Below are 69,220 nucleotides of genomic sequence, written 5' to 3' on the forward strand. Positions count from 1 at the left end.
GGCAACAGCAAAAGTTTCACCAAAATCTCTAAAAGAGGATGACCAAGACTCAGTAAGGAAAGCCAGAAGATCACCAGTAGAGCGGCCTTGACGGAACCCATATTGGCGATTAGATAGAAGGTTGTGAAGTGATAGATGTTTAAGAATCTTCCTGTTAAGGAGAGATTTAAAAACTTTAGATAGGCAGGAAATTAAAGCAATAGGACGGTAGTTTGAAGGATCAGAACGGTCACCCTTTTTAGAAACAGGCTGAATGTAGGCAAACTTCCAGCAAGAAGGAAAGGTAGATGTTGACAGACAGAGATGAAAGAGTTTGACTAGGCAAGGCGCAAGCACGGAGGCACAGTTTCGGACAACAATAGGAGGGACCCCATCAGGTCCACAAGCCTTCCGAGGGTTTAGGCCAGCAAGGGCATGGAAAACATCATTGCGAAGAATTTTAATAGGTAGCATGAAGTAGTCAGAGGGTGGAGGAGAGGGAGGAACAAGCTCAGAATCGTCCAAGGTAGAGTTTTTAGCAAATGTTTGAGCGAAGAGTTCTGTTTTAGAAATAGATGTGATAGCAGTGGTGCCCTCTGGTTGAAATAAAGGAGGGAAAGAAGAAGAAGCAAAGTTATTGGAGATATTTTTGGCTAGATGCCAGAAGACACGAGGGGAGTTAGATCTTGAAAGGTTTTGACACTTTCTGTTAATGAAGTAGTTTTTGGCTAGTTGGAGAACAGACTTGGCATGGTTCCAGGCAGAAATATAAAGTGCATGAGATTCTGGTGATGGAAGGCTTAAGTACCTTTTGTGGACCACCTCTATTATGTATAGCACGAGAACAAGCTGTGTTAAACCAAGGGTTGGAAGGTTTAGGACGAATAAAAGAGTGAGGAATATACGCTTCCATACCAGACATTATCATCTCTGTTATGCGCTCAGCACACAAAGACGGGTCTCTGACACGGAAGCAGTAGTCATTCCAAGGAAAATCAGCAAAATACCTCCTCAGGTCCCCCCAACTAGCAAAGGCAAAACGCCAGAGGCACCCTCGCTTAGGGGGATCTTGAGGAGGGATTGAAGCGATAGGACAAGATACAGAGATGAGATTGTGATCGGAGGAGCCCAACGGAGAAGAAAGGGTGACAGCATAAGCAGAAGGATTAGAGGTCAGGAAAAGGTCAAGAATGTTGGGCGTATCTCTAAGACGGTCAGGAATACGAGTAGGGTGTTGCACCAATTGCTCTAGGTCATGGAGGATAGCAAAGTTGAAGGCTAGTTCACCAGGATGGTCAGTGAAGGGAGAGGAAAGCCAAAGCTGGTGGTGAACATTGAAGTCTCCAAGAATGGAGATCTCTGCAAAAGGGAAGAGAGTCAGAATGTGCTCCACTTTGGAAGTTAAGTAGTCAAAGAATTTCTTATAATCACAGGAGTTGGGTGAGAAGTATACAGCACAGATAAATTTAGTTTGAGAGTGACTCTGTAGTCATAGCCAGATGGTGGAAAACCCATAAGATTCAAGAGCGTGGGCATGACAGCAGGTTAAGTCATTGCGCACATAAACGCAACATCCAGCTTTGGATCGAAAATGAGGATAGAGAAAGTAGGAGGGAACAGAAAAGGGGCTACTGTCAGTTGCCTCAGACACCTGAGTTTCAGTGAGGAAAAGAAGATGAGGTTTAGAAGAGGAGAGGTGGTGTTCTACAGATTGAAAATTAGATCTTAGACCGCGAATGTTGCAGAAGTTAATGAAGAAAAAGTTGAGGGGGTGTCAAGACACTTAGGGTCGTCGACAGAAAGGCAGTCACGCCTGGGGACATTTATGGTCCCCTCTCCAGATGGGGATTCCGAGGCTGGTGTAGGAGTCGCCATAATAATTTTGAAGTTTCTGAGTGAAGGGTGTGTGTGTTATTAGGTGCTTGTAGTTTTGTGTGGAGGAAGAGAGTTGTCTTTAGAAGGCAGGCTGTGACTGCCTCCTTGTGTTGAGACACAAAGGGAAACGTTCAGTGAGGTCACAGCTAGGTTTAATGATAAGTTCACAGCACCCCCTGAACAGTGCTTTAGACCTCACTGGGAGTAATTATCGTTTCGGCAGATGTCTACTGCCTCCTACTCCTAATTACATTACAAATATGAAATGGGTCCTCCCCACCAAAAAAAAAAAAAAAAAAAGCATACATTCATACTGCAGAGATTATAGGAGTCAGTAGGAGAAACAGAAGTATGAGAGACAGGTGGAGACTGAGAGGTTGAAAAACCAGAAGAAGAGGAGGGAACGGGAATCCAAGCCTTCTCCAACTTGTCAACATGAATAATTTCTGAAACATTCAGAGCTATATCAAGGATTTTAAATTTATTATCAGAAAGGTTCTCAGTAATGAGAAAAGGGCCGGAAAATTTAGGTTCTAATTTTGACTGGCAAAGAGGTGAGGCTTTAATGACAGTCACCAATACCAAGGGACACAGGTGTGGCTGTACTATGCTCCCGAGTAATCATCTCCACCCGTGAAACTTAGTCTCTCGCACAGACCTGTGAATAGTCTGAAAAGACTGCGCATAGTCATCGGCGGAATAAATTGGCACACGAGGAGCTAGAAGTATGTCATAAGGAAGACGTTTCTCTTCGCCAAACACAACATAGTGAGGAGTCTTTCCCATAGACGAATTTACAGAACTATTAATTGAAGCAGCTCTGTGTGGAAGACAATCCTCCCATGAGTCATGAAGTTTACTTTCTACATGCCGAAAGTTCTCCAAAATTTTTCTATTAGTCTGTTCAAACAAGTCCATTAGAAGCTGGATGGTGATCTGCGATAAAGCAATGGGAAATTTTGTACTATTGAGAAATGGTGTGAAGCACCTCATTCTTAAACTCTTTTCCATTATCAGAAAGGAAAACTGAAGGTACAGTAAAATGGACAAATAAGGTGGGACACTAAACCATGAATAACTTTTTTTTTTCATCATGTAGAAGGGACACCTGCTAAGGGCAACAAAAATGCAATAAAATAAAAAGTCCCACTGAGATGCCGGTCAGAAAGTGGTAGTAAAATATTGAAGGATAAGTGTCTTGAAACCTCCCTCTTGAAGAAGTTCAAGTCATAGGAAGGTGGAAAAGCAGAAGGAGGCAGGGAGTTCCAGAGTTTACCAGGGAAAGGGATTGATTGAGAATACTAGTTAATTCTTGCATTAGAGAGGTGGACAGAATAGGGGTGAGAGAAAGAAAAAAGTTTTGTGCAGGGAGGAGGGGAGATATGCAGTTAGCAAGATCAGAAGAGCAATTAGCATGAAAATAGCGGTAGAAGATAGCAAAAGATGCAACATTGCGGCTGTGAGAAAGAGGATGAAGACAGTCAATTAGAGGAGAAAAGATGATGAAATGAAAAGCTTTTGATTCCACCCTGTCTAGAAGAGCGGAATGAGTGGAACCCTAGACATGAGAAACATAACATGGACGGATAAGGCCCCTATACAGAGTTAGCAGCTGAAAGGGTGAGAAAATCTTGCGAAGAGGTCTCAGAGCGCTTAATTTCATGGAAGCTGTCTTAGCTAGAGATGAGAAGTGAAGTTTCCAGTTTAGATTATAAGTAAAGGACAGACCGAGGATGTTCAGCATAGAAGAGGGGGACAGTTGAGTGTCATTGAAAAAGGGGAGAAAGTCGTCTGGAAGGTTGCATCGAGTTGATAGATGGAGGAATTGAGTTTCTGAGGCATTGAACAATACTAAGTTTGCTCTGCCCCTATCAAAAATTTTAGAGAGATTAAAAGTCAGGCGTTCTGTAGCTTCCCTGTGTGAACTGTTTACTTCCTGAAGGGTTGGACATCTACGAAAAGACGTGGAAAAGTGTTGGGTGGCATAAGGGGTCTTGACATTGGGCATCAAAAACTTCTTCGTGTGAGAAATTAGTAGTCTCTGATACAGTAGGAACAGCAACATTTTGTGAAAGAGCGTCTGCAGCCACGTTTCCTTTGCTGTGCTAATAATTGGCCGTTGAATTAAATTCACCAGCTGTGAGAAACCATCTGGTGAGACGACCTGTCAGATTTATTGCCTTGAAAAAGGTGAAGCAAAGGAGCATAATCAGTATAGACAGTCAATTTGTAGCCATAGACGATGTCATGAAAATGACAGAGCCCACGCAAGCGCCAAAGTCTCAAGGTTGAATGACTGAGTATCGAGACTCGGCAATATTCAGGGTACGGCTGACATAAACGACGACGTGAGGACGAAAACTCTCGACCTGCTGCATCAGAACAGGACCAACGCCCAAACCACTTGCATTGGTGCAAAGTGTAAAAGGCAGACTGTAATCCGGAAAGGCAAGGACTGGAGCGTGAGTGAGTGTGTGTTTGAGTCTGTCAAAACTAGTTTGCTGAGCATCATGCCATAAGAAAGAGACATTCTTTATAAGATGAGTGAGGCGACGCAATAAATGCAAAGACTTTGATGAATGCACGGTAATAATGCTACCTGTCTCTGTATTTCCTCCTTCCTATGACTTGAACTCTTTAAAGAGAGAGGTTTGAAGGCACTTCTTTAATTTTTTGACGACCGCTTTTGACTCTGTTTTAGGAGCAGCACCTTAGTAGGACTTTTTTTTTTTTTAATTATGATTTTGTTGCTCGTGGCTGGTGCCCCTCCTACATAAAAAAGAAAAAAAGAAAAAAGTGCAAATTATTTACTGAGCGGGGTAGGAAAGTCTTGGACATCATAAACCTTGACATCAATAGTGTGAATGCCATCCTTGTTAGCTACACGATCTAAGAACGCAATGCGCGACCGAAGGAATTTATTTCTAAGCAGGTTAAGTTTAAGAACTACTTCTTGGAACATTTGCAAAAACTAGTTCAAGTTTATGAAAGTGAAACTCAAGGTCACGAGTCACTAAGTTCAAATCATCAAGGTATACAAAAAAAAAGCTATCACCAATAAGACATTGAAAAAAAAAACTGTTCACGAGTCGGTGGCAAGTCAACGGCGAGTTACATAAACCCATTGGGGCACAGAGCCACTCCTAATGACCCGATGGCGTAGAAATCCTAATGACCCGATGGCGTGAGCACAGTGTTATCTTTTCCGATGGATTGCAAAAGGTCACTTAAAACAGCCATAGAGTTAACTTTGCGAAAATCAACCACAGCACAATAGGAACCGTCATTCTTTGGGACCAAGAACAGTGGTGAATTCCACGGAGAATGTGATTCCATCAACTAAATCCTGAACAACAGCACGTTGATTGTGAGGCAAACGATAGAACCCAGTTAGGCAAAGCAACAACTGATTTGTAATTGACCAGCAAGTCAAGGAGATGAGACTTTGCTGTCAGGAAGTCCAAGACCTTAACATGAAGCAAATGCTGAGGAGCGAGATCAGCAGTGTCATGAGAAAATCTGTGTTAGGGGAAACAGAAGAAATAAGGTGTGGAGGGTCATGAAAGGATCTACTATCGTAGACTTCAAAAGAACCGAGAAGTACGCCGCTCTTGCGAGAAATCGGGGCATCTGTTAGGTTAGTCGCTAAGGTGTCAGTTATGTGACCCTCACGGATATAAGAAAGAGTATTTTCAAGAGCCAACCCACGAATGCGGACAATGAGTCTGGCAAAGATAAGACGCACGAGTCAACAGGCGCATTTGCCACGTGAAAGGGAAGGCGAACAGCACTCACAGGGCCCACGCGCTGACCCCCAATCACAACGGTAGAACAAACATCCACCGCAGAGACTGAACAAAATCAGACACAGCAGAAACTAAGTAAAATCAGACAATGATGAACCGTGATCTGTGGAACACAAGAACACAAGAAAGTGTGAATAGGAGATTTAAGGGCTAAGAGTGGAGCTGGAATATCCATTGCAGAAATAATATTATTCTTATAGGAAATAGCTTAATGTTGGGGAAAAACATCTATATCATGAGTCAAAAGGAAATCAAGTCCCAAGAGGTCATCGCTATTAAGTACAAAATCAGAGGTTACAAAAAAAAAAAAAAAAATGTGCTTGAAATGGTGGTACATGACTTACAAGAGACAAAAGGTAGAACTCTACCAAGAACATGTAAGGGAGAACCTTGTACACTGAATAGATTATCGTCAGCAGGCTGTAAGGGAAGGTTAAGTAATAAACCTGGACACTCAGTAAATTACAGTCAGCACCAGTATCAACTCCGAAGGAAAAATGAACACTCTGACCAGGAGAATGAAAATGAACACGACGAGCAGGTGATGAAGACTTAGAGCGAGTGTGGCCTGAAAACTGCTTAGAAGGCAGATTCCTAGAAGATGCTTCATGCTCAGGTGGCGGCGATGAACGAGCAGACTTGAACTCTTTATTACGACAGATACAATGTAAGTGCGACCATCTTTATGGTAATAAGTGCATGGAAGAGGTGGATGCCGGGATGAAGGCAATACCTGAAGGGGAGCACTCTCTACGAGAGACATCTTAGGTGGAGGTGAAGATGCTGGAGACATGTCACAAACAACAGGTGACATGCTATGGGAGTGAGGTAATTCCTGCATTTTTTACTGGTTTTAGTGGCAAAATCCAAAAGAGAGTCAGTGAATTTGATGTCAATGGAAAAAGCAACATGTCTTTCTTGAGAAGTAAGAATTGTAACATAACTTGTGAACTCTAAGAAAAGTTGAAGTTTATCTATACACATCTGGCTATTTTGCACCCAATTTCCATACTTCAAAAACTCCACAGTATCATGGGCTTACTTGGCAGCACGAACGAGCATACGACCTACATTACCAAGCTGTGTTGTAAGAGAGTCAGCATAACGGAAAGCCCATTGAAAGGAATCATGAGTCAGTGATGTGAAAAAAATTACAGCGAAATTCAGCATAATCATTCTGAAGTGAGAAAGGGTTAAAGGAGCTTTCCGATATCATTGCAAAAGAAAGAGAATCAGGCAGCGGTTGAAAATGGAAAAAAAAAAAGATATCTTTTCTGGACCAGAAGTAATGTTACTATTGGTCATTAAATCCTCACATTGCTGCAGAAATGACAATGCAGTGTATTCTGGGTCCCCGTCCCCGAACGTTTTAATGGAAGGAGCCTGATGAAGGAGTTTATAGCGGAGGCAGGAGGAGACCGGGGAGACGGGGGACGTAGCTTGACAAGAGCCCAGAAATCGTGCAGGACGAACCGATGCGAAGAATGGCAGGATCCTGAGTCCAAAAAGTGTTTAGCATGCACAGGAGCAGCAGCACAGCAGCAAGCAAGCAGTATGGTAGCAGGAAGCCTGAAGTGGAAGCCAGGCGGTGGTGCAGAGCAGCTAGAGAAGGCAACGCAGGTGGCTAAATAGCTGCGGGGCTGGGGCAAGCGGCCAGGGATGCCAGGCCAGAAACCTGAAGAAGCCTCCCGAAGAAACTTCACCAACCGCAAGGCAGCAGGTAGCAGGCTGGAGCGGTAAGATAGCTGGCATTCTAGTGATCTAGGTGGAAGCCGCCAGGAATATGAGAAGAGAAAACCGACAGGTAACCGTCAGCAGTTGCAAGTCCTTTAATCTCTTAACTCGCCAGAGATAGAGAAGAGAAATCCGACAGGTAACCGTCAGCAGTTGCAAGTCCTTTAATCTCTTAACTCTTTTTGTTCACCAGCTAAGGTTGTATTTATAGCCACTTGTTAGACTGATTAAACTCTCTCTCTCTTTATTTAACAAATACATGAACATATAATTATACAAGAAATACTGAACATAAAAAATGATTTACATAAAGATATGGACAAAGAGAGTGAAGGTGTATGTGTATGTCTGTGTGAAGAAAGGAGTAATATGATGTATAAAAAAGACGTGTAACGTATGTGTCGAAAAGCGTGCACAGAATGTGTATGTATAAAAAAATGAGGAAGAAGAGATGAAAGACGAAAAATCTGTGCAGTAGAAAGAGAACGGGAGGCTGAAAACATATAAGAGAAAACGGAGTGCTTGGAGCGGTGACTTGTGTTTACATTACTGGTTCTGAGAAGCGCGTAAGCTTTAGTGTACCCTGAATATGAGAGAAAATGGGATATTTCTATGGCTGACTAGATTATTTGCTACAGCATCACATAGGTGCGTGGAGCAGGAAACAAAGCACAAGACGAGGCACCCACATGAAGCACAAGCAGTCACTGGGAGTCACCGCTGGCTCAAATTTATGTGCTAGGGGGCACAACATTGTATGATTGTCCAGGTGCTAAGGGAGCAGTAAACACTGCGTAAAGCGGCTCCAGTAGGTTAAAAGAATCCACGATACAGACAGTGTGACTGGCCCAGGGGGAAGGACTGTGACTAAATAATAATAATAATGATAATAATAATAATAATAATAGTAATAATAATAATGATAATAATAATAATAATAATGATAATAAAAATAATAATAATAATAATAATAATAATAATGAAATTTTAATTCCCTGTAAATAATTTTAACTTTCTTTTCTATTGTTTTATAATAAACCAACTGTTCATGACAATGAAAAATGTAAAAGAAACATATTATGACATTAATATGATCGTGCACAAACTTGTTTATTATGATTTATCAAATATATAAATACTCGAGTTTTTGTAATGTTGAAATTTTTTTTTATGAATCTGATGTAAGGTAAAAGGGGAAGTTCTTTCTCTTCCCTGTACCTTGTTTTTCGCTTATCTTTTTATTAGGAGTCCTTTCTCTTCACAGAACTTTGTCTCTCCCCTCAATTATATCTTGGTTCCGTGTCTGGTCTCAGTCTTAAGCTACGGAGGCTTTGGGGGAACCAATTGTGCTGCCTGGCAGGGGCTGCTTCATCCAGTGTTATCATTTCCTGATATTGGCTCCATCCCTCAGCCTCTATCCTTTCCCATAACTTTTTAGCTGTCATTGGCTGCCTGGTGTCTCTCCGGTTTGCGTCTGCTTTTATCATTGGTCAATGCATTTGTTTACCTTGTTCCAGTATTCTTATTGGTCGCGGCACCTCCCCGCGCTGTGTTTATTGGCTGTTCGGCAGTGCCTTTACCCCTTGAGCTGCCCGTGCCTAGCTTGCTGATTGCTGCTGCACATCCCTGCTCTTGCAAGCAAATATACGCCACTCCTTCAACAAGCCCCAAGCCTACACCTATTCAGCTAGGTTGTGTCTCATGAGTTTCCATTATTTTTGTGGCTGTGTTTTCCCAACATCAAGCTATTTCCTATAAGAATAATATTATTTCTGCAATGGATATTCCAGCTCCACTCTTAGCCCTTAAATCTCCTATTCACACTTTCTTGTGTTCTTGTGTTCCACAGATCACGGTTCATCATTGTCTGATTTTACTTAGTTTCTGCTGTGTCTGATTTTGTTCAGTCTCTGCTGTGGATGTTTGTTCTACCGTTGTGATTGGGGATCAGCACGTTGGCCCTGTGAGTGCTGTTCGCCTTCCCTTTCACGTGGCAAATGCGCCTGTTGACTCGTGCGTCTTATCTTTGCCAGACTCATTGTCCGCATTCGTGGGTTGGCTCTTGAAAATACTCTTTTTTATATCCGTGAGGGTCACATAACTGACACCTTAGCGACTAACCTAACAGATGCCCCGATTTCTCGCAAGAGCGGCGTACTTCTCGGTTCTTTTGAAGTCTACGATAGTAGATCCTTTCATGACCCTCCACACCTTATTTCTTCTGTTTCCCCTAACACAGATTTTCTCATGACACTGCTGATCTCGCTCCTCAGCATTTGCTTCATGTTAAGGTCTTGGACTTCCTGACAGCAAAGTCTCATCTCCTCGACTTGCTTGTCAATTACAAATCAGTTGTTGCTTTGCCTAACTTGGTCCTATCGTTTGCCTCACAATCAACGTGCTGTTGTTCAGGATTTAGTTGATGGAATCACATTCTCCGTGGAATTCACCACTGTTCTTGGTCCCAAAGAAAGGCGGTTCTTATTTTGCTGTAGTTGATTTTCGCAAAGTTTTAAGTGACCTTTTGCAGTCCATCGGGAAAAATAACACTGTGTTCACTACTCTTGACCTTGAAACAGGTTTTTTGGCAGATTACTTTGGACTCCAATAGCCGTGAGATTACTGCCTTTTCTACGCCATCGGGTCATTAGGAGTGGCTCTGTGCCCCAATGGGTTTATGTAACTCGCCGTTGACTTGCCACCTACTCGTGAACAGTTTTTTTTCTATGTCCTATTGGTGATAGCTTTTTTTTTGTATACCTTGATGATTTGATTTTAGTGTCTCGTGACTTTGAGTTTCACTTTCATAAACTTGAACTTGTTTTTTGCAAAGGTTCCAAGAAGTAGTTCTTAAACTTAACCTGCTTAGAAATAAATTCCTTCGGTCGCGCATTGCGTTCTTAGATCGTGTAGCTAACAAGGATGGCATTCACACTATTGATGTCAAGGTTTATGCTGTCCAAGACTTTCCTACCCCGCTCAGTAAATAATTTGCACTTTTTTCTTTTTTCCTTTTTTATGTAGGAGGGGCACCAGCCACGGGCAACAAAATCATAATTAAAAAAAAAAAAGGCCTACTAAGGTGCTGCTCCTAAAACAGAGTCAAAAGCGGTCGTCAAAAAATTAAAGAAGTGCCTTCAAACCTCTCTCTTTAAAGAGTTCAAGTCATAGAAGGAGGAAATACAGAGACAGGAAGCGTTATTACCGTGCATTCATCAAAGTCTTTGCATTTATTGCGTCGCCTCACTCATCTTATAAAGAATGTCTCTTTCTTATGGCATGATGCTCAGCAAACTAGTTTTGACAGACTCAAACACACACTCACTCACGCTCCAGTCCTTGCCTTTCCGGATTACAGTCTGCCTTTTACACTTTGCACCAATGCAAGTGGTTTGGGCGTTGGTCCTGTTCTGATGCAGCAGGTCGAGAGTTTTCGTCGTCGTTTATGTCAGCCATACCCTGAATATTGCTGAGTCTCGATAATCAGTCTTGAGACTTTGGCGCTTGCGTGGGCTCTTGACTGTCTATACTTTTTTTTTTTTTTATGTAGGAAGGATACTGGCCAAGGGCAACAAAAATCTAATAAAAACAATGCCCACTGAAATGCCAGTCCCATAAAAGGGTCAAAGCAGTGGTCAAAAATTGATGGATAAGTGTCTTGAAACCTCCCTCTTGAAGGAATTCAAGTCATAGGAAGGTGGAAATACAGAAGCAGGCAGGGAGTTCCAGAGTTTACCAGAGAAAGGGATGAATGATTGAGAATACTGGTTAACTCTTGCGTTAGAGAGGTGGACAGAATAGGGGTGAGAGAAAGAAGAAAGTCTTGTGCAGCGAGGCCGCGGGAGGAGGGGAGGCATGCAGTTAGCAAGATCAAAAGAGCAGTTAGCATGAAAATAGCGGTAGAAGACACCTAGAGATACAACATTGCGGCGGTGAGAGAGAGGCTGAAGACAGTCAGTTAGAGGAGAGGAGTTGATGAGACAAAAAGCTTTTGATTCCACCCTGTCTAGAAGAGCAGTATGAGTGGAACCCCCCCAGACATGTGAAGCATACTCCATACATGGACGGATAAGGCCCTTGTACAGAGTTAGCAGCTGGGGGGTGTGAGAAAAACTGGCGGAGACGTCTCAGAACACCTAACTTCATAGAAGCTGTTTTAGCTAGAGATGAGATGTGAAGTTTCCAGTTCAGATTATAAGTAAAGGACAGACCGAGGATGTTCAGTGTAGAAGAGGGGGACAGTTGAGTGTCATTGAAGAAGAGGGGATAGTTGTCTGGAAGGTTGTGTCGAGTTGATAGATGGAGGAATTGAGTTTTTGAGGCATTGAACAATACCAAGTTTGCTCTGCCCCAATCAGAAATTTTAGAAAGATCAGAAGTCAGGCGTTCTGTGGCTTCCCTGCGTGATATGATTACCTCCTGAAGGGTTGGACGTTTATGAAAAGACGTGGAAAAGTGCAGGGTGGTATCATCAGCGTAAGAGTGGATAGGACAAGAAGTTTGGTTTAGAAGATCATTAATGAATAATAAGAAGAGAGTGGGTGACAGGATAGAACCCTGAGGAACACCACTGTTAATAGATTTAGGAGAAGAACAGTGATCGTCTACCACAGCAGCAATAGAATGGTTAGAAAGGAAACTTGAGATGAAGTTACAGAGAGAAGGATAGAAACCGTAGGAGGGTAGTTTGGAAATCAAAGCTTTGTGCCAGACTCTGTCAAAAGCTTTTGATATGTCCAAGGCAACAGCAAAAGTTTCACCAAAATCTCTAAAAGAGGATGCCCAAGACTCAGTTAGGAAAGCCAGAAGATCACCAGTAGAGCGGCCTTGACGGAATCCATACTGGCGATCAGATAGAAGGTTGTGAAGTGATAGATGTTTAAGAATCTTCCTGTTGAGGATAGATTAAAAAACTTTAGATAGGCAGGAAATGGACTGTAGTTTGAGGGATTAGAACGGTCACCCTTTTTAGGAACAGGTTGAATGTAGGCAAACTTCTAGCAAGAAGGAAAGATAGATGTTGACAGGCAGAGCTGAAAGAGTTTGACTAGGCAAGGTGCAAGCACGGAGACACAGTTTTGGAGAACAATAGGAGGGACCCCATCAGGTCCATAAGCCTTCCGAGGGTTTAGGCCAGCGAGGGCATGGAAAACATCATTGCGAAGAATTTTAATATGTGGCATGAAGTAATCAGAGGGTGGAGGAGAGGGAGGAACAAGCTCAGAATCGTCCAAGGTAGAGTTTTTAGCAAAGGTTTGAGCGAAGAGTTCAGCTTTAGAAATAGATATGATAGCAGTGGTGCAATCTGGTTGAAATAGAGGAGGAAAAGAAGAAACAAAGTTATTGGAGATATTTTTGGCTAGATGCCAGAAATCACGAGGGGAGTTAGATCTTGAAAGGTTTTGACATTTTCTGTTAATGAAGGAGTTTTTGGCTAGTTGGAAAACAGACTTGGCATGGTTCCGGGCAGAAATATAAAGTGCATGAGATTCTGGTGATGGAAGGCTTAAGTACCTTTTGTGGGCCACCTCTCTATCATGTATACACGAGAACAAGCTGTGTTAAACCAAGGTTTAAAAGGTTTAGGACGAGAAAAAGAGTGAGGAATGTACGCCTCCATGCCAGACACTATCACCTCTGTTATGCGCTCAGCACACAAAGACGGGTCTCTGACACGGAAGTAGTAGTCATTCCAAGGAAAATCAGCAAAATACCTCCTCAGGTCCCCCCAACTAGCAGAGGCAAAACGCCAGAGGCACCTTCGCTTAGGGGGATCCTGAGGAGGGATTGGAGCGATAGGACAAGATACAAAGATGAGATTGTGATCGGAGGAGCCCAACGGAGAAGAAAGGGTGACAGCATAACCAGAAGTATTAGAGGTCAGGAAAAGGTCAAGAATGTTGGGCATATCTCCAAGACGGTCAGGAATACGAGTAGGGTGTTGCACCAATTGCTCTAGGTCATGGAGGATAGCAAAGTTGTAGGCTAGTTCACCAGGATGGTCAGTGAAGGGAGAGGAAAGCCAAAGCTGGTGGTGAACATTGAAGTCTTCAAGAATGGAGATCTCTGCAAAAGGGAAGAGGGTCAGAATGTGCTCCACTTTGGAAGTTAAGTAGTCAAAGAATTTCTTATAATCAGAGGAGTTAGGTGAACGGTATACAGCACTGATAAATTTAGTATGAGAGTGACTCTGTAGCCGTAGTCAGATGATGGAAAACTCGGAAGATTCAAGAGCGTGGGCACGAAAGCAGGTTAAGTCCTACTGTATCAGAGACTACTAATTTCTCACACGAAGAAGTTTTTGATGCCCAATGTCAAGACCCCTTATGGTCTGCTGTGATATATGCCACCCGACACTTTTCCACGTCTTTTCGTAGACGTCCAACCCTTCGGGAAGTAAGTAGTTCACACAGGGAAGCTACAGAACGCCTGACTTTTAATCTCTCTAAAATTTTTGATAGGGGCAGAGCAAACTTAGTATTGTTCAATGCCTCAGAAACTCAATTCCTCCATCTATCAACTCGATGCAACCTTCCAGACGACTTTCTTCCCTTTTTCAATGACACTCAACTGTCCCCCTCTTCTATGCTGAACATCCTCGGTCTGTCCTTTACTTATAATCTAAACTGGAAACTTCACTTCTCATCTCTAGCTAAGACAGTTTCCATGAAATTAGGCGCTTTGAGACGTCTTCACAAGGTTTTCTCACCCTTTCAGCTGCTAACTCTGTATAGGGGCCTTATCCGTCCATGTATGGAGTTATGTTTCTCATGTCTTGGGTTCCACTCATTCCGCTCTTCTAGACAGGGTGGAATCAAAAGCTTTTCATTTCATCATCTTCTCTTCTCTAACTGACTGTCTTCATGCTCTTTCTCACAGCCGCAGTGTTGCATCTTTTACTATCTTCTATCGCTATTTTCATGCTAACTGCTCTTCTGATCTTGCTAACTACATACGTCCCCTCCTCCCTGCACAAAACTTTTTTTTTTCTCTCACCCCTATTCTGTCCACCTCTCTAATGCAAGAATTAACTAGTATTCTCAGTCATTCATCCCTTTCCCTGGTAAACTCTGGAACTCCCTGCCTCCTTCTGCTTTTCCACCTTCCTATGACTTGAACTTCTTCAAAAGGGAGGTTTCAAGACACTTATTCTTCAATATTTTACTACCACTTTCTGACCGGCATCTCAGTGGGACTTATTATTTTATTGTATTTTTGTTGCCCTTGGCAGGTGTCCCTTCTACATGAAAAAAAAAGTTGTCCATAGTTTAGTGTCCCACCTTCTTTGTCCATTTTATTGCAGCTTCAGTTTTCCTTTCTGATAATGGAAAAGAGTTTAAGAATGAGGTGCTTTACACCATTTCTCAATAGTACAAAATTTCCCATTGCTTTATCGCAGATCACCATCCAGCTTATAATGGACTTGTTTGAACAGACTAGTAGAAAAATTTTGGAGAACTTTCGGCATGTAGAAAGTAAACTTCATGACTCATGGGAGGATTGTCTTCCACACAGAGCTGCTTCAATTAATAGTTCTGTAAATTCGTCTACGGGAAAGACTCCTCACTATGTTGTGTTTGGCGAAGAGAAACGTCTTCCTTATGACATACTTCTAACTCCTCGTGTGCCAATTTATTCCGCCGATGACTATGCGCAGTCTTTTCAGACTATTCACAGGTCTGTGCGAGAGACTAAGTTTCACGGGTGGAGATGATTACTCGGGAGCATAGTACAGCCACACCTGTGTCCCTTGGTATTGGTGACTGTCATAATACCCTCACCTCTTCGCCATTCAAAATTAGAACCTAAATTTTCCGGCCCTTTTCTCATTACTGAGAACCTTTCTGATAATAAATTTAAAATCCTTGATATAGCTCTGAATGTTTCAGAAATTATTCATGTTGACAAGTTGGAGAAGGCTCGGATTCCCGTTCCCTCCTCTTGTGGTTTTCCAACCTCTCAGTCTCCGCCTGTCTCTCATACTTCTGTTTCTCCTACTCATTCCCATAATCTCCGCAGTAGGGCTGTATGCTTTTTTTTTTTTTTTTTTGGTGGAGAGGACCCGTTTCATATTTGTAATACAATTTTTTCTTTGCTGTCCCAGGGGTTATTATATTTTGTTTTGCACCTTGGAAGGAATTGCCTTTTTCCTGCTTTTTGTTAGGCAGGAAAGATTATATTGTTTTATAATTGTGCTGTCCTGCAGCATTTTCTTTTTCTGCAGGAGAGATATTTCCTGTGAAAATTTGTTTTTTGTGTTTACATATTTGCTATTACGTAATTTGTCTTGTATTACTTGTTGCGTGGCTTACAAAGATAAGCACATTACGCATTCAAACACTTATTTCATTTATTATTATTGTTATTATTATTATTAATATTATTATTATTATTATTATTATTATTATTATTATTATTATTATTATTATTATTATTATTGTTGTTATTATTAGTGTGCCTTTTGGCGTGTATATATATATATATATATATATATATATATATATATATATATATATATATATATATATATATATATATATATATATATATATATATATATATATATATATATATATATATATATATATATATATATATATATATATATATATATATATATATATATATATATATATATATATATATATATATATATATATATATATAAATATATATATATATATATACGCATGTAGCTTTAATTATATTTTTCATGTGACATGCATGTCGCCCAGAGTGTCTTGCGCTACCCTTATTTTTTATGTTTTGTTCGCTGCAAGGCCACAGCTGTGCAGCTAAGGTGTGGCCGAGCTATAACATAGTATGTAAGTATATATCATATGTTCATTTTCATCTTATTATTAATATTATGATCATCATTATTACTATTAGTTATCATTTATGCATTTTATTAATTCAAGACACTTCTCGTCCTTCTTTCTTTTTGTTGAGATCACTGTGAGGCGTCCTCTTGCGCGCCTTGTTCTTAGTCACAAGCTGCCCCTTGGGCCAGTCAGTCACACTCTCTGTTTCGTGGATTCTTTTAATATACTGGAGCCGCTCTACGCATTGTTTACCATTCCCTTAGCACCTGGACAGTCATAAAGAGCGTTCTTGTACCCCCTAGCATACACTCCTGTCCCGTATATTTCAAGTAGTAATGATAGAAATAAACTCATAAACTATAGCTATTGATTACAGCTACCCCGAACCTAATACTTTCATTTGACCATATTGCTACGTACCGCCGAGGGGACAAGGGAAATTGTTGGCATCCACTCAGGTTAACGGTGGAAAAAAAAAGAAAAAAGAACCAGTGAAACCCCTTGGCTTTGACAGGAACATGCCCTCCTTTTCTCCATGGTGTACCTGTTTTGCTTCAGGTCTTCGCTGGTAAGCCTGTGATCCGCCTTGTCATGTATCAAGTTAATCTATGCATCATCTGCAGCCGCGAAGCTCCCTCAGGGATATTGGTGTATCGAAGGATCTTGGTAGGCTTGCCACCAGTGTCCGCATTGTCCCTGGGTCTGGAAGGATTGTGAAGAAAAATCACAAGGACAGAAGTGGCTCCCTGGCACCGAAGAGTTATGACAGAGCGGGACGTGTGGCACAGCTTATAGAGTGTGCAGTGGTGCCCCGTGGGCTGCCCATTAAGTCTCCGAGATCCCGAGTGCTGGGTTCAGGGCAGCAGAGAGGCACGTTGGTATACTACGCTGTCACAAAAGCTGCGTCCACAAAAGGACTGATGATGATGATGATGTTCCTCCACCTGGTGAGTGTCCACACTCTGATAAGTGCATGCGTGTACCGCGAGCTTTTTGCTGCTGTGTTGATGCAGGAGGGCCAACATGGATGACGACACTGCAATAATTGAACAAACATTTTTTTTTTTTTGTATATTATAGTGGGATTATGTTGTGCCGAAAAAAAAAGATGAGAAGAAGAAATAAGGAAAATTTACCATAAACTGTTTTACTATGTGTCGTGCACCAAATCGTTCGCGGGTACAATAACTTGGATAATCGCGGATACAGAGCTACATACACCAAATTTACGCGGTGGCCATCGCTCCAAGCAAGCAGCAAGGCTCCTTTCGCTGAAGATGACAACAACATTCTGCCTCATACACAAGCCTTAGGACTCCTGGTGTTATTGTATGACCTACGTGCAGCTGCCCTCATTCGGCATCTGACACGGCAGTCACGTCTGCGGCTGACAAGTGTGCCATCATCCTCAACCTCCTCTTTCCCTCTTCTCCATATTCCTCTCTTCGTCCTTTCTCTGTTATCTCTTGTTTCTTTCCTTCTCCTCTTCCTTTCCTCCTCCTCCTTTCCTCTCTTTCTCCCTTCCTTTTCTTCCTCTCTTCTCCCATCCTTCACGTCCAACTTTCCCTCAATTCTTCTCTCTCTTCTCTTCTTTTCCCTCTTCTTCTTTTTCTCTTTTCTCTAAATCCCTCTCTTCTCTTCCTTCTCCCTTCCTTCTCCTCTTCCTCTTATTCCTATTTGAGTCTTCAATATATTAATTAAGAATAATATATGGAAAGAAATTGTATCTCCTCGTTTGTTGTAGCAATCGATGCGTGGGTTCACTAATCATTCAGGAATGCAAGAATAACGAATAAATTTATGATAACTTATAAGTCTTTTAATTTAGTTTTCGTAATTCTTTTATTATAGAAATATTTTATATACATTGTGCTCTGTAAAACTACTACTACTTCTACCACTACTACTACTACTACTACTACTACTACTACTACTACTACTGCGATGCGTGGGTTCACTAATCATTCAGGAATGCAAGAATAACGAATAAATTCATAATAACTTATAAGTCTTTTAATTTATTTTTTTGTATTTTTTTATTATAGAAATATTTTATACACATTGTGCTCTGTAAAACTACTACTACTACTATTACTACTACTACTACTACTACTACTACTACTACTACTACTACTACTACTACTACTACTACTGCTGCTGCTGCTGTTAAGTTGGTGCATGACGAGGCGGATCACAGGCTTACCACTGGGGACCTGAAGCAAAACAGGGACGCCATGTTCCTGCTTCTGCTGATGCTGCTGCTGCTGGTGCTAGTACTACTATTGTTACTACTGTTACCACTGCTGCTGCTGCTACTGCTGCTGCTGCTGCTGCTTTTACTACTGCTACTACTGCTGCTGCTACTACTACTACTACTACTACTACTACTACTACTACTAGTACTACTACTACTACTAATCATACTACTGCAGGCGTCCATGTAAAGAAAATTAGACGGTCCCTCATTTCTCATAAGCACGCAGCTGCTGGCCTGTTACTTGGTCCGCAATGTGAATATCTTCATACTAAGTGGTGGTTGTAGTATAGGCCTTTTCTCCTTCTGTACATCGAGAGTTCACACCAGCAGTCGCAGGAGGGCTAAATTGATTCGCACATGTTGAACTTCTTCAGTGGTAACTATTCAGGCAGTAATCGGAAATCAGCTGTATTTGTTGGAGATTTAAGGAGTCTCCTATTTACAACACTGATCAGCTCTAGACCATTTATCTGGATCTGGATGTAATCAGGTTTCGCTCGGGGTAAATAGAACGCTCGCGGCCATTACCGATCAAAACAACAACACAAGCATGCCGCTGCCCAGCTGTCACAAGCAGTAGACTGTTGATGTTCGCCACTGCTCTAAGGAAATATCAACGAGGGCTACAGCATACTATATATTTACTGAGGACGTTAGGCCGAGAAGGCCACCAATGAGTCCGGGCCACATTCCTACCCAGGCTTCCGTGCCTGGCCATGAACGTTGTATAATAAAGTTTCTCACAAAGCTCTTTTCACACATAACATACTGAAAGTATTCTCTGTAGTGAAGTACAAAACATTATGACACTATTGACACCATTACTGAGGCACTTCCAAGGTAAAAATGTATTATTTTCTACTGAACAAGTATTATCTTTCTTTTTCTCGTCATGTAGACTGGCAGAGGCGGTAATGGCCAAGTAATTATAATCAGAAGCCATTAAACTAAAGCTTGGTATAGCTTGCGATATCCCTTGTTTCTGGCATATCACCATCACTGGTCACATTCTGTGCCCACAGCAGCATCCCGCTGCTCATTACCATTCACTTTGTTCCCCAAACATATCAGCCTTTTCTTTGTTGTGCATTCCCTAAATAAATCCCCATTAGAGGCTGCTCAGCAGCTAATATGGCCACCGCCAGCAACTTGGGCAAGTGTCGTCTGCTAAAACCCACCTCCGGACTCAGATCACTCAGATCATGATCCGGTGTCGTGTCCGTGAGTGTCCAGCTGTACAGATCTGTCCAGGCTTTGTTTACAAATAAAAGGTGGACGGCTACATAAAGCAATTCATGTACACAGCTGGTCGCCTCTCTGTGGATATCAGGCCAGTGTTTTGAAGCATAGGAAGGCATAATGTTTTTTTTTTTTTTTTCATAAGAAGAAAGTTTATAAATCCAATACACCGTTATATTAAAGTTAAAGTTAACCAGTATTCTCAGTCATTCATCCCTTTCTCTGGTAAACTCTGGAACTCCCTGCCTGCTTCTGTATTTCCACCTTCCTATGACTTGAATTCCTTCAAGAGGGAGGTATAAAAGACACTTATCCTTCAATTTTTGACAACCGCTTTGGACCCTTTTCTGTGACTGGCATCTCAGTGGGTTTTTTTACTGGATTGCTTACTGGATTTTTACTGGATTTGCCCTTGGCCAGTGTCCCTTCTATATATAAAAAAAAAGTCTTTCTCACCAAAAGGCATAAAGAAATCATTCGTTCTTCATCAGATAAACTTTCTTTATCTTGGAACAATTTCCCTTTTTTTCCTCCCAAGACAACTGAGAACCACCCCCCCACAGTTCTTGATGTAAAATTCCCCTCCTTCATTCCGAAATTGCGCCAGCTTTCTTCTTAAAACTTCAGCCATGTTGATAATCCGACGCCTACAGATAGCTTTGTTTATCAAGTCTTTATTTGTAAACAATCGTCTCGGAACAGGCACAGTTTGTGGGAGAACGCTTGGACACAACTGGACACTCACGGACACGACACCGGATCACTCAATTCAGGGTAAATCCAGATCAAGATGTAAATAGTGGCCAGACTGACTCCACCCCAACACACACACACACAAACACACACACACCACGTAGTATAGTGGTTAGCACGCTCGGCTCACAACCAAGAAGGCCTGGGTTCCAATACCAGGCGCAGTGAGGCAAATGGGCGAGCCTCTTAACGTGTAGCCCCTGTTCACCTAGCAACAGATTCTGGGCTTGTTCCTCCCTCTCCTCCACCCTCTGACTACTTCATGCCACGTATTAAAATTCTTCGCAATGATGTTTTCCATGCCCTCGCTGGCCTAAACCCTCGGAAGGCTTATGGACCTGATGGGGTCCCTCCTATTGTTCTCCGAAACTGTGCCTCCGTGCTTGCACCTTGCCTAGTCAAACTCTTTCAGCTCTGTCTGTCAACATCTACCTTTCCTTCTTGCTGGAAGTTTGCCTACATTCAACCTGTTCCTAAAAAGGGTGACCGTACTAATCCCTCAAACTACCGTCCTATTGCTTTAATTTCCTGCTTATCTAAAGTTTTTTAATCTATCCTCAACAGGAAGATTCTTAAACATCTATCACTTCACAACCTTCTATCTGATCGCCAGTATGGGTTCCGTCAAGGCCGCTCTACTGGTGATCTTCTGGCTTTCCTTACTGAGTCTTGGTCATCCTCTTTTAGAGATTTTGGTGAAACTTTTGCTGTTGCCTTGGACATATAAAAAGCCTTTGATAGAGTCTGGCACAAAGCTTTGATTTCCAAACTACCCTCCTACGGTTTCTATCCTTCTCTCTGTAACTTCATCTCAAGTTTCCTTTCTGACCGTTCTATTGCTGCTGTGGTAGACGGTCACTGTTCTTCTCCTAAATCTATTAACAGTGGTGTTCCTCAGGGTTCTGTCCTATCACCCACTCTCTTCTTATTATTCATTAATGATCTTCTAAACCAAACTTCTTGTCCTATCCACTCCTACGCTGATGATACCACTCTGCACTTTTCTACGTCTTTTCATAGACGTCCAACCCTTCAGGAGGTAAACATATCACGCAGGGAAGCCACAGAACGCCTGACTTATGATCTTTCTAAAATTTCTGATTGGGGCAGAGCAAACTTGGTATTGTTCAATGCCTCAAAAACTCAATTCCTCCATCTATCAACTCGACACAACCTTCCAGACAACTATCCCCTCTTCTTCAATGACACTCAACTGTCCCCCTCTTCTACACTGAACATCCTCGGTCTGTCCTTTACTTATAATCTGAACTGGAAACTTCACATCTCATCTCTAGCTTAAACAGCTTCTATGAAGTTAGGTGTTCTGAGACGTCTCCGCCAGTTTTTCTCATCCCCCCCAGCTGCTAACTTTGTACAAGGGCCTTATCCGTCCATGTATGGAGTATGCTTCACATGTCTGGGGGGGTTCCACTCATACTGCTCTTCTAGACAGGGTGGAATCAAAAGCTTTTCGTCTCATCAACTCCTCTCCTCTAACTGACTGTCTTCAGCCTCTCTCTCACCGCCGCAATGTTGCATATCTAGCTGTCTTCTACCGCTATTTTCATGCTAACTGCTCTTCTGATCTTGCTAACTGCATGCCTCCCCTCCTTCCGCGGCCTCGCTGCACAAGACTTTCTTCTTTCTCTCACCCCTATTCTGTCCACCTCTCTAACGCAAGAGTTAACCAGTATTCTCAGTCATTCATCCCTTTCTCTGGTAAACTCTGGAACTTCCTGCCTGCTTCTCTATTTCCACCTTCCTATGACTTGAATCCCTTCAAGAGTGAGGTTTCAAGACACTTATCCACCAATTTTTGACCACTGTTTTGACCCTTTTATGGGACTGGCATTTCAGTGGGCATTTTTTTTATTAGATTTTTGTTGCCCTTGGCCAGTATCCTTCCTACATAAAAAAAAAAAAAAAAAAAAACAAGCAGGTACAGGATGTAATCCGAGGGGTTGTGACCTCGCTGTCGTGGTGTGTGAGTGGTCTCTGTCCTACCCAAAGGTCGGTCACTACGAGCTCTGAGCTCTTTCCGTAGGGGAATGGCTGGCTGGGTGACAAGCAGACGAGCATAGGTGAATCACAGACACACACACACACACACACACACACACACACACACACACACACACACACACACACACACACACACACATGCACACACCATCACTTTCAGGTTCCCTTTCTTGTACTCAAGCCTTTCTCTCTCCTCCGCTCTACTGTGGGAAGTTTACTTACCTGTCAAAGGAGACACTTTTATCACGTCTTCTTTTCACTCACTCATTTGCCGGCTTTCGCCCTTCACTGCGCTGCCACGCCCTTCTGGTGGACCCTGAAGGTTTTGGCTCATAGGCCCTTTCCATAAGGGGGCCCCTTAGAGGGGTGCCTAATAGATGTGGTAAGCTTAGCCATAAGGATTCTCTTAGAGTAGGTTAAACACTCACAAAGAGGTGGTACAACGCTCCACTGGGGCAGCTAGGCTTAGCTTTCTCACCGGTATAGGTTAGGGACTCGCCAGTACAGTTCTAAATTTGTCTAGTTTCTGTAACTATGGTCTGACCATTTTGAATTGAGCATTTAGGCGTTGTCCTTTCCAGGGGATTCGCCGGCCCGTGGCGCTGCTAAACCATGTGTTGGGCAATTATAAGATTACATCCTGTGTTGCTGATAACCTCTCTCTCGCCATACATCACCTCTCTCTCTCTCTCTCTCTCTCTCTCTCTCTCTCTCTCTCTCTCTCTCTCTCTCTCTCTCTCTCTCTCTCTCTCTCTCTCTCTCTCTCTCTCCCTATACATTTCATGGAAAGTTATTTCTTCTAGAGATCTATACTTCCCTATGAATCATTAAATTTGAGAAAAAAATCTGCCTGTTAGTTAGTCAAGCTGCTTCCCCCTCCCCTCCCCTCTCTCTCTCTCTCTCTCTCTCTCTCTCTCTCTCTCTCTCTCTCTCTCTCTCTCTCTCTCTTTCCATTGTGAGTTTCGTTTAAATGTGATAGGTTTCCTTTTAGATATGTTATTTTCCTTAAACTATGATGTAAAATTTTTATTTAGTTACAACATTTTTTCCACAACATCATCGAGGTACAAGTCAAGGCAGTTTGGTGGCTTTCGCTTTTCGGGCAACAGCTCTTGAGGGATAAAGTAATGACACCCTATTAGCCTTTTCTTCCCCCAAAATATATATATTTAGTGAGTAAGTAAGCTCTTCTTACTTACTTTCGCTTCTTACTTTCGCTTACTTCTTACTTGGCTTTCGCTGTTCGGGCAACAGCTCTTGAGGGATCAAGTAATGACACCATATTAGCTTTTTCTTCCCCCAAAAATATATATATTTAGTGAGTAAGTAAGCTCTTCTTTTCGGCTGTGGTGATGATAGCGAGTGAGAGAAGTAGTTCCCATCCTGGCTGGAGACACGAGAGGAAATGACCATGGATTAACACGGTTACTCTGACCGTGTGAGCTCACTCAGTCACACATGGAAACGTGACAATGAATGGAGGAAACGTTGTCAAGTGTTGTGGTGATTGCAAAAAAAAAAAAAAATAATAATAATAATAAAATAAAATAATAATAATAATAAATAAATACAAGTGTCATAAAAAAGAACATATTTTACACTACTAACTTGCCTTTTTAGACCATCACAGTATATATATATATATATATATATATATATATATATATATATATATATATATATATATATATATATATATATATATATATACTACAACACCATTTAATTTTGAGGTAGAAAATACCTGGCATGAGGTGTATCTTGGTATAACTGTAGCATGGCCACAGGCTGGAGAATCTCCGGAAAGGACAACGCCTTAACGCTTAACTCAAAATGCGCGGACTACAGGCATTGTCCTTTCCGTGGATTCTGCGGCCTGCGGATCTGCAAACCTTGTATTGGGCAATTATCAGATTAGATCCTATGTGTCGCTAATTTCCAAATTTATTGCTGTCAGAGATCTATACTTGCCTATGAATCATTAGAATTTGAGAAAAATCTGCCTGTCAGTCAATCAAAGCTGCACACTCTCTCTCTCTCTCTCTCTCTCTCTCTCTCTCTCTCTCTCTCTCTCTCTCTCTCTCTCCATTGTAAATTTCGTTTAAATGTAGTAGATTTCCTTTTAGATATGGTATTTTCCTTAAACTATGATGTTATACTTTTTATTCTTTAGTTACAACTTTTTTTCCATCCCACCATCGAGGTACAAGTCAAGGCATTTTAGTGGCTTTCGCTGTTCGGGTAACAGTTCTTAAGAAGTCAAATAATGACCCCATATTAGCTTTTTCTTCGAAAAAAAAAAATTTACTGAGTAAATAAGCTCTTTTCTCGGCTGTGATAAGAGAGAAAGAAAGAGCGGGAGAGATAGTTTTCATTTTGGTTGGCAGGGTAAGAGTAAGTGACCATGGACTAACACAGTCACTCTGACCGTGTGACCTGACTTGGTCACCCATGGAGATATGACAACGCCTGGAGGAAACATTGCCAAGCATTGTTGTGTTTGCAAAAAAATAATGCAAGCATCATTAAAAACATATATTACCCTAACTTGCCTTTTTTAGAGTATTATAGTGTATATATGCTACAACACCATTTAATTTTGAGGTAGGAAGTACCTGACATGAGGTGTGCCCTGGTATAAGTGTGGCAGCGCCACAGTCCGGGGAATCCCCGGAAAGGACTACGCCTAAACACTGAATTCAAAACTGTCAGACCATAGCTGTGTTTCTGTGTATGGACGCTCTTGCTGTTTAGGGACTTAGGTTTTTGTGTTTTGTGTCCTGCTTCTCTTGTGTTTCATCCCTTATGTCTCACATCCCTCATTCCTTCAGGAAAAGGATACTTCTGCCGATCCTTCGGTGCAGGAAATGGAAACTGCGTCTCTTGTTGTAAAAAGAGATCGACGGTCCTCCACCTCCAGCTCTGACTCCATATCGTTAAGTCGATGTGCTCTGGCCACAAAGCCTCTCTGGAAAAAGACCGCAGCCTTAGCTACTCGCCGCCTCCCTGTCGAGATTGTTTCCTGCATTTCTGCTTTCACTGGGCCTTCCATGCCTCCCCCTCCACCTCCCGCCGATACTTTATCTTCTGCTACCGCTACTGCTACAGATGACGGTTTCACCCTCATGCGTAGCAACAAAAAACGCCCCTATCGCCAGTCACCAGCTATTACCTCGATCTGCCTCGACCAGTTCGGAAAACGCCGTTCTCCCCATACCTCGCTCCACTCCTAACAACTCGCGGCCGTTGGCGAGTGTTGCCCATCAGTCTCCGCTGTCCTCAAACCTCCCTGCCTTCCGAGTTCCTGTGCAAGAGGCCTTCCCCACATCTAACGACGCTATGGCGGCCCTCGAACAAGATTTTGCACCTCAACATGAAAAATGTCATCGGTCAGGACAACAGCTCGAGACAATGCTACATTCGCCACCCTGGATACGCTATCCTCCGACCCGAGCACATGGCTAACAATTCTAACTGGAAGCTGCTACTCAAATCATCAACAGGGTGGTGATAGGCTACGCCTTGCGGATGCTGACTGCTCTGCTCCTTCATCACCCAAAGGTGGAGGAGGACTCGATGCCTCACGCAACACAAGCAAGAGACGAGGCAGGTGTTAGTCTCAGTCAGGGGTTGCCTGCACCCACCACCTCGATCTCGGGAGCTAGAGGGTGTTTTTGTTTTTACTTGCGCTGCTACACTCTGGAGCCCCTTTGGTGCTACCAGTACCAACACTACGGACACACCATGAAAACTGTTTCCGCTTCGTTGCCTGTGGGATATGCAGTGGGCCGAACTGGACGAAGATTTGTCTCGACCCTACAAGGAAAAAAAGGCTGTAATTCACCTGCTTCATCAACTGTCTGTAGAGCCACCATGCGTGGAACCCACCTTGCCTTGAACACCTCAATTGTGTTCAGCAAGGTCAGGAATTCCAGGCATACTGGGTGCACAATCAGCAGCTCCAGTGCCCCTGGGAGCCTTTGTCTGGGGATCCCAACATCAGCCTCGTCTTCAACCAGAAGTACGGCAGCAGGCCCTAATCTGCAAGGAGGACTTTCTTCCCCTCCTCGGCTGCCTCCATATCAACACGTCAGCACTGTGCAACAACCAACCCAGCCATCTCACCCACAACAGCCTGCTTCCCATAGCCCACAGCACCCTCCTCTTTGTCTGTCGCCTAACACCCTCCTGGTGATCTTGAACTTGCTGCAGAGTTTTTCGAAGGAGCTCATTTTTTCTGTTGTCACTGTCTTCTAGAAGGTTTCCGGGGTCTCCATCGATCTGGAAGCCTTCGAGAGGGTGGCAGACAAGCTTGCCGCGAATCTGGTACAGCGAGTCATGGAGAAGGTCCAAACTTACAGGGACCTGTATATGACAGGGAACATGGCACCACCTCCTACTCCAGCTTCCGAGAGGCCCAACAGGAAGGCTCTCCCAACACAGACAGAGCCACTGCCGGAACCGGTCTTGCAGCAACCACCACACCAGCCAAGGATCGAGCAAACTTCACCATATGTCTCTACCGGTGGACTGTGATCCCAGTATGCCTCCATCCTAGAAGTGTCCATTCAGGATGCAGTGGATGTCTTCCTTCTTTAAGAGACCCTTCTGTCAGAGGATTCCACTGTCACGCTACTGGGTTTTACTGCCTTCCATTGCCCACAAGTCAACCGAGCTGGTGGAGGGCTCACCATTTTTGTCCGCCGTTGGCTACATTGCAGAGCTGTGGAGTGTCTCCTGCCCCTGGCCAGTGTCCCTCTTACACAGAAAATTATGGAGAGGTCGTAGAGGTCCAGGTTATCACCATCAGCTCCCTGAACCAACATCTCACTCTACAATATCTACCGGCAAGCTATCAGGCAACTCAATGACCTGTTTGGCCTCGCCACTTCAGAGCATGTGCTAATAGCAGGGGACTTTAATTCTCACCAATCATGGCTTGGCTCGCTGAGTCCTTCTAACATGGCAAGTCGTGCCTTGTTCTTGTCATTTGAGGATTCTGGACATGTCATCTTCCTCAACGACATGAACTGCCTCACACACAACCATCTAGGTCGCTTGGACTTGGCATTTGCTTTGACAGATCTCACACCAACACCTTCTTGGTCTTTGCATCCCACTCTCACTAGCGATCATTTTGGCATCCTTATCAACATCGAGATGCGCCTCCCCCTGCATCTTCGCCATCACTCCGTTTCAACATGCCCTGTGTGGACTGGGGGCACTTCACAGAGGCTGCCAAGGATCTCTTTATGGCAGTCAACTTCCCCCTCCGGCTCGATGAACGTGCAGAATTCCTCACTTCAGTCATTCTCCAGCAGCTCACCAGGTGATTCCTGTGGCCAAGGAACGCACTCGTCCATACAGAGACACATGGATTTATGGCCCCAGGGTCAAAGAATTAAACGGGAGACTCATTGCTGCCAGGAAGAACTTTCGTCGCCATCCTAGGCCAGGAAACCGTCTCTGAAAAGTGTCACCTGCCACGTTACAGACACAAAACAATGCCTTCCTGAAGAGGAACAGCTTGCCTGGTGCCGATTCTTTGGCACACAGACATCCATCAAGCAGATGTGTCGTCGAATGCGCACTCTTTTTTATAATCCTCGGCTGCCTCCTCCTCCTCCGAGGGACCCAGGAGTTATGTAGGCAATCTCTCTTCTAAGTTGCATTAGCAAAATTATGGAGCGACTTGTACTCGGGTGTTTAAAGTCTCAGGCAGGCGATCTCCATCCTCACCTCTTCACCTATCAACAACGCAAAAGGACCACAACCTGCCTTCTCACTCTCCTCGGTGCCCTCTGCTCCCGCTCTGGTATGGTCATCTTCCTTGACTTAGAGAAGGCCTTCGAACTGGCCGATCCATCAGCGATGTTCGAGGCCTTAGTGGAGAAGGGGGTCAGACTCTTACGATGGCTACATGACTTTCTGAAGGGGGCAGTTGTTAGGGCTAGTTGCAGTTATTATCATTATTATTATTATTATTATTATTATTATTATTATTATTATTATTATTATTATTTCTTTGTTCCCTGATGCATCCAGAACAAATATGGTAGTACATCATGTAGATGTTGGGGAGGCTGAACCCATCAAACAACACCCTTACAGAATTTACCCACGGAAAAGGGAAATCATGAGAAAGGAAGTGGAGTATATGCTGGAGGATGACTTGATTAAGCCCAGTGAAAGTCCGTGGAGCTCACCATGTGTATTAGTGCCCAAACCTGGTTAAGCGAGTTTCCGTTTTTGTACGGATTATAGGAAGGTTAACATGTGACAAAACCTGATGCTTACCCTATCCCTAGAGTTGATGACTGTATAGATCATATGGGTAATGCAAACTTCATAACAAAAATTGACTTGTTAAAAGAGTACTGGCAAGTAGGACTTACTGAGAGGGTAAAAGTCATATCAGCTTTCGTTATCATGGATGGATTGTGTCAGTACAAAGTTCTTCCGTTTGGGATGAAGAACAGTGGAAGTTCTTTTCAAAGATTGATGAACAGAGTACTGAAAGGACTGAAGGGATGTTCTGTGTATATAGATGACATTTTATTATATACTGAGAGGTGGAAGGAACATGTGCAGTTACTGGAGGAAGTATTCAGGAGGCTGGATGATGCCAATCTCACTGTAAACTTGATGAAAAGTAATTTTATGCAAGAAGATGTGGAATACCTAGATTTCAGGGTAGGGAGGGATGAAGTGAGAACTGAGGAAGCCAAGGTTAAATACATTGTAGATCTCCCTCCACCCAGCAACAGGAAGGAGATAATGAGATTCTTAGGAGCCAGTGAGTATTACAGGTGTTTTTGTAAAAAAAATCTCCGATGTTACCATACCTCTGACCAAGTTGCCGAGTAAGAAGTCAAAATTTTGTTGTGATAAACACTGTGAGGAAGCTTTTGTGGAGATTCAGAAAATGTTAATCAGGGCCCCAGTGCTGTGCATGCCTGATTATGAAAAATCACTTGTGTTACATGTAGATGCCAGTCAGAATGGTGTGGGTGATGTGTTAATGCAGGATCATGAGGGAGCTGAACATTCCATAGGCTATTATTCTAGGAAGCTGCTACCATATCAGGGGGCTTACAGCACCATTGAGAAAGAGGCTTTGGGGCTTGTGCTGAGTTTGAGTAGTTTTGAAGTATATGTCAAAGGGACAGGACAGCCTATACAGGTCTTCATCGACCACAACCTTCTGATTTTCCTGCATAGAATGAAAAACACAAATCAAAAGCTCATGAGGTGGTGTTTGGTCTTACAGACTAATGACCTAGAAATTCACCACGTGAAAGGCAGCAAGAATGTAATTGCTGATGCCTTGTTTCACGCCCCATCTAGTTGTGAGGCATCCTAATCAGGTGCCTCCCATCTCTTTTGGGAAGGGGGATGTCATGTTATTTGCCAAGTTTACCCTGAAAAGGAATATGTTTTCTTAGTGACCCCCTTGTTCTGTTTTCCTCCTGTGCATACCTTTATTCTTAGTTATAAGCTAGTATAAGGTTTATTTACTCATTTTATATCATGTAGTATCATTCTCTTCATAATTTAAGTTCTTTATATGTATGCATATGTAAGGAAAGAGGTGTATTTAAGGTGAAATGTGTTGAGGCGAGGGGCGATAGTGTCTACTTCTCGTATCTGAGTCAGCAAAATTCTGGATGCATAGAAACCCAGAGGAAGAACAAGGGGTGGCATTCTCCCGGGGTAAATTTGGGTGGTATCGTGGTGATTGAGCGGGTGTTTGGAGGTATTGGTGATGTGGTGATATAACCCAGGATTAGGTTGGTGAGTCTTTTGTGGTACCAAGAGCTCTTGTTTGCTGAAATTTAATCGGTGATTTAACGCTGAAGGGATAGCATCGGGATGAGAGACAGCTATTTTGTGGTTGGGGTTGTGGTGGTGTTGTGGCATTATTGATGTCTTTGGGGATGGTTTTGTGATATTAGAAGTGAACTTTGGTGGTGGTGGTGATGCCTTGTGAGGTTTGAGGAGGTGAAATACGGGAATTGTTGTTTGAGGACGCAGTGATAGCGTCTGGAGAAGTTCCTGCAGCTGGGGAAAATATTCCAGCGGCCTGTGAAGGAATAAAAGGGTTTTATTGCTTTATGAAGTGATGGCAATGTCATATGTGTGTATAACCTTTAAGCAATAAGTGAAGAGATATAAGAATCTGTGTAAAGGGGAACGTATTGTGATACTATATTGTGAAACAATATAGTTATAATGCTACAAGAAGAAAAAGAAGAGGAAGAAGAAGAAGAAGAAAAAGAAGAAGAAGAAGAAGAAGAAGAAGAAGAAGAAGAAGAAGAAGAAGAAGAAGAAGAAAGAGAGAAATAAGAAAAAAAGAAAAGTAAAACAAGAAAAAAATGATAATGAAAAAAAATATTAACTATCTGGGCAGGAAAAAAAAAAAAAAAAAAAAAAAAAAAAAAAAAAAAAAAAAAAAAATATATATATATATATATATATATATATATATATATATATATATATATATATATATATATATATATATATATATATATATATATATAAGAAAAGATAATTTGTTATGCTATAAATAAATAAATAAATAAATAAGGTATAAACTTATATTGATGATTTTTATTTATTTGCCATCACAACAGTGATTCTTCTACGGTATTTCCTTTTCAGTTTCTTTTTCCTTTTTTTTTTTTTAATTAGATTACTAGGTGACTTTGAATTTTCCTCAGTGAAGCACATAAGAGAACATTCCTACTTAGAGATGAATGATGTTACGTTTTCTAATCTTCACCCTGACTGCATGAATGCACGATGGGCCTTGCTAGTAGAATTTTTACATTTTCCGCTGCTCAGGCATGATAGAATATTGCCAAACTGACGCCTTCGTTTTGCTGTGATTATTACCATTCTGGGAAGCAAGAAAAACGACTGTGAAGTTGGATCGATTCCTTGGTCATGCTTGTTACCATTTTTTGGGGCTAGGGACATTCTCTGACGACTATGAAAGTGACCCTAAAACTACATATATATATATATATATATATATATATATATATATATATATATATATATATATATATATATATATATATATATATATATATATATATATTTTTTTTTTTTTTTTTTTTTTTTTTTTTTTCTAAGAAAAACACAGTTATTCATTGAAATATATTTCGCATGATATTATGGTGGTCAAAAATTTGTTTGGAATTTTCCCTTGCTATTCATCAGTTTCCTGATAGTATAAAGACCTATATGTAAAATTATTTGAACTCTATTTGAATGTGCAGATTATGATTTATTCAATTTTTTAACATGTACTAGATAATAATAATAATAATAATAATAATAATAATAATAATAATAATAATAATAATAACAATAATGATAATGATAAAATAATATAATATAATATAGTAATAATAATAATAATAAACACATCGGGGAGCACCAAGGGACGGAATGAACCACTACCTACAATCTACAGGATTAATTTCTACACTACTACCGGCTTCAGCCGACGCTCCAAAAGTCCAGGAAGAAAAAGCTACATAAGCACTTCATATTGATAAGGCAAGTAGGATGGTACTATCAGCCTCCGCAGCTTGCTTCACCACTCGTGACAGGTGGTAATAACAGATAAGTTACCGCTAAGAAACAGAGAACATCTGTTACTTCTCGTATTTAGATAAGACCTGGGAAAAAAAAAAAAAAAAAACCTTGGAGGTAACTTATGTTTGCTGTTTCTTCCCAGGGAACTTGAACTAAAACTACCGCCTCTCACAGGTATAAAAACATGCAGCGGAGGCTGGTCGTATCATTTTGCCTTGTCCAGATGAAGAGCTTCCTCATCCTGTCCTGCCTCATCGTTGCTGTCCAGTAAGTCAACGCAGCCTGCGTGATAAAACGAATTGGTTAAATTTGCAATTACACAAATCTCAATCATTATTGTTTTGATTTTTACTTTCTGGTAAGGAAAATCGTATAATTCAGCTACATATTTATAAATAACGTCGCAATCTATCTCGAAACTTAGTATATACCAAGACTTACCTCCCAACTCAATATATATATATATATATATATATATATATATATATATATATATATATATATATATATATATATATATATATGACACTCAACTGTCCCCCATCTTCTGCAATGAACATCCACGGTCTGTCCTTTACCTATAACTGGAAACTTCACATCTCATCCCTAACTAAAACAGCTTTTATGAAGTTAGGTGTTCTGAGACATCTCCGCCAGTTTTTCTCACCCTTCCAACTGCTAACTCTGTACAGGGTCCTTATCCGTCCATGTATGGAGTATGCTTCACATGTTGGGGGGAGGTTCCACTCATACTGCTCTTCTGGACAGGGTGGAATCAAAAACTTTTCATCTCATCAGCTTCTCTCATTTAACTGACTGTCTTCAGTCTTTTTCTTATGGCTGCAATGTTGCATCTCTTGCTATCTTCTACCGTTATTTTCATGTTAACTGCTCTTCTGATCTTGATAGCTGCATGCCTGCCCTCTTCCCGTGGCCTCGCTGCACAAGACTTTCTTCTTTGTGAATTGTTCATGTTGACAAGTAGTTGGGTTTAGGAAGGGGGATAAAAAACCCAGGGAGGAGTTAGGATTCTTTTAATCTCTAACGTTTCGGCTGAATAGCGATCCTCAGAGAGACTGATTTACATGAGTGAAAACACATTATTTATAACAACATACAAAATTTTTTCATTTGACATTCGTATAGAGTATTGCCATCCCGGCATGTACCTCACCTAATTTTATTTTCCTAGTCAGGTGGCATTATCCGTCTACGTGAGGAGCCAGATTGGCCCTCAGGTCAGGTACAAGGAAAATCCCCAGTAAAGGCTCGTCACGTAGACGGATAATGCCACCTGACTAGGAAAATAAAATTAGGTGAGGTACATGCCGGGATGGCAATACTCTATACGAATGTCAAATGAGAAAATTTTGTATGTTGTTATAAATAGTGTGTTTTCACTCATGTAAATCAGTCTCTCTGAGGATGGCTATTCAGTCGAAACGTTAGAGATTAAAAGAATCCTAACTCCTCCCTGGGTTTTTTATCCCCCTTCCTAAACCCAACTACTTTCTTCTTTCTCTCATCTCTATTCTGTCTACTTTTCTAATGCAAGTGTTAACTGGTATTCTCAGTCATTCATTCCTTTCTCTGGTAAACTCTGGAACTCTCTGCCTGCTTCTGAATTTTCACCTTCCTATGACTTGAATTCCTTCAAGACATCCTTCAATTTTTTGCTGCCGCTTTGGACCCTATTCAGGGACCGGTATTTCAGTAGGCTTTATATATATATATATATATATATATATATATATATATATATATATATATATATATATATATATATATATATATATATATATATATATATATATTGTAACTTCACCACCCCGTGGGCCGTCACACTTACACTTTTAGGGTCCGGTGCTTCCTGCATACGTGACGGTGAACTTACCCTGCGGCGCTCCGTGTTCTCCCCTGGCTCCCCTCAGAAGGCGAGTAGTAAAACACACTTGTCGGCTTCTGGCCCTCTATTCTCCGTTGCTCACACTACACAGTAGTCCTATGCTGTAGCTCGGCACCCCGGGCCTCTTGTCGACCCTCGGAAGGCTTCTTGACGCCTCGCTCCAGCTCACAAAGGCACATACAAGTAGAGGAGGCAGTGTCGGCGACGCGCGGGGCTTCCTTCCCTCACCAGTGCTCTCCCGCCACTCTCTCTCCCAAACTGTTCCGCCACCAATCCCAGGGCTGCTACACGTCACGTGATACTCCCGAGCCCCAGGGTAGGCGGCCGGCGAGGTGACGTAGTGTGACGTCATCCTCCACTTCCGCTGGGACTCAGTCTGGGTATCTTCATGATCTTGTCCTCTCGTAACACTACCCCCTCCTGTAAAGAGACTGAGCGCCCTCGCTCCCCAACTCTCTCTATTCCCTTTAGGTTACAGATACACCCCCAAAAACAAGAAAATAATACTTCAACTTTAGGTATATCAAAAATCAACAAAGAACATAATCCTCACTCCATTTGGGTGGATGCCGCTCCCGTCTGGGTCTCCCTACTACAGGTCCAGCGTCGACATCCGCCAGTGCCCCCTCCAAGGGACACAACTCATCCGCTCCACCTTCCTCCATCACCAGCGGCTCAGGCTCTCTCAGGTCCAGGTCTCCGTCATCCTCTATCACCAGGGGCTCGTCGTCCCCAAGGCCCTCGTCCTTGTCCTCCTCTTCGTCACTGGTCAGGAGAGCAGCTCGCTCTCCCCAGGAGAAGTTTCCAGGGCCATGGTAACCCCAGAGCCTGTCAGCGTGCACCACCAGTGCCCGCTTCCTTGGCCCTTTGCGTATCCTGAAGGTGACGTCCGAGATGACCTTCTCCACCACGTATGGCCCCTCCCAGGGGCTCTGGAGCTTAGAGGACAATCCTTTCTTACGCCGAGGGTTGTGCAGCCACACCTGATCCCCCTCGCTAAAGGGTGGTGCCGTTGCCCGGCGGTCGTACCGGTCCTTCATCGCCTCACCGGACACCTTCAGGTTATCCCTCACCTGATGGTGCACTTCCCGGAGACGGTCCTGTAGGGCTGTAGCGTACTGGGTGATGGTAGTGGGCAGGTCTTCGTCCGGCGGCCTGCCAGTCACGAGGTCCACTGGTAGCCGGAGCTCCCGCCCACACATCAGCCGGGCTGGCGTGTAACCGGTCACCTCATGCTCGGCTGACCGGTAGGCCAAGAGAAGCAGGGGGATTTTTAAGCCCCAGTCCTCCTGCCCTTCCTGGCAATATTTGGCCAACTCCTGCCCCAACGTGCGGTTGTAGCGTTCCACCATGCCATCCGACTGCGGCCGCAGGGGTGTAGTACGAGTTTTCTTGACGCCCAGCAACTGGCAGCACTCCCGGAATACTGCCGACTCAAACTCCCTCCCCTGGTCAGAGTGCAGCTCGTGCGGCACGCCAAACCGGGCGAAGAACTCGTCCACTAACACACCTGCCACGGTGGCAGCCTCATGGTTTGGCAGCGGATACGCTTCCGGCCATTTAGTGAAGTAGTCCATGGTCACACACACAAAGCGGTTACCTCTCAGTGTCTGAGGGAACGGACCCAGGATGTCCACTGCCACCCTCTCCATAGGTGCCCCAACCTGATACACCTGTAAGGGAGCAACTGTCTTTCTCCCGGGGCCCATCTTCCCACAGCACACGTCACACACTTTGCACCATTCACTAACGTCCTTCCGCATGCCTACCCAATAAACCCGCTGCTTTAACCGCCCTAGCGTTTTCCTCACACCGAAGTGACCACTTGCATTTCCACCGTGAGCCTCGCGCACTAAGGCCTCCCTCATATTCACAGGGACAATTGTTTGCCAGAAGGCCACACTGCCGTCACATGACTCCCACCGCCGTTGCAGCACACCGTCACTCACTCGCAACACTGCCCATTGCTGCCACAACGCCTTGGCGGCAGGGCTTAGCGGGGCCACGCTTTCCCATGGCGGTTTTTCTTCGCCTTCTTCCCGCAGTGTCACTATGGGCCCGATATCAGCGTCCTGTCGCTGGGCCTGTTTGAGGTCCTCTCCCCACTCAGTGTCACTGACAAGACCGGCAGCCTTCACGCACACAGGCTCAGTCTCATGGCGTCTACAATGCCTGCAGTCACTGTCGCAAGGACGGCGACTCAAACTGTCAGCATTGCTATGCATTTTTCCAGGCCGGTATTCGATGTTGTAATCATGCTGCTCCAGCTTGCCAATCCACCTGGCTAGCTGCCCCTCCGGGTTTCTGAGGGTTTTCAGCCACCTCAGAGCAGCATGGTCTGTCCTGATCTTGAATCTGGCCCCGTACAAGTAAGGATGGAAGTGATCAATGGCCAGGATCACTGCCAACAACTCCTTACGAGTGACGCAATAGTTCCTTTCAGGGGCTGAGAACTTCCTGCTGAAGTAGGAGACGACCCACTCTTGTCCGTCTTTCTCCTGGGACAAGACGGCTCCTACTTCCTCAGCACTCGCATCACAATCCAACACGTATGGTTTCATTGGATCCGGGTACGGTAACACAGGGGCGTTAGCGAGAGCCTCTTTCAGAGTTTCAAAGGCCCGTTGACAGTCCTCGCTCCAGTGAGTCAAGTGATGGAGTGGCACCGCAATTTGCGCAAAACCCTTCACAAACCTCCGGTAGTACGTACACAACCCAAGGAACCCGCGCACTTCTGTCACACTGCGCGGCACTGGCCACTCCTTAACTGACTCTACCTTACCAGGGTCTGTTTTCACTCCCTCACTACTCACTATGTGACCCAGAAACGGCACTTCCCTCTGGAACAGGTTACACTTCTTTGGACTGAGTTTCACATTTGCCCCCCTGAACCTGTCCAACACTGTCTTAAGCCTCTCCAGAGCCCCCTTGAACGAATTCCCGTACACTAGCACATCGTCCAAGTACACCAGGGCGCTTTTCCACAGCAACCCATCCAACACATGCTCCATTAGACGCTCAAAGGTGGCCGGGGCATTCACCAGACCAAAACTCATCACTTTAAACTGATACAGTCCCTGCCCATACGAGAAGACCGTTTTCTCTCTGTCCTCCTCCGCAACCTCAACTTGATGGTAACCTGATTTCAAGTCTAAGGTGGAGAACCACTGGGCCCCCGTGAGCGCGTCAAGCGTGTCATCCACCCTCGGTAGAGGGTAAGAGTCCTTTGTCGTCACCGCGTTAAGGCCCCGATAGTCCACACAACACCTGGTAGACCCATCCTTCTTCTTAACGAGGACAACAGCAGCACTCCAGGGACTAGCCGACTTTTCGATTATCCCTTGCGCGCGCAACTCCTCCACAGCTTTTTCCACTTACAGCCGACGAGCAGGCGCAATCCGGCGGGGCGGCAACTTAACCGGCCGACTATCCCCTGTGTGAATGTGGTGTTTAACCAGACTGGTCCGGCCCAGGTCATTATCTCCCTGCGAGAAGACATCTGCATACAGAGTCAGCACTTCCTTCACCTCGTCCACCTGTTCCCCAGACAGGCATGCCGAACTCCTCTGCAATAGATCCTGCAGATGAGGTGGAACCCCAGTGCTACTCCCCTGCATGTCCTCGCAATGACCTTCCGGGTCCATAGTCGTCTGTACACCTTCACACTCTTCCGACCCTTGACTTTCCTCCTTCTGTTCCTTACTGAGACGGCAGCGGTGGCTGGCTTCGGGTAGGGACGCAGTATGGGCTCGGTGAGTTTCAATTGAAGCTTCACACTCCTCTGCGTCAACACCGCCCTCCTGTAGCGGCACCACACTACCTCTGACCGATATAGTCATTTCCCCGAAGTCCAGCACCGCCCTGCTCTGCTTCAGGTAATCTAGGCCGAGCAAGTTCTCCCCGACGTCCGCTACAAAGACGGGAAGATGCTCCTCCGTGCTGCCAACCGCAATCCTGGCATGCACTGGTCCCCTCAGCTGTGTGCAGTGCCCTGTAATACCACACAGTTGTTGCTGGGCCACCGGGGGCTGTCCAGTTGCCACCACCCCGTCCTGCACGAAGGTACGTTCCGCGCCCGAGTCCACAGTGAGGCAGCAAGATTTGCTATCCACTTGCCCGCCCACCTGCACTGTCCGGGCACCCTCAGCGCGGCAACTTAGGCGGACTGGGGTCTCTGGCTCTCTGGCTGGCGCTCGACCCCTTCCACCAGCCTCTTTCCGTTTCCCCCAGCCTCCTTGCTATTTCTGGGAGAGACGAGGGCACACTCTGCCGTCTTGTGCCCCTGACCGCAGTTCCAACAACAGGGTTTGTACTGGTACTGCCCTGCTCTGCCGTTGACAGCCTTTCCACTACTCGATCCCTGCGGGCAGTACCTCTTGGTGTGCCCCTGCTGCCCGCAAGAGTAGCACTTACCCCTGAACTCACCTAGGGGCGGTGAAGGGGCTAGAGTAGGCCTTCCGCACGGCCCCTTTCTTTGCCTTCACTCTCTGCGGGACATAATTCCCGCTGGGTCGCTCCCGCGTCGTCCGGAGAAATGACTCCATCTCCAGGCCCCTCGCCAGGGCCTCCTGAAGGTCCTTGGGGTGTGCCTGCTGGACGTATATCCTCAGTTCATCTCCTCACTGGCCTCCGGGTACGCACGCCGCACCAGCACCTCCAAATCCTGCGCCAGGCGTGTCATGGTCTCCCCCGGGCCTCGTAACCTGGCCCGGAACCTTGTCCTGAACACCTCGGTTTGGTGCTGGTCACTTTACTATACGAGCACCGCTGGGCAGCTGGCAGCTGGTTCAGGACTTCTAATGCCGGTCCTTTGAGTGCCCACACCAGCTGCATGGCCATCTCAGGGCGACTCCACTGGCGGGCGCTGGCCAAGAGCTCGAACTGTGTCTTATACGCTTCCCAAGACACTGTTCCATCGAACTCCTGTGGCCGGCGCCTCGTCCCGTCCTTCAGCCTCCGTGACGGAGCTGGCAGCAGAGGGGTACGACTTTACTGAGGCTGGCGGGGATGGTGGAGGTGATAAGACGTTTACAGGAGAGCGTAGCGGAGACGGTATCACCTTGGCCAATGGAGAAAGGTTGTTTAGGCTTCCGTGACAACTATTATCCTCCTCCTCTTCGTCACTCCCCCCCTCAGTCTCACTAGCACGCCCACTTGACCGGGACAGCGTGCCTTTATGCTGAGAGAGTACAGGAGGCGCCTGTGCCGCCACAACCTCATCCACATATCTCCTCAGTTCACTGGCCGCTTTTTCCACCTCTCCCTTCACCTGATCCTTGGTGAACACTTCACTTAACACCTCGTCTTTAACCCGTGAACACTCCTCCTTCACGAGCCCCATAACCTCCTTAAATACACGGTCTACACTGCTCGTCACCGCTTGCAACTCAGCACGCTGTACCTCTCCCTGCGCCTTCAGGGCACTCATAACATCCGCTAGTGTGATTTCTTTCGCCGCCATGCTGACTTAATTACTGTAAGGCACCGTAACTTAACACAACACGCAGCTTACCATGGCAAAACACACTGCACCGTCCGCCCGCCCGCTGCGATCCACAAGTACGTTACCCGTACCACCGCTGCTCGCCTCCCCTGTCCAATACACACGCACACTCGGTAACACACCGCGACGCACACAGTTAGCACTTAACTCATCCCACTCCTGACACTACTGTAACTTCACCACCCCGTGGGCCGTCACACTTACACTTTTAGGGTCCGGTGCTTCCTGCATACGTGACGGTGAACTTACCCTGCGGCGCTCCGTGTTCTCCCCTGGCTCCCCTCAGTAGACACCTGCCGAAACGATAATTACTCCCAGTGAGGTCTAAAGCACTGTTCAGGGGGTGCTGTGAACTTATCATTAAACCCAGCTGTGACCTCACTGAACGTTTCCCTTTGTGTCTCACAACACAAGGGGGTAGTCACAGCCTGCCCTCTAAAGACAACTCTCTTCCTCCACACAAAACTACAAGCACCTAATAACACACACACCCTTCACTCAAAAAATTTAAAAATCATGGCGACTCCTACACCAGCCTCGGAGTCCCCATCTGGGGAGGGGACCATAAATGTCCCCAGGTCGGACTGCCTTTCCGTCGACGACCGTAAGTGTCTTGACACCCCCCTCAACTTTTTCTTCATTAACTTCTGCAACATTCGCGGTCTAAGATCTAATTTTCAATCTGTAGAACACCACCTCTCCTCTTCTAAACCTCATCTTCTTTTCCTCACTGAAACTCAGGTGTCTGAGGCAACTGACAATAGCCCCTTTTCTGTTCCCTCCTACTTTCTCTATCCTCATTTTCGATCCAAAGCTGGATGCTGCGTTTATGTGCGCAATGACTTAACCTGCTCTCGTGCCCACGCTCTTGAATCTTCCGAGTTTTCCACCATCTGGCTTCGACTACAGAGTCATTCTCATACTAAATTTATCTGTGCTGTATACCTCTCTCCTAACTCCTCTGACTATAAGAAATTCTTTGACTACTTAACTTCCAAAGTGGAGCACATTCTGACCCTCTTCCCTTTTGCAGAGATCTCCATTCTTGGAGACTTCAATGTTCACCACCAGCTTTGGCTTTCCTCTCCCTTCACTGACCATCCTGGTGAACTAGCCTACAACTTTGCTATCCTCCATGACCTAGAGCAATTGGTGCAACACCCTACTTGTATTCCTGACCGTCTTGGAGATACGCCCAACATTCTTGACCTTTTCCTGACCTCTAATCCTTCTGCTTATGCTGTCACCCTTTCTTCTCCGTTGGGCTCCTCCGATCACAATCTCATATCTTTATCTTGTCCTATCACTCCAATCCCTCCTCAGGATCCCCCTAAGCGAAGGTGCCTCTGGCGTTTTGCCTCTGCTAGTTGGGGGGACCTGAGGCGGTATTTTGCTGATTTTCCTTGGAATGACTACTGCTTCCGTGTCAGAGACCCGTCTTTGTGTGCTGAGCGCATAACAGAGGTGATAGTGTCTGGCATGGAGGCGTACATTCCTCACTCTTTTTCTCGTCCTAAACCTTCTAAACCTTGGTTTAACACAGCTTGTTCTCGTGCTATACATGATAGAGAGGTGGCCCACAAAAGGTACTTAAGCCTTCCTTCACCAGAATCTCATGCACTTTATATTTCTGCCCGGAACCATGCCAAGTCTGTTCTCCAACTAGCCAAAAACTCCTTCATTAACAGAAAATGTCAAAACCTTTCAAGATCTAACTCCCCTCGTGATTTCTGGCATCTAGCCAAAAATATCTCCAATAACTTTGCTTCTTCTTCTTTCCCTCCTCTACTTCAACCAGATGGCACCACTGCTATCACATCTATTTCTAAAGCTGAACTCTTTGCTCAAACCTTTGCTAAAAACTCTACCTTGGATGATTCTGGGCTTGTTCCTCCCTCTCCTCCACCCTCTGACTACTTCATGCCTCGTATTAAAATTCTTCGTAATGATGTTTTCCATGCCCTCGCTGGCCTAAACCCTCAGAAGGCTTATGGACCTGATGGGGTCCCTCCTATTGTTCTCCGAAACTGTGCCTCCGTGCTTGCACCTTGCCTAGTCAAACTCTTTCAGCTCTGTCTGTCAACATCTACCTTTCCTTCTTGCTGGAAGTTTGCCTACATTCAACCTGTTCCTAAAAAGGGTGACCGCTCTAATCCCTCAAACTACCGTCCTATTGCTTTAATTTCCTGCTTATCTAAAGTTTTTGAATCTATCCTCAACAGGAAGATTCTTAAACATCTATCACTTCACAACCTTCTATCTGATCGCCAGTATGGGTTCCGTCAAGGACGCTCTACTGGTGATCTTCTGGCTTTCCTTACTGAGTCTTGGTCATCCTCTTTTAGAGACTTTGGTGAAACTTTTGCTGTTGCCTTGGACATATCAAAAGCCTTTGATAGAGTCTGGCACAAAGCTTTGATTTCCAAACTACCCTCCTACGGTTTCTATCCTTCTCTCTGTAACTTCATCTCAAGTTTCCTTTCTGACCGTTCTATTGCTGCTGTGGTAGACGGTCATTGTTCTTCTCCTAAATCTATTAACTGTGGTGTTCCTCAGGGTTCTGTCCTGTCACCCACTCTCTTCTTATTATTCATTAATGATCTTCTAAACCAAACTTCTTGTCCTATCCACTCCTATGCTGATGATACCACCCTGCACTTTTCCACGTCTTTTCATAGACGTCCAACCCTTCAGGAGGTAAACATATCACGCAGGGAAGCCACAGAACGCCTGACTTCTGATCTTTCTAAAATTTCTGATTGGGGCAGAGCAAACTTGGTATTGTTCAATGCCTCAAAAACTCAATTCCTCCATCTATCAACTCGACACAATCTTCCAGACAACTATCCCCTCTTCTTCAATGACACTCAACTGTCCCCCTCTTCTACACTGAACATCCTCGGTCTGTCCTTTACTTATAATCTGAACTGGAAACTTCACATCTCATCTCTAGCTAAAACGGCTTCTATGAAGTTAGGTGTTCTGAGACGTCTCCGCCAGTTTTTCTCACCCCCCCCAGCTGCTAACTCTGTACAAGGGCCTTATCCGTCCATGTATGGAGTATGCTTCACATGTCTGGGGGGGTTCCACTCATACTGCTGTTCTAGACAGGGTGGAATCAAAAGCTTTTCGTCTCATCAACTCCTCTCCTCTAACTGACTGTCTTCAGCCTCTCTCTCACCGCCGCAATGTTGCATCTCTTGCTGTCTTCTACCGCTATTTTCATGCTAACTGCTCTTCTGATCTTGCTAACTGCATGCCTCCACTCCTTCCGCGGCCTCGCTGCACAAGACTTTCTTCTTTCTCTCACTCTTATTCTGTCCACCTCTCTAACGCAAGAGTTAACCAGTATTCTCAATCATTCATCCCTTTCTCTGGTAAACTCTGGAACTCCTTGCCTGCTTCTGTATTTCCACCTTCCTATGACTTGAATTCCTTCAAGAGGGAGGTTTCAAGACACTTATCCACCAATTTTTGACCACTGCTTTGACCCTTTTAGGGACTGGCATTTCAGTGGGCATTTTTTTTATTAGATTTTTGTTGCCCTTGGCCAGTATCCTTCCTACATAAAAAAAAAAAAAAAAAAAAAAAAGAAGGCGAGTAGTAAAACACACTTGTCGGCTTCTGGCCCTCTATTCTCCGTTGCTCACACTACACAGTAGTCCTATGCTGTAGCTCGACACCCCGGGCCTCTTGTCGACCCTCGGAAGGCTTCTTGACGCCTCGCTCCAGCTCACAAAGGCACATACAAGTGCAGGAGGCAGTGTCGGCGACGCGCCGGGCTTCCTTCCCTCACCAGTGCTCTCCCGCCACTCTCTCTCCCAAACTGTTCCGCCACCAGTCCCAGGGCTGCTACACGTCACGTGATACTCCCGAGCCCCAGGGTAGGCGGCCGGCGAGGTGACGTAGTGTGACGTTATCCTCCACTTCCGCTGGGACTCAGTCGGGGTATCTTCATGATCTTGTCCTCTCGTAACAATATATATATATATATATATATATATATATATATATATATATATATATATATATATATATATATATATATATATATATATATATATATATATATATATATTTTTTATTATTATCATTGGATTTTTTTTTTTTTTTGCCTTTGGCCGGTGTCCTTCTTGCATTAAAAAAAAAATGAAACAGGTGCAGTTGTGCAATAATACCGTAACAGTATTGATGAGGGATTATGGCAAATACTATTTCCTTAAACCTGTATTGTTAATAGCACAGCAGGGCTGTGTGACTGTGGCGCCTTCGTGTCACTGCCGGACAGCGAGCTGGAGGTGATGGCCTTTCCGAGCCGTGAGATGGAAGACTGCAGGGATGTATTGTGGTGCCTCGATTTCTGCAAATTCGAGGTAACTAGAATATGAGAACTCTTAATAGGAAGGAGATTGGAGCTTCAATATGCTTGTGTTTTGTCAGAAGTATGGTATCACCACGGAAATGTAGCACCTGGACTTTCACTCGGGGCCACTTAGCTGTGATGTTCGGTGGAGCAAAAGTATCGTTTCAACAATGTTACTCGCGTGTTTGTGCCGTTGCTAACGCGCCTTTGAAGCTGTACCTAATTACGTAAGATAATGTCGATTATTTTTATCGAACTGAGTGAGATGTTACCAGCGCTGTCTACGTGCTGCTGTATATAATATATATATATATATATATATATATATATATATATATATATATATATATATATATATATATATATATATATATATATATATATATATATATATATATATATATATATATATATATATATATATATATATATATATATATATATATATATATATATATATATATTTATTTATTTATTCATTTATTTATTTATTTATTCATTTATATTTATTTTTTCACTCATTTATTTATTCATTTATTTTATTTTATAATTTTGTTCATATGTTTTACCTAACATCTTGGAATCAAAATATTTTTCGTATAATCATGATCTATCAACAAACGATATTCAAGCAGTATTGAGATAGTGTATAGCACCTTGGAAAAGAGATTTCTCCTCACAAAATCAATATTACTTACTATTACTGTCTGATTGAAGTTTTTGTTATAAATATAACAATAAAGATCAGTAACTATGTGTAAATTATTTTCTTCTCTAAGCCAATAAAGTATTATTATAAATCGTTTCCGGGAAAACTTATCGGTTCGATAAGTTTTCCTAAACGTAAACAAACCCATGCTTTTGCTCCGTCTGCGTCTGTCCCTGCTGCCCATGGAGGTATAAAGCCCTTTATACCTCCATGCTGCTGACCCTTTCTTGTTCCAGCCGTACGGCTGGCAAGGTAGAAGGAAAGATTGAATGATGAAATTTAAAAACAAAGAGACCTCGACTACAAGAAAAAACAAAATCAATCGCCAATATTTTATTCCTTAATCTTTCCTTTCTATGTATAAAGGAATTCTTTACATATAAGTCCGCTGTGATCCATTCTTACCAATGATGTTGATTGGGTGTTCCAGATAGATTATGTAATGTTATAATTTTGCCCATTCATTAATATAATGCATTTATTGATGCAAAACCCTTATAATCTTTGGTACAATATAATATTAACTATTAAAACACACAGGTTTAGTCAGTTTGAGAATAACGCGAAATAATGGTAATGTGTGTCTCAAAGTCCTCGGTCTCAGTGTAGTGTTCGTAGCTGTTCCCTTGCTCGTAGTTTGTTTACACATGAAAGCCGGACTGCTGTGAACATTATAGGGTATATTGCATCCCTATTTTTGGCTAATCTTTTAACCAGGTCTTCAGCCATATAGTAACTGGACAAATATGTTTATCAACTCGTCTTTGTAAACATTGGGTTCTGTGCATGTCCAGTTCTCAGGCGGACAGCCTCGTACAAGAAGACAGCTAGAAACACAGCAAGCTGTGATAGACATAGCTGAAGACTTGGTTAAAAGATTAGCCAAATATAGGGATGAAATGTACTCTATATAGTGTTCACAGCAGTTCTTATAAAGTATGTACAGCAGTAAAGCTTTCATTTTGTAAACAAAGAGCGAACAGCTACAAACACAGGCACAGGTACGAACACAACACGGGGCTGAGACGAGACTTTCCACCAAAACAACGGAATAAAAATTGTTCATTGAACAAGAACATTGAATATCTGGTGGGTATCGTGACGAGCAGCGCCACTTTTTGTTACAGCGAAGGTACCTAATCACTTATGTCTGCAGCTCCACTTTTTTTTTTTTTTTTTATGTGTGTGTGTGTGTGTTTGTGTGGTCGTGGCTGTGTTAGAAAATCGCCATTTATCTCCAGTATTTACTAGTGGTGGCCCTATAGCGGTGGTAGTCCTTAACATTCATTGGGCATCATCTGAATTCTTGTAATGTACGCTTATGGTGATATGTTGAAGAGAAATGTAATGAGCGTTCAAACATCAGGCGCATTTTTTTTCTTTTATTTATTATTATGGGATGTTTTCCTTAAAATATCCATGACATTTACAAAGTTAGTATTATTGTTGGACAGTCTAAGCACTATTCTTTTGTAAAGAATAGAAATATTGCAAACTTTTTATGCTAATTGGGGATATTAATTTTTTCCACAGTGGGAAGTGTTGACCCTTGACGGAGACTTGTGCATCCATACGGCTAATGGTACGGTGGGCCAGGTTATGTGCGACAACCTCTCGGATAAGAATATGAATCACCTCGAGCCTCGCTTCGTAAGTTTGCTGGCCAGGTTCCGTGATGGGCGGCATGCTCAGTTTGACTCGAATATTGTTGTCTAAGCAAAAATTTCCAGTATTGGGCGATGATATAATTCAATATAAAGGTGTTGTTGGTATAAAAGAATGCTCTGCCTTGCTTTTTTAAGACTAAGACGGAATTCTGGCACAGCGCAATGGAATTGTTGAAAAATTACAAAGTCCTTGGCTTGCTTTATATGAAAATACAATGCTCATTTTTGCAGGTGAATAACCGTGATTCTGTAACTTTCTTTCGGCAGTCTCTTTGAATAAGTATCAATATCTAACATTGATCAAATCAATTATACTTTATGGTTACAAATATTTAGCAATCTTTTAATTTTTAATTTTTTTTTTCATTTCATGCAAAAATACTTTATAAATCCTTCCTGACCATAATGTTCTTGCAGGTACACCTTTTCGCTCGCATGTGTAATGGCCCATGGGGCTTTGACAGCCAGACCAGCAAGCAGAAGCTGGAATGCAGAGGCGGCAAGGTAATACTGGACTGTCAGTGACTTGAAGCACGCGACTTTATACGTAGTACATGAACTGTCTAACTATACCTGGAATAATGCATCCCCATTTTGCTAAACACCTCATTCTCCCTCTCAATAACAAAAAAAAATAAAAATAAAAAATAAAAAATAAAAAAATAAAATAAATAAATAAATAAATAAAAGAATATTCATGATAAATAAATAAATAAATAAATAAAAACTATAGCCCATAAAAAAGAATTATTATTTGTAGATTGTTAGTGGTAGGGTGATGATAGTACTGGAGATCAGGGCAACGCGACAACGCGCTTATTGCCTCCAGCTAATTAAGATTGGTCAATATGAAATCAATAAAAAAATTAAAACACTTTGAAAAAAATTGAAACAGTTTAAAAAAGTAAATACGAAGTGAAAACATTAAAAAAAAGACTAAAACAGGTAAATCATAGATGTTTGAGATCTGCCTCCTCCAAAAGCAGTATAACCCCACCGCCTGCCCCACTGACTCGGTCGAGCATCGATTACATAGAGTAATTACAGTCTCCCTTCTTGTGTTCCCCAAGATGACGGACGTGGAGATCAGATAGGCTAGGTCACTCCACCTTGATTTGAAAAATTGTTTGGGGAACCAAACAATCATCACAAAAGAGAGGGTGTGCTGCCATCTCTCACCAATTGGTCACAACTAGTAGGAATGATAGAATCAAGAGCGGTTAAGCCGTAAACATTAGGAAACTGGAGCCACTCTCTAGGGCAGTAGTTCTTAGCCTTTTTTTGGGCTGCGATCCAAAACCCTGTCCAGATTGAGCATGGCGACCCATATACCTTTATAAACACCCTTTTATTAAAAAATAAATTAGATTTAAAAGGCAAGAGTAAATGTAAGCTGTTTTTTTTTCACCTCAGTTAAATTGTATATGTCTGTGATTTGCTTAGCCTTAGATGTTGATGACTTAGGTATTCTGTACATATGATTACAACTTTGATAACATTTTGAATACGTATATTGGGGAAAAAAAAAATGTGCACATATCCTTGGTGACCCATTGAAATGGCTTGCTAAACTACTTTGGATTGTGACCCAGGGGTTAAATACCACTGGTCTATGGTGTGCATTTAAATCTCCGACAATTACAAATGCTGATTTCCGATCTGCTTCCTGAATAGTTACAACTGAAGAATTTCAACATTTGCGAATCACTTCAGACCTCCTGCGAGTGCTGGTGTGAACTCTCGCTGTACAGAAGCAGTAAAGGCCTATGCAACAACCACCATTTCACATGAAGGTATGCACATTGCGTACCAAGTAACGCGCCAGGCCAACAGCTGCGTGCTCATGAGAAGTGGTGGCGCGATTCATTTTTTTAAAATTTTATTTATCATTTTCTTTACATGGGAGCCAGCAGAAGTAGTAGTATTAGTAGTAGTAGTAGTGGTAGTGAATCAGGGGGTGCTGTGAACTTATCAATAACCCAGGTGTGTGACCTCACTGAACGTTTCCCTTTGTGTCTTGCGACACAAGAGGGCAGTCACAGCCTGTCCTCTAAAGACAACTCTCTTCATTCACACATGCACCTAATTACACATACACCTTTCACTTTAAATTATAAATTTGAACATGGCGACTCCTAAACTGGCCTCAGTCTCTATCTGGGGAAGGTACTAAAAATGTCGTCAGGTCGGACTGCTCTTCTGGTATCGAGCCTAAGTGTCTTGACACTCTCTGCAACTTTTTCTTCATTATCTTCTGCAACATTCGCAGTCTTAGATCTAATTTTGAATCTGTAGAACACCACCTCACCTCTACTAAATCTTATCTTCTTTTCCTCACCGAAACACAGGTGTCTTAGGCAACAGACAGTAGCCCCTTTTCTGTTCCCTCCTACTTGTACTTCCTCTATCCTCATCTTCATTGCAAACCTGGATGTTGCGTCTATGTGCGGAACGATTTAACCTCCTCTTGTACCCACGCTCTTGAATGACAGAGTCACAGACAAAGTCACTCTCAAACTAAATTTATCTGTGTTGTAACTAACTCCTCTGACTATAAAAAAAAAAAAAAAATTCTTTGACTACTTAAGATCCTTCGCAGTGATGTTTACCATGCCCTCGCTGATCTCGGAAGGCTTATGGAGCTGATAGGGTCCCTTCTATTGTTATCCGAAACTGTGCCTCCGTTCTTGCACCTTGCCTAGTCAAACTCGTCCATTTCTGTCCATTAATATCTATCTTTCCTTCCTGCTGGAGGTTTGCCTACATTCAACGTGTTCCTAAAAAGGATGACCGCTCTAATTCCTTAAACTGCCGTCTTATTGCTTTAATTTCCTGCCTTTCTAAAGTTTTTAATCTATCCTCAATAGGAAGACTCTTAGACATCTATCACTTCACAACCCATCTGATCGTTTCGTCGAGGCCACTCTACGGGTGATTTTCTGGCTTTCCTTACTGAGTATTGGTTATCCCATTTTAGGGATTTTGGTGAAACTTTCGCTGTTGCCTAAGACATATCAAAAACTTTTGATAAAGTCTAGCACAAAACTTTGATTTCCAAATCAGCCTCTTACAGTTTCTATCCTTCTCTCTGTAACTTCATCTCAAGTTTCCTCTCGGACCTTTCTGTTGCTGCTGTGGTAGACGGTCACTGTTCTTCTCCTAAGTCTATTAACAATGTTCTAAATCAAACTTCTTGTCCTCTCCACTCTTACATTGATGATACATCTTTTCGTAGATGTCCAACCCTCCAGGAAGTAAACAGTTCACGCAGGGAAGCCACAGAACACCTGACTTCTGATCTTTCTAAAATTTCTGATTGGGGCAGAACAAACTTAGTATTGTTAAACGTCTCAAAAACTCAGCTCCTCCATCTATGAGCTCGACACATCCTTCCAGATAACTATCCTCTCTTCTTCAGTAACACTCAATTGTCCCCATCTCCTACACTGAACATCCTTGGTCTGTCCTTTACTTATAATCTAAACTAGGAACTTCACGTCTCATCTCTAGCTAAAACACCTTCTATGAAATTATGCCTTCTGAATCGTCTCCGCCAGTTTTTTTTTTTTTTTTTTTCAGCCCTCCTCAGCTGCTAACTATGTATAGGGGCCTTATCCGTTCATATATGGAGTATGCTTCACATGTATTGGGGGAGGGGTTACAATCATACCGCTATTTTAGAAAGGATGGAATGAATAGCTTTTCGTCTTATCACTTCTCTTTTAACTGACTGTCTTCATCCTCTTTCTCATCGCTGTAGTGTTGTTTCTCTTGCTGTCTTCTACCGCTGTTTTCATGCTATCTTCTCATCTGATCTTGCTAGCTGCATGCCTCCCCTCCTCCCGCAGCCTCGCTGCACAATACTTTATTCTTTCTCTCATCCCTATCCTGCCCACCTCTCTAATGCAAGAGTTAACCAGTATTTTCAGTCATTCATCGCTTTCTCTGGTAAACTCTAGAACTCCCTGCCTGCTTCTGTATTTCCTCCTTCCTATGACGAACACTTTCAAGAGGGAGGCTTCAAGACACTTATCCTCTTTTTTTTTTTTTTTTTTTTTTTTGTTTTACCATTCTATTTGATATATTATAGGAACTGGTAATGAGTGGACCTTTTTTTCTTTAGCTCATTTTTTTTTTTTTGTCCTTGGCAAGTGGCCCTCTTATATATATATATATATATATATATATATATATATATATATATATATATATATATATATATATATATATATATATATATATATATATATATATATATATATATATATATATATAAATAGCGGTAGCAGCACAGTAGTAGTAGTAGTAGTAGTAGTAGTAGTAGTAGTAGTAGTATTTGTAGTAGTAGTAATAGTAGCAGCAGCAGTAGTAGTAGTAGTAGTAGTAGTAGTAGTAGTAGTAGTAGTAGTAGTAGTAGTAGTAGTAGTAGCAGGAGCAGCAGCAGCAACAGCAGCAGCAGCAGGAGCAGCAGCAGCAGCAGCAGCAGCAGCAGCAGCAGCAGCAGTAGAAGCAGTAGTAGCGGTAGTAGTAATAGTAGTAGTAATAGTAGTAGTAGTAGTAGTAGTAATACTTTGACGAAAGCACAATGTATATTAGAATTGTCTCATAAAATATGACAAAAACTAAATAAAAAAAAAAAAAAAAATATATATATATATATATATATATATATATATATATATATATATATATATATATATATATATATATATATATATATATATATATATATATATATATATATATATATATATATATTACTGTGATTTTATCGTTATTCATGCCTTCCTGAATGATTAATGAACCTCTGCATCAATTGCTTCGGCAAATGAGAAGGTGCAATTTCTAATTAATAATGTGAGGATCCAAATGGGAATAAGAGGTAGAGAAGAAAGAAAGGAGAAGGAAGAGAGGAGAAAAAGGAAGAGATGAGAGAGAGGAACAGAGGAGAAAGAGGAGGAGAGGAGGGAGGAAGAATAGTAGGAAAGGAGGACGAGAAGGATGAGTTGAGAGAGGAAGAAAAAGTATGGAGAAAGAAAGGAAGAGAGAAGTAGGAAAGGAAGAGGAGAAGGAAAGGAGCAAGAAAGAGAAGAGAAAAGACGAAGAAAAGGAAACAAAAGGTAGAGTCTGACCAGCAGCAGATATGACTGCTGTGTCAGATGCAGACTGAGGAGAGCTTCTCTTTGCTCATACAATGAAAACACCAAATGACAACCACCAGCAGCCCTAAGGCTTGCGTATGAGGAAGAGTGTCTTTTCATCTATGGGAGAGGAATGTTGCTGCTTGCTTAGAACTATGGTAACCGCGAAGATTTGGTGAACGTAGCTGCTTACCCACCATTATCCAAGTCATGGTATCCACGAACGATTTGGTGTACAGTTTCAGTCTTGTGAAACTGATAGTGAAGCAGTTTATAGCAAAATTTCCTATTTTCTACGTCTTATCTTTCTTTCGGCACGACATAATCCCACTGTGCTCTACAAAAAAAGTTTGTTCAGTTACTGCTGTGTCATAATCCATATTGGTTCTCCTACATCACCACAGCAACAGAAAGTACGTGGTACACGACATGCACTTATTATAGTGTGGACACTCACCAGGTGGAGGAACATAACTAGCAGACTCACAACCCCAAGTGTGGACGCGGCTTTTAATGATAGAGTACTACACCAACGCTGCCCTGAATCCAGTTTGTCCTATCCACTCCTACGCTGAAGATACCTGCACTTTTCCACGTCTTTTCGTAGACGTCCAACTCTTCAGGAAGTAAACAGTTCACGCAGGATAGCCACAGGGCGGCTGACTTCTGATGTCTCTAAAATTCTTATTGGAGCAGAGCAAACTTAGTATTGTTCAATGCCTCAAAAAACTCAATTCCTACATCTATCAACTCGACACAACCTTCCAGACAACTATCCCTCCCTTCTTCGATGACGCTCAACTGTCTCCCTCTTCTAAACTGAACATCTTTGGCCTGTTCTTTGCTTATAATCTAAACTGGAAACTTCACATCTTATCACTAACTAAAACTGCTTCTCTGAAGTTAAGCGTTCTGAAACATCTCTGACAGTTTTTCTCACCCTTCCAGCTGCTAACTCTGTACAGGGGCCTTATCCGTCCATGCATGGAGTATGTTTTACATGTCTGGGAGGGTTCCTCTCATACCGCTCTTCTAGACAGGGTGGAATCGAAAGGCTTTCGTCTTATCAACTCCTCTCCTCTAAATGACTGTTTTCAGCCTTTTTCTCATCGCCGCAATGTTGCATCTCTTGCTATCGTCTACCGCCATTTTCATGCTAACTGCTATTCTGATCTTGGTACCTGTATGCCTCCCCTCTTCCTGTGGACTCGCTGCACAAGTCTCTACTTTCTCTCACCCCTGTTCAATGCACCTCTCTACTGCAAGAATTAACCAGTATTCTGAATCATTCATCCCTTTTCCTGGTAAACTCTGCCTGCTTCTGCATTTCCATCTTCCTATGACTTGAACTCCTTCAAGAGTGAGGTTTTAAGACATTTATCCTTTAGTTTATGAATACCGTTTCGGGAACCGACATTTCAGTGGGCCTTTTTTTTTTATTGTATTTTTGTTACCCTTAGCAGGTGTCCCTCTTACATTAGAAAAATCACTTCTGCTCTGTGACTCCCAAAGTGCTTTGCGTTCCACTTTCACACAGCGAGGGAACGAGATAAGTTGTTTCGAGAAATACTGGATTTTGTGCGTATGGTGTAATTTTTTTTCTACATGTTACACTATATCTACAATCGTAATAAATTCTAAGTGTGCTTATAAGTTTGACAATCTGTAATAGGCTACTCTGAAGGCCAGTCGTATCGATTCCACTGGTCAGAACAAAGCAGCACTGGAGGTTTCATACACAATTGCTCTAAAACTCGCCCAGACCAAGAAACCTCATACCACTGGTGAAAATCTGATTAAGTCTTGCATTCTAGAAGCAACCATGGTGATTCTTGGAGAACAACAGGCATACCAGATGAGGGCAAAGTTATGAAGGAGGAGTACTTGTTATCTGAGCCAGTGCTCACAACAATGCGTGGAGAAGATATTTTCAAAATCTTAGAAGCCTTTCTCTTTAAACGTAGGCTGAGCTGGGAAGCACTTGTCTGGTTGTGTACAGATGGGCTTCCTTCTATGACTGGTCACAAATCTGGCTTTAAAGCTTTCGTGAAGAATGTCGCTCCGCATGCCTCCTTCACTTATTACATGATTCACCGTTATGCTTTGGCGACGAAGGGTCTCCCACTGGACTTAAAGAAGTGCTAACAGCTGTCGTGAAGATTGTGAACTATACCTGATGGATCGCAACAGTTGCAAGGATTTCTAAAGTGCTTTGCGAAGAAATGAACTCTGACATATCTGTTCTCCTATTTCACACGAAGGCACTTTGACTCTAGTGTGGCAAGGTTCTGAATCGCGTGCTACAACTTCGAGAGGAAATAACGATGCTGTTCAAACACGGTACCTCGAAAGAGAATCGTCTTTTAGGAAGAGATGCAAGATGACAGTTTCGTAACAAAGGTTGCCTATTTGACTGATTTCTTTTCTGAATTGAATTCCCTAAATATTTCACTCGAGGGAAACATTGCAATGCTGCACACAGTTCGTAACAAAGTGGCAGCGTTCAAGTTCAAGACTCAGCTTAACCAAGTCAGGACGGTGACACAACTTTCTTCCCTCAGATGACAACCATCCTAGATTTTATGCCAGAAGCTGAATGCAGTTTCCGTAAGGAGATCTCAGCTTATCTTTTGGCAGTGAATAACGCCATCGAAAGTTACTTTCCGAAATTGGATGACCGCTGTGCTGATGCGTGGATCTCCAGATCCTTTTCAGTGCAAGATAGTGCCATCAATGATATTGGTGTTGCTGCGAAGGTAGAATTTCTTGAAATCCGTGAGGATATTCAGTTGATGTCGATTATTCTGAACAACAGCTTCCGACATTTTGGGCGAAGCTGAAGGACAAATGTCCTCACTTTTCGGTGCGCTCACTGACCATGCTGATCCAGTCTCCCACAAGCTATTTCTGCGAGGCTGGATTCTCAGCAGTGATGGCACTGATAACGAAGACACACAGTAGGCTTGTGATTGACGCCGACATGAGGTGTTGCCTGTTGAGCACTGCTCCTCATTTTGATGTAATCATGGCTGCAAAACAATGTCAACCCTCCTACTAAGTGAATAAATAGGTTTTATATGATGCTGAGTAGTTCCATGGATTTGTCAATTTTTTTTTAGCACTTGTAGAGGCTGTGTGGCATTTTCAACATCTTTTATTTGTAACATTTTCAATAAATAAGGATCTTCATATAGTTTTGTTTTATTTTACCTTTATACAAAGTTCACCATTAAAAAAAAAATCTCTCATACGGGTTTCGGTAATACCCTGAAGAGTCTCAGGGAGTAAGAAGATGAAAACGGTTAAGAACCACTTCTGTAAGCTATGCCCCCAGTCCCACACTGCCATAACTCTACGGTACCATGCTGCCACCTCTGTCGCTATGTTTTTTCTCCAGGATCCTTCCAGACACTAGAGACAATGCGGGCACTGTTGGCAACCCTAGTGGGACCCTTCGGTACACCAGATCTCTATCCTTGAGAGACCTACGCGGTTAGAGATGATGCATTGATTAACTTGGTGGATGACACGGCAGATCACAAGCTTACCACCAGGGCCCTGAAGCAAGACAGGGACATAAGAACATAAGAACATAAAAAATAAGGGAAGCTGCAAGAAGCGACCAGGCTTACACGTGGCAGTCCCTGTATGAAATATACCTACCTATTTCCATCTCCATGGAGTAAGGAGGCCATGTCCCTGGTTAAGCCGGGGGGAGGGGGGTCTTGCACTGGTATTTTTTTTGTTTTTTACATTCCGAGTTTTTCTGACGAATCAAGGTTAGGATGGTGGACATTGGTTTTGGGATTTGGAAACCATTACCCTGATTGGATGCCATTCCTAATCTTTGACCGTGACAAGATTCGAACCTGTGATTCTCCTCTCCTGTAGGAGGCAGTATGGGATGAGGAAGTGGTATCAGCGGGTACAATATTAATACCTACTAATAATATTAATAATGATAATGATAATAATAATAATAATAATAATAATAATAATAATAATGATAATAATAATGATAACAATAATACTAATGATATCAATAACAATAACAACAATAACAATAACAATAATAATAATGATAATAGTAATAAAGATAATAATAATAATAAAACATAAGCAGTATGTTAAGAAGGTCCATTTTACACTTTGTTTCAGTTTCAGTTATTATAGAAATTAATCAATAATCAATGATCACATCAAATTAGATTAAATGAATTCACAAATGTCGTCACCAATCTAAATGAAAGAATCAACCCAAACTTTTATATACTCCAATTTCTCATCTTGATCAACTGACAGTAACTCCTTTTCTGTTCCTTCCTACTTTTTTTCTATTCTCATTTTCAGTCAAAAGCTGGATTATGCGTTTATGTGCGCAACGACTTAATCTGCTCTCGTGCCCACGCTCTTGAATCTTTCGAGTTTTTCACCATCTGGGTACGACTACAGAATCACTCTCAAACTAAAATGATCTGTGCTGCATATCTCTCACCTAACTCCTCTGACTATAAGAAATTCTTACTTCCAAAGTGGAACACATTCTGACATTCTTCCCTTTTGCGGAGATCTCCATTCTTGGAGACTTCAATTTTCACCACCAGCTTTGGCTTTCCTCTCCCTTCATTGACCATCCTGGTGAACTAGCCTTCAACTTTGCTATCATCTACGACCTAGAGCAATTGGTGTAACACCCTACTCGTATCCCTGACTGTCTTGTAGATACGCCCAACATTCTTAACTTTTCCTCTAATCATTCTCCTCACGCTGTTACCCTCTCTTCTCCATTAGGTTCTTCCCATCACAATCTCATATATGTGACTTATCCTATCTCTGCAATCCCTCCTAAGGATCCCCCTAACTGGAGGTGCCTCTGGCGTTTTGTCTCTGCTAGTTGGAGGGTCTTGAGGAGGTATTTTGCTGATTTTTCTTGGAATGATTACTCTTTCCGTGTCAGAGATCCATCTTTGTGTGCCGAGCGCATAACAGAGGTGATAGTGTTAGGCATGGAGGCGTACATTCCTCACTCTTTTTCTCGACCTAAAACTTCCTAACCTTGGTTTAACACAGCCAGTTCTCGGGCTATACATAATAGAGAGGTGGCCCACAAAAGGTACTTGACCTTTTCATCACCAGAATCTCATGCGCTTAATATTACTGCCCGGAACCATGCCAAATCTGTTTTCCAACAAACCAAAAATTCCTTCATTGATAGAAATTATAAAAATATTTTAAGATCTAACTCTCCTCGTGATTTCCAGCATCTAGCCAAAAATATCTCCAGTAACTCTGCTTCTTCTTCTTTCCCTCCTTTATTTCAACCAGATGGCACCACTGCTATCACATCTATTCCTAAAGCTGAACTCTTCACTCAAACCATTGCTTAAAGCTCTACCTTGAACGATTTAGGGCTTGTTCCTGCCTCTCCTCCACCCTCTGACTACTTTATGCTACATATTAAAATTCTTTCCAATGATGTTTTCCGTCCCCTGGCCGGCTTAAACCCTCGGAAGGCTTATGGACCTGATGGGGTCCCTCCTATTGTTCTCCCAAACTGTACCTCCGTGCTTGCATCTTGCCTAGTCAAACTCTTTCAACTCTGTCAACATCTACCTTTCCTTCATGCTGGAAGTTTGCCTACATTCAGCCTGTTTCTAAACAGGGTGAACGTCCTATTACTTTAATTTCCTGCCTATCTAAAGTTTTTTAATCTATCCTCAATAGAAAGATTTTTAAACATCTATCACTTCACAACATTCTATCTGATCGCCAGTATGGGGTTCCATCAAAGCTGCTCTCTCACTGAGTCTTGATCATCCTTTTTTAGAGATTTTGGTTGAACTTGAGGTGTTGCCTTAGACATATCAAAAGCTTTTGATAGAGTCTGGCACAAAGCTTTGATTTCCAAACTACCCTCCTACGACTTCTATCCTTCTCTCTGTAACTTCATCTTTCTGACCGTTCTATTGCTGCTGTGGCAGACGGTCACTGTTCTTCTCTTAAATCTATTAACAGAGGTGTTCCTCAGGGTTCTGTTCTGTCACCCATTTTCTTCCTATTATTCATCAATGATCTTCTAAACCAAACTTCTTGTCCTATCCACTCCTATGCTGATGATACCCTATGCACTTTTCCACGCCATTTCATAGACGTCCAAACTTTCAGGAAGTAAACAGTTCACGCAGAGAAGCCACAGAGCGCCTAACTTCTGATCTTTCTAAAATTTCTGATTGGGGCAAGGCAAACTTAGTATTGTTCAATGCCTCAAAAACTCAATTCCTCCATCTGTGAACTTGACACAACTTTCCAGACAATAATCCCCGCTTCTTCAATGACACTCAACTGTCTCCCTCTTCTACACTGAACATCTTTGGTCTGTCTTTTTCTTACAATCTAAACTGGAAACTACACATCTCATCTCTATCTAAAACAGCTTCTATGAAGTTAGGTGTCCATGTATGGAGTATGCTTCACATGTCTGGGGTGGATTCCACTCATACCGCTCTTTCAGACAGTGTGGAATAAAAAGCTTTTCGCCTCATCAACTCCTCTGCTCTAACTGACTGTCTTCAGCCTCTTTCTCATCGCCGCAGTGTTGCATCTCTAGCTATCTTCTACCGCTATTTTCATGCTAAATGCTCTTCTGATCTTGCTAACTGCATGCCTCCCTCCTCCCGCGGTCTCGTCATTCATCCCCTTCTCCGGTAAACTCTGGAATTCCCTGCCTGCTTCTGTATTTCCACCTTCCTATGACTTGAATTCCTTCAAGAGGAAAGTTTCAAGATATTTATCCTTAAATTTTTGTCTACCGATTCGGACCCTGTTCGGGAACCGTCATCTCAGTGGGCTTTATTTATTTACTTATTTTTTGTTGGATTTTACTGCCCTTGGCCGGTGTCCCTCCTACATAAAAAAAAAAAAAATTACAAATGTTATTCTAGTCATTGTTTTAGTGAGAAGCGTTCAGCTAGTGTGCAGTGCTATATTGGAGCAACAACTGCAACATGTCTCTCATTTCAAGAAATGAAGATACAAGATCACGGAGGTCTTGCATACCCATTTCTTGAAAGTAGGGTCACGTCGGCTTGCTCTACTATAGCAGGGATTCTCAAAGTGGGAGTTGCTATCCCCAGAGGGAAAGTACAATACTTTGTGTGTGTGTGTGTGTGTGTGTGTGTGTGTCGCGCGCTCTTGCGCAGAGAAAGAAAAGAGAGAGAAAGAGAGAGAGAGAGAGAGAGAGAGAGAGAGAGAGAGAGAGAGAGAGAGAGAGAGAGAGAGAGAGAGAGAGAGAGAGAGAGAGAGAGAGAGAGAAGGGGGGGAAATGTGTTATAATGATTGTCAACAATGCTTTGTTGCAGAGGTAGTGGGTCGTGAATCTGTCAAGGTAACTTGGAGGGGTCGCAGTCCAAAAAATCTAAAAACACGTGCCCTATAGCGCTGTGTATTAGCTTCACTCGTCTCCCTAAAAATGGGTTTTGTGCCGAAGGCGTCAAAGTTTGTAATATTGTAGTGACATTAGGTAACCCCAACAATAATACCACAACAAATAAAGGGCCATGACAATATTGACTCTTAATAGACTTCCACACTTATTGACAACTGGTATCTTATACTATAATCTGTTAGGACTTTTGTCATGTTTCACTTCACAATCATAACACGATGTAACACGATTTTTGTCTTTGATAAGCAAGTGTTATTTTCCATCTCTTTTCATTGCAAAACCATAGAAAATGTTCATTATTCCTGTCAAACTTTGCTTTTGTGGCTTTTAGAGTGATTTTTTGCCCCAAAGTAGCAAAATTTCATCATTTTCACCATTTTTGGACAGAAAACAAAAAATGAGAAAAATTTATTTTAAAACTTCTGAAACTAAGTTTTAGGATTAAACATGAAAATTTTTTCTTGATTTTCGTGAATACAATAAATCACTTTCACGTATGAGCCCCCAAATGTAGTCTCCCATCATATTTTCATTGAAGGATCCCTGATATCTCTGTTCAAAGTTCATCATATCTTGGTGGAAGCGCTCGCCTTGTTCCTCAGAATATGCTCCCATATTCTCCTTGAAGTTGTCGAGGTGAGCATCAATGATATGGACTTTCAAGGACATTCTGCAGCCCATCTCAACATAGCTTTTCACTAAAGCTTCAACCAGTTCCATATATTTATCAGCCTTGTTGCCAAGAAGGCCCTGTACTACAGAAATGAAACACTCCCAAGCTTTTTTCTCCTTTTCTCTGAGCTTCTGTAGAAATTCTGAGCACTATATAATTTTCCTTACTCGTGATCCACTGAAGATACCAGCTTTCACCTTTGTCTCTGAAAGCTTAGGAACAAAGTCTTCAAGATATTTGAAGTCAGCAGATTCCTTGTCAAGAGCTGTAACAAACTGTTCCATGAGACCCAGTTTGATGTGTAGTGGAAGAAACAAAACTTTTGAGGATTCACCAGTGGCTCATGTTTGATATTGTGTGCTCCAACTGTAGTGCTTTCTCTGGTAATGTGCTGCTCTGTCTCTACTGTCTCAAAGGCAAAGAAAACAGCGACTCTTGGTAAAACCTTCTTGCAGTCCCATCAAGAAAGCCATCATCTTTAAGTCTACATTAACTTCCCAGCCATACTTATTGTAGTTCAAAGTTTCCAGTGGAAGCTTTACACTGCTGTAGTCCTCTCTAAGATGCACAGAATGAGCAAGAGCAGAGATGGATACTTGTTTCCATTGTCCAGAAGTACAGCTTTCAGACTTTTGGAGGAGCTGCCAATGAAGTTTCATTCATCTGCATTGCAAGCAATTCCAACGACATTAAACAAGCCTGATACATCATTGTCCTCCTTTGCAAAGATACTGGAAAAATGTTTGTGACGTTTTCTTTGGCTGGCCACTTGCACGCTGCCATCAAGTAAATCCCATTCCCTCAGCCCTGAAATCAATATCTCACCATGTGGCTTTGTCAAACCAAGTTCTCTGATGAGGTCATTGAGGTCTCTCTGGTTTGGGTAGTAAGAATTCCTCCCAACTACAACTGTATCTTTGATATCACAGTCTTCCTCTCTGTTTAGCTCATCTTCTGACTTGCTGTTTTCTTCCGATAGTTGACTTCTTTCTGGAGGAGATGGTACAGGAAGATCAGCACTGTGTGGTACTGGTGGAATGGAAGATGGAATGTCTGGATAGAAAACAACAGGTACATTTCTCCCAGATCAGCGTTTGGAAGGATTCACCATGCAGAAAAAGCAGTCAGTTGAATGATCAGTAGGTTACCGCCATATTCTAGAAATAGTAAATTTCATGGCACTGTTTCCCCTCTATCCTGTAAAAGAACAATAGTATGAGTTCCTGTTAAACTTATTTCATTTTTATTCTTAATTCCTAATTAGATTTTGCTCTTGAAAACTAACAGCTATTTTACCTTCTAGTGTTCTTTTACAATGTTCACAAGCAAAATGAGGTGCCCAAGTTTTGTATTGGTCCCCAACTGGCACAACAAAATATGCTTTGTAAGCTTCACACATTTTTCCAGATGCTGTCACAGAGAGCTTCTTTGCTCTTGTCTTGATGAATTGACCACATATGTAGCTGAATGCATCTGGAGAATGAGTGCAGCCTCTTGATGCCATTTCACCTCTTGTGATGTGTCTTCTCAGGTAGCCAAAGCAGAACTGATTGGTGGTCTGTAAGCCCCTACTTTGATATTGTCAAACATTACTCTAGAATATTCTTAGTATTTCTAGAATGCATTCCAGAATGTTCTCAATCTTTCTAGAATATTTATTGAATAGAATGTTCTAAAATGTTCTAGAAACTTATAAAAGTTTCTGATAGAACATTCTAGAAGATCTGAGATTTCTGGAATGTAAGCAAATTCTTCTAAATATTAGAAATTCCTTGCTAGATCTGGTCAGTTCAAGAATGATCTTATCAAAATTAAAAATCTTTAGAGCACTTTATATTATTCTTTCATTGTTTTAACTTGTTTGCAACATTTTAAAGGTTTTTATCTGACATGAAAACCAATAGTAACCCATACTATAATGAAACAAGGCAAAAATGTAAATTCATTGTTCTAACTACAAAAAACAATGTTTTAGGATGAAAAATAACTTTTTTTCTATCTTGTTTAGATGGAAATGATTGGAAAATTATGGTTTGGGGCCAAGTACAAGTCAAAAGTGAAATTTTTGTCAGCGCTCACGTGATCCATCAGAGGAAATACCAGAAGGGATTAACTGGACTACACCGAGACCTCTCGTACCTCACAACGGACAGAGAGAAAATGAAGAAGTACATAAAATGATTGACCATCACAACATAAATACATCACAAGAGTTCATCAAGACAAGAACAAAGAAGTTCTCTGTGACAGCATCTGGAAAAATAATGAAATTTAGCTATTTTGGGGCAAAAAATCATTCTGAAAGCCAGAAAAGCAAAGTTTGACAGGAATAATAGACATTTTCTATTGTTTTGCAATGGAAAGAGATTGAAAATAACTCTTGCGTGTCAAAGACAAAAATCGTATTACAAAGTTAAATGATCAGCTATTCCTAGAGGCTCATGGGAAGAATATGGGAAAGTACGAGCCCATGTTTCCCAAGACACCCCCAGGAATGCGGACCAATAGGGTTTAAATGTGCCCTCAAGTTATCTGGCTCGTGCCGGAGTCAATCAGTTAGGGATGGCCAGCGGAGTAACCTCGTGCTATAGGAGCGAGAGCCAATAGGATTTGAATACGTATTTGCGTGATCCAAATTCACCGTGCCGGAACCAATAGAAATCAGTTCACCTCTGGCGGTCACGTGGGACAGAAATGGCCTCTCTCCCATTTTATACAGTACGTTGATTCTATCATCTTTCCTAATTTTTCTTCCCTTTGAGATTAGGACTGTGTACTTCTATGCATACTGTGAGGCAGAGTGTAGGTTAATAAACTGCCTGTCTGGTTGTATCAGTAGGTGTGAAGCAAAGTACGATTGTGATACCAGATTAACGTCTGTCTCGTCCTATCAATAACCATATAATGTAACTTTTGGTGAGGTTGGTGTACAATAAAGTAGTAGTAAGGTTATAAATGCAGGCACTGGTGTCTTTGCCTTAAGTAACATTAAGATAATCATTATGACACTTGCTCGAAGGATCAAGTCCTGAGAGGAGCATGGAGGGTCATAAAGATTGCCACATATTTTATATTTTTGAAAGAGAGAGAGAGAGAGAGAGAGAGAGAGAGAGAGAGAGAGAGAGAGAGAGAGAGAGAGAGAGAGAGAGAGAGAGAGAGAGAGAGAGAGAGAGAGAGAGAGAGAGAGAATTTGATTTGATTTAATCTATTACGCATAAAAGCGTCAATCCTAAGTATGTACAAAGAACAAGCACAGATGACAAGTATATAGTGCAGGGTTGGCATTGATAAACGCATCCAAATCCCCCTCAAGAAAAGAAAAAAATGTGTTTTTTATTTATTTTTTTTTCTAATATTTTACATATAAAAATTTTGCTTTATATCATATTGATAAATAAGTTTTCTATGTGTACAGATGTATTTGATATAGCAGCTTTCCTAGCTATATTTGTAACAAAAGCGAGACCTGTCATCTTTTTTTTCATAGCAGCTACCTTTGACGTGAATCTTGGGCCTGTCTTCTTCTCCCCCTCCACATCCCCATTCCCGTCCCTCTCCCCATACCCCATGATTCTCATACCTCCTTCATACATAAATACATACAGAGAGAGAAAGAGAGAGAGAGAGAGAGAGAGAGAGAGAGAGAGAGAGAGAGAGAGAGAGAGAGAGAGAGAGAGAGAGAGAGAGAGAGAGAGAGAGAGAGAGAGCACTCGGGCAGACCACACGGTTGCTTAAACTTCCAGGAAAGAAAATAGATAATAACAACATTCCGTTTTTGTCTTAGTGTCTGACAAGTCCAACTGATATTTTTATAGCTTGGTCACACTTGTCACATACTCAGACAAACACAGGATGTTGTCATATACTTTCTTTCTTGGAAGTTTGAGCAATCCCGTGGTGTACCCAAGTGCTCTCTCTCTCTCTCTCTCTCTCTCTCTCTCTCTCTCTCTCTCTCTCTCTCTCTCTCTCTCTCTCTCAATGTCAAAGTCAAAAACTTTTATTTGCCTGGTATAATAATACTTTTACATGTAAATGAAATTTTATCTACTTTAAATACAAGGCAGAGTTCCTTGAATGGATAATCATTTTTAAAGAGCTCATCTTAATTAACTTATGATACCACATTATTAATAATACTTATTAACAAATATAGCCAGTAAAGTATACACATATAAATATGACAAGGAATTTTAGAGCAAAATAATACCATCGACCAAAACTATATAAAAACTATATAATACGACAGATATACATTTACCTAAGTTAATTGTATAATAAGGTACAAACTTAAGTATAATTATAATTGTTATGAAGATATTTCTTTATTTTTAATTTAAAAGTCACATCGTTTTCTACTGATCTCAAGTTTTCTGAGAGCAAACTTGTTCCACTCAGTACATCCTGCATATGTTACGAATCTTTGAGAAGCTTCTGATCTTGGTTGCGGAGGTCCCAAAAGATTTTGATCTCTTAGTGTTTGGTTATGTATATTAGAAACTCTATTAAATGTTACATCATGTGGAGTCTGTAGTTGACTATATACAAATCTTACCCACTCTAATGTATGTACATCATACAGTTTGAGAATTGAGAGATCAGCAATTAAATGATTAGTGTGGTTTCTATATTCTGCACTTGAAATTTATCTAATGACTTTTCTGCATTAATATTAAAGAGTGAATGACAGTTTTTATTACGGAGATCCAAGCAAGACTGCAGTCGTGAAAATAAGGGTAAACAAAACTATAATATAAAAAAAAAGTTTCCATGTTTAAGTAGTCCTTTACCTCAAGAATTATTCCAGTTGATCTAGATACTTTATTATGAATATATTTAACTTTCCATAGCAGCTTTTCATCAATCTAAACAAAATCTCCTCAGCCAGGATAGTTGATGCAGTGTTTTGGTGAAATTTGTGCTCTTGAACCAGTGCCACAGGGAAACAAGGCAAAATTGCTTCATATGGTTAGACTTGAAAAAAAAAAAAAGATAATAATAATAATAATAATAATAATAATAATAATAATAATAATAATAATAATAAGGAAAATGAAATCGCAAGTGATCATAGTTTAACAAAGGTTGAACGCGTGCTCCCAGCAGATCTAAAGAGGGAGTGGACGCGCAAGGCAAGAGGTGTGAGCAATGATGAGAAATTTGTAGAGTTGGTAAAATTTCTGACTGAGGAGCGTCAGGTGATAGAATACATGGATGACGAAGTAAAGCTCGGCAAAATAGATACCAGGGATACTGTCCATTTAACATCTCGTCAGGAGACGGAAAATCTCGGTGGTTTAATTCAAATGATTAGTAAACTAACAAAAAGTAAAAAGTCAAGAAAGTGGACAAAAACAAATGTTAGATTGCCCTAATGACGTGGCGCAGATCATGATGAATGTCCCCAGTAAAAACTAACCTCGTAGTAGAACTTTTACCCTAAGCGCTGACTAGAAATTTTCTGTGAAGGGTACCATGGCAGTCTTGCCCACGAAATCAATCGGTGTGATGTGTTTAGTAGACTGGGTGTTGATGCAAAGATGGACACCTGAGAAGAGTTGGGGCTCGTTTCTTATGTCTGGAGGCTTCACATATTGCTAGATACTGTGACAAAAAGGTTCCATGTAACACTAAGGGTCAGTGATTATGATATTTATGGTAAAATGCATCACCCCATGCTGCATTCAATATTTATCAGGAAGGCTCCACTGGTAAAGGTATCAAATAATTTTTTAGATAGTGATGGCATATCGTTAATGCTAAGTACAGTTAAAAGTAGATTTCATGATCTTTCTGTATTTTTTGATCCAGGGAATAACTTGGCTATGATTACCCATGATGTTGCTCGGAAGCTGTGTTCAAAAGGTACAGATGTGTATTTGTCCTTAACAAAGTTAGGAAATGTAACCTAGAGAATAGAAAGCAAGGTGTACACAGTTCCTTTGACAGAGTTCCTTTGGAAAGAGTGGGTGACTGAGGCAGTAGGGCTTAACGAGTTAATATCAGAGGTTAGTAAAGTAGATATGAAAGAGATGACAATTATGCTAGAAGTTGATGCCTGGTAAATATAGCGACCCGTTGTTAAGAGAGAGACTTATTAATAGAAACAGACTACGGTATTCTACTACGAATAGTTGAGGAAACGGTACATCTTCAGCTAATGAAGAATCAGTTTGGTTACTGCGTGTAAAGATGTATAGGTCCATTGACAGGAGGATTTAATGCAACTGTTAATCATGTGCACTGTACGGAGGTAGATGATTTTTATAGGGAAAACTAGATCAGAACCTTTAAAGGCAATGGAACTATTTTTTCAAGACAGAGGAGCTAAGCGTTGATTGTTCGCCTCAGTGTGGAGGCTGTCGATGTGGGAAATGCTCATTGAACGACCATCTCACACTGAAAGAACGAAGAGAGGTGAAATTGATAGAAGAAGGATTATATTATGATGAGAGTAATGAGAGGTGGGTGGCAGAATACCCATGGATAAAAGATCTAACTGAGCTACCAAATAACTATTATGTAGCCTATGCTAGATTGTTATCAACAGAGAGAAGACTTAGCAAGCTAGGTAACAATTACGCAAACCATTATAGTGAGCAGACACAGGACATGATAGATAAAAGAGTTGCACGTACATTGAAGGATGAAGAGATATTAACATACAAGGGACCTGTGTTTTACCATCCTCACCGTGAGGTGCACAAGGCTGATTCGAGGTTAACACCGTTGAGAATAGTCTTCAACTCTTCAGCACCTTACATGGGATGCTTACTTAATGAATTCTTAACCAAAGGTCAAGATTGTCTAAACAATATTTTGGGAGAGCTTCTGCAATTTCGACAGGGATTTTTTTGAATTCATGGGAGATATAATGAAAATGTATAATTCAGTTCAGATATCTCCATTAGACCAAAACTGCCATAGGTTTCTGTGGCGAGAGATGAACACTAAACGCAAGCCTGACCAGTATGCTTTGACAAAGGTTATTCCTATAAAATCAATGTTAAAGTTATGAGACGAGCGAGAGACAGAGGATTTACACTCCGCAGAAATCTGAATTAAGACTGTGCAAAGAGATATTAGTTAAACCTGGTAGGTACGTTACCAAAGATTAGGCCCAAAGATAAATGAAGAAGGTATAATTACAGTGGGCAAATAGAGTAAACAAATGGCTCAGAACAAATTGGAATAGAGATGAATATATTCTTCTGCCACCCAACCATCCATTTACTAAATCATTGATCACTCATTTCACAGTCGTGGCCATTCGGGAGTAGAATCTACACTTGTGAAGTTACAAAGAAAATTCTGGGTAGCAGGTGTGAGACGGCTGATAAAGTCTCGTTGTGCTATGTATAGGAAAACTGATGAAGTATGTGAAACCCAGTGTATCAGTGTGCTACTTGAAGAGCGACTTTCTCCTTCACCTCCCTTTTTTAATACATCACTTGATCTATTTGGACCAGTTCAGGTTACAGATACTGTCAAGCGGAGAACCAGGATGAAGGTCTTTGGTGTCATTTTTACATGCATGTGGTGTAGAGCTGTTTATCTTGATCTGGCAGAAGGCTATGACACTGGTAGCTTTTTTGAAAGTATTTAGAAAATTAACTAGAGTATGAGGTTCCCATGAATCATGTACTCTGAATGGGATTGCCAGCAGGTAAAAGCTAACAGCAAATTGTCAGAACCATTAGATAAACTAAATTTCAAAGTTATCTAAATTTGGTGGTAAAACTAAATTTCAGGGAGTTGTCTAAATTTGGTGGTACAAATGATATGGAAGTTCACAGAATGCAGACACTCATAGGCAAAATGGTTGCTCAGAGTCTCTCATACGTCTGATTAAGAAGGAAATTAAAATGTCTGTTGGAGAAAAGGTTCTACAGTATGGAGAACTGCAGACAGTACAGTTTGAAATAGCGAATCTCATTAATGAGAGGTCAATTGGCCTAAAACCTGGTTCTGATATAAATTTAGGATTTTACTTATCACCTAATGATCTGCTCTTGGGACAGATTAGTAACACTGCCCCAACTGGAACTGTGGATAACAACAGTAATTGTTAAAAGAGCTTTAAATATGTCAATGAGATAATAAACACATTTTGAAAAAAAAAAAAATGTATGAGAGAGTGGCATACTGAAAGGAGGAATGTTAGATCCGGAGACATAGTACTAGTCAAGGATAGTAATACTATAAGATTTAATTGAAAATTAGCCCAAGTTATGAATGCTACACCAGGTTCTGATGGAAACGTGAGAAATGTGACATTGAGGTATAAAACAGGACAATCCGGATCAATGTATGATGGACAAAGTCCAAAATCAATCCTTATTGATAGATGTGTTCACAATATTGTTGTAATTCTTCCAGTTAAAGAACAGTAGTTTATTTATTTATGTATAAAACTTTTCGTCAGGCTGGAAGAAGGGGAGGGTAGTGTTTCACCAATGTTGGTCGGAAGAATTAATGTATGTGAATATATTACAGTGGTTATAGACTATTTAAAAATAAGTAAGGTTTAGGGTAGTGTGCCTGTGCATATGTCACTGCGAATGTGTCGGGGTGGCTGACTTGGATCGGTTACTCTGATGCCACGACAGTTGCCCTACCGCAACCATCATTTCAGCGTCTAGGGATAGCCCATATTCATATTTGTTCTCTTCTCAGGTATGTACTCTACGTAATTAATATATTATCAAGTGTTAAGTACACAGTGTGAATAGCAGCTTGACTGTTTGCCCCACAACTCCAATTATTGAGTTGTTTACATGCTATGATTTATTTGCAGTCTTTTACTGCGAACAGTGTATGGATTTGGCTTGGTTGTTCTTGTTTAGCGGGGTATTGGATGTATATGTCTGCTCACCTTGAAACTATTGGAGTTCTTAGTTGCATGGAGGCAAATGCTGTAAGCGGGCTTTGTATTGTACCAGTATTCATGACTTTATCAGAGGCCTAACAGAATATATCCTGTCGGATTATGGTATGGATAATAGGGTGTATGTGAATGGATCGTGTTCTTTGATATAATCACATTTGCAGGTTGGATCAAATTATTAAGTGTGTATACAACGCATGACCTTTTCATCTCCAAGAACGGGTGTTAACGAGACAGTCATCATCATTACCATATTAATAATAACATTAATAAAATCATAATAGAAATAATAACAACGATAATAATAATATTAATAAAAATAGTTACCATTACCATCATCACCACCATTACCATTATAATAATAATAGTAACACCAATAACATCAACACAACAACAACAATAATAATAATAATAATAATAATAATTATAACAATAATAATGATAATAATATTAAGAGCAATAGTAATAAGTAATAACAACAAGAACAACAATGATAATAATAATAATAATAATAATAATAATAATAATAATAATAATAATAATAATAATAATAATAATAATAATAATAGTAATAATAGTAAAAAAAATAATAACAATAATAATGATAATAGTTAAAGTAGCTATAATAATGATAGTTATAACAATAATAATAATAATAACTGTAAAAGTATTGATAAAAACAATAACAATAATGAAAACAGTATCACTACTAGTACTAATAATAATCCAAAAATATTAATGATAATAACCACAATAATAACAATAATGATGATAATATTAAGAACAACACCCATAATAATAGTAATAATAATAATAATAATAATGATAATA

At 41.8% G+C, this 69,220-nt stretch overlaps 1 protein-coding gene across 1 annotated transcript; it reads left to right on the top strand.

Moving 5' to 3' along the window:
- Positions 1-32,251: 32,251 nt before the first annotated feature.
- LOC135113212 (uncharacterized) lies at positions 32,252-47,634 on the top strand. Its single transcript, XM_064028356.1, has 4 exons — positions 32,252-32,366; positions 43,749-43,881; positions 46,114-46,230; positions 46,665-47,634. Exons 1-4 carry the CDS (start codon positions 32,284-32,286, stop codon positions 46,770-46,772), a joined length of 441 nt encoding a protein of 146 aa, XP_063884426.1. The 5' UTR covers positions 32,252-32,283; the 3' UTR covers positions 46,773-47,634.
- Positions 47,635-69,220: the final 21,586 nt, after the last annotated feature.

This window comes from Scylla paramamosain, chromosome 25 (genome assembly GCF_035594125.1).
Source record: "Scylla paramamosain isolate STU-SP2022 chromosome 25, ASM3559412v1, whole genome shotgun sequence".
NCBI lineage: Eukaryota > Metazoa > Arthropoda > Malacostraca > Decapoda > Portunidae > Scylla > Scylla paramamosain.

Excerpts from the sequence above, each read along its gene's own strand:
- LOC135113212 (XM_064028356.1), top strand. The coding sequence starts at position 32,284 with ATGCAGCGGAGGCTGGTCGTATCATTTTGCCTTGTCCAGATGAAGAGC. Across the intron at positions 43,882-46,113 it reads TCGATTTCTGCAAATTCGAG|TGGGAAGTGTTGACCCTTGA; the intron begins GTAACTAGAATA and ends TTTTTTCCACAG. Across the intron at positions 46,231-46,664 it reads ATCACCTCGAGCCTCGCTTC|GTACACCTTTTCGCTCGCAT; the intron begins GTAAGTTTGCTG and ends ATGTTCTTGCAG.